The 72089-nt window shown below is 43.2% G+C and overlaps 2 protein-coding genes across 2 annotated transcripts in view; both read right to left on the reverse strand.

Annotated features, from left to right (window-relative positions):
• Positions 1-10978: 10978 nt before the first annotated feature.
• Positions 10979-21136, reverse strand: FGF23 (fibroblast growth factor 23). The gene is made up of 3 exons (XM_015061533.3): positions 20610-21136; positions 14634-14737; positions 10979-13428 (listed from the first exon to the last, which is right to left on the reverse strand). Exons 1-3 carry the CDS (start codon positions 20803-20805, stop codon positions 12991-12993), a joined length of 738 nt encoding a protein of 245 aa, XP_014917019.2. The 5' UTR covers positions 20806-21136; the 3' UTR covers positions 10979-12990.
• A 45698-nt stretch (positions 21137-66834) lies between these two features.
• The window catches only part of FGF6 (fibroblast growth factor 6), a 16825-nt gene continuing 11570 nt past the window's right edge, over positions 66835-72089 (reverse strand). Inside the window, exon 3 of the mRNA XM_015061560.3 lies at positions 66835-72089. This exon is cut by the window's right edge and continues 283 nt beyond it. The gene's annotated coding sequence lies outside the window, so the exon portion shown is untranslated.

Here is a 72089-nt window from a genome sequence, read left to right on the forward strand (position 1 = left end):
GTGAGCTATGTATTCCCATATCAGTATCATAGTTACTGTAGCTTTGCAACTGGATCTCTTGTAGGGTGAATAACTCCTCTGGTTTCTTTTTCCTTTTTTTTTTTTTTTTTTTAATTAAAGTGTAATACAGTGTTTTATTAGTTTCAGATGTACCATATAGTGACTCAACAATGCTATACATTACTCAGTGCTCATCATGATAAGTGTACCCGTAATCCCCTTCACCTGTTTCACCTATCCCCTCCCCCCACTCCGGTAACCACCAGTTCTCTGTATTTAAGTATTGGCTTTTTTGTTTGTCTCTTCTTCCCTTCGTTCGTTTGTTTCTTATTTTTTACATGAGTGAAATCATATGGTATTTGTCTTTCTCTGACTTATTTCACTTAGCATAATACACTCTAGTTCCGTCCATGTTGTTGCAAATGACCAGATCTCTTTTTTTATGGCTGAGTAATATTCCATTGCATATGTACACCACATCTTCATCCAGTCATCTGTTGATGGACACTTGGGTTGCTTCCATGTCTTGGCTATTGTAAATAATGCTGCAATGAACATGGGGGTGCAGATATCTTTTTGAATTAGTGTTTTCATATTCTTTGAGTAAATACCCAGTAGTGGAATTACTGGATCACATGGTAATTACATTTTTAATTTTTTGAGGAACCTCCATAATGTCTTCCACAGTGGCTGTGCCAGTTTGCATTCCCACCAGCAGTGCATTCCTTTTCCTCTACATCCTTGCCAACACTTGTTGTTTCTTGTGCTTTTTATTTTAGCCATTCTGATAGGTGTGAGGTGGTATCTCATTGTAATTTTTTTTTTTTTTACATCTTGAGAATTTAATATGAACAAAAAAAGCAGTTCTCTTTATAAAAGAGCTTACTATATAATTCATGTATTCAACATTTCTTAAATATTTAGAAGGACCTACTGTTTTGTTTTTTTGTTTTTTTATCCCAGCCATGTGTTTTTTTTTTAATTTTAATTTTTTTAAATTTACATCCAAATTAGCATATAGTGCAACAATGATTTCAGGAGTAGATTCCTTAGTGCCCCTTACCCATTTAGCCCACCCCCCCTCCCACAACCCCTCCTGTAACCCTCAGTTTGTTCTCCACATTTATGGGTCTCTTCTGTTTTGTCCCCCTCCCTGTTTTTACATTATTTTTGTTTCCCTTCCCTTATTGTCATGTTTTGTCTCTTAAAGTCCTCATATGAGTGAAATCATATGATATTTGTCTTGCAGTGACTGAGTAATTTCACTTAGCATAATACCCTCCAGTTCCATCTGTGTAGTTGCAAATGGCAAGATTTCATTCTTTTTGATTGCCGAGTAATACTCCAGTGTGTGTGTGTGTGTGTGTGTGTGTGTGTGTGTGTGTGTGTGTACATATCACATCTTCTTTATCCATTCATCCATCAATGGACATTTGGGCTCTTTCCATACTTTGGCTATTGTTGATAGTGCTGCTATAAACATGGGGGTGTCCCTTCGAAACAGCACACCTGTATCCCTTGGATAAATGCCTAGTAGTGCAATTGCTGGATCATAGGGTAGTTCTATTTTTAGTTTTTTGAGGAACCTCCATACTTTTTTCCAGAGTGGCTGCACCAGCTTGCATTTCCCATCATTGTAGTTTTGATTTGTATTTACCTGATGATGAGTGATGTTGGACATCTTTTCATGTATCCGTTGGCCATTTGTATGTCTTCTTGGAAAAATGTCTCTTCAGGTTTTCTGCCCAATTTTTAATTGGATTATTCATTATTTTAGTGTTGGGTCGTATATATTCTTTATATATTTTGGATATTAACCTCCGATCAGATTATCTTTTGCAGATATCCTCTCCCACTCGGGAGAGGATGCCTTGTCATTTTGTTGGTGGTTTCTTTGCTGTGCAAAAACCTTTTATTTTGCTGTAGTCCAGCAAGATACTGTATTTTGCTTTTGTTTCTCTCGCTTGAGGAAACACATAGAAAAATGTTTCTATGGCTTATGTCAAAGAAACTACTGCCTATATTTTCTTGTAGGAATTCTATGGCTTCAGGTCTCACTTTGAGTTCTTCAATCCATTTGGGGTTTATTTTTGTGTATGGTGTAAGAAACTGGTCCAGTTTCATTCTTTTGCACGTAGCTGTGCAGTTTTCCCGTCACTGTTTGCCGAAGAGACCATCTTTTCCCCATTCGTGTTCTTGACTCCTTTGTCATAGGTTAATTGACCATATATGTATGGGTTGATTTCTGGACTCTTTCCTGTTGTGTTGCTATATGTGGCTATTTTTGTGCCATTTTTCTTGTTTCATTTTTATAGTTGTCCTAGCTATTTGTGCACCTATATTCTTCCATATACATTTAAGAATCAATTTCCAGAAAAATTCAGTTGCACATTTATTTGGAATCCCATGCATTTGTTCATTTATCTGGTCCCTCAATACATATTTTTCAAGCATGGCACACACATGCCAGGTGTTATGAGAACTATTAGAACTGTTACAAGAGCTGCAAATATCTAGAAATGGACAAAAAGTAGACTCCATCCTTGAGGAGTGTATAGTCTTTCAGGGAAGACAAATATGTAACATGTCAGAGTGTGGTCAATGGGAGAGAGAAATGGAGCAAGGTAAGGGGATCAAGATGGGAGGGAGGATGCTGCTTTATTAAGGGTAAGTACGAGGGGGCTTTCTAAGGTGTTTTCAAGAGTTGTGAAGGGTGTGAGTGAGCTCTGCTGGTCTCCAGGAGAAGAGCACCCTAGGCAGGGAGTTGAGAGTGCAGAGACCCTGAGGAGGGATCTTGCTTTGCGTGTTTGACCTGCAGGGGGAGTTGGGAGAGTGGTGGCAGAGGAGGACTAAGGGGATGGGGAGGTGGTGTGACCCTGTGGCCTATGCTCAGGATTATGGAGAGCATTTGTTGATTGATTAATATCTGATGGGAGCGGTCAGTGACACAGGAAAGGTATGTGGTCAGAAGACCTGTGTGCAAGTTCTGGTCCTGGCTCATAGTAGTTTTGTGGATGAACAAGTCTCTTAATAGCCTGAGCTGCTGTTTCCTTATACTAAATGGAGAATAATTGTAGTAATGTATGTACATGTGTATCTGCTTTGGTAGCCTTTTGGTTTTGATATGTCAAACCTACAGAAAAGTAGCAAGAATAATATAAGGAGTTCCTGTATACCCTTTACCAAGATTCCCCACTTGCTTACATTTTGCCACATTTGCTTAGTCATTCACTGTGTGTGTGTGTGTGTGTGTGTGTGTGTGTGTGTGTGTGTGTGTTTCCCCCCTGACACCTGAAGTAAGGTGGAGACCTCAGGCTCTTGTGTTTCCCTGGATCAAGGATGTTCTCATATAAAGCCACAGAGATTTGATGTGGATACAGTCTTATCTAGTCCACAGACCATATCTAAAGTTTTCTAATTATTCCATTGATGTTCCTTATGGCTAATTTTTCCCCAGTTCAGCATCCAGTCCAGGACCATGTACTGCATTTAGCTGTCAGGTCTCTTCATTCCTCTCTGGTCTGGAGCCATTTCTTTGTCTTTCTTTGTCTATCTTGACTTTGTTATTAAAAAAAAAAAAAATGTGTGTGTGTGTGTGTGTGTGTGTGTGTGTACACAAAAAAATGTTTTTTCCTGATACTTCTCATTATTAGATTCAGGTTGTGCTTTTTGTTGGAATTACCCTAGAGAGGATGTGTCCTTGATGAGTCTCATCAGGACATATGTGATGTATCACCAAGTCTGTCACCATAAAGTTGCTATTTATGTGATTCCTCGTGAGTTTCTACCCTTTCTGTTAGTCTCCACTGATTATTTTTTTAAATCTTTATTTATTTATTTTGAGAGACAGAGAGAAAATGTGTACACACATATACCAGCAGGGGAGGGGCAGAGAGAGGGAGAGGGAGAGAGAATCCCAAGGAGGCTCTGTGCTGTCAGCACAGAGCCGGATATGGGGCTCAGTTTACAAACTGTGAGATCATGATCTGAGCTGAAATCAAGAGTCAGATGCTTAACTGACTGAGTCACCCAGGCGCCCCTCCACCTGATTATTTTCTAACTCCATTTTTGATTCTGTATTTATTAGTTGGTATTTTAAGTAAAGAAAGAACTTTCCCATCTTCCCTACCTATTTATTTATATCACTATAAACTCAGGGATATTCAGTGACTCAGAATCCAGCCCTGTTGTTATTTTGTGCTCAAGATTGTCCCAGAAGTGTCCTGTGGGAATCCTTTCAGGATGCTTCTTGTGTTCTGTTAATCTGTTCCCATCATTCTTTAAGCACGTCTTTACTTTCCGGCATAACAAGGTGCTCTCTACTCAGATTATTCTTTCCCAGCCCCACTCCTGGGAATCCACTTCTCCAAAGAGCCTCGTTCCTTTTAGCGGAAATGGCATTTAGAAACCAAAATCTGGATGCCAGGTGTGCTCATTGCTAATCTTGTCTTCCTTGTTACATTAAATCCCAGCATATATACACAGTCTATTCTGTTGTTGAGCACTTGGATTACTTCTACTTTGTGGGCCATTATGAGAAAGCTGCTAAGAATACTTTTTTTTTTTTTTTTACCATGTCTTTTGTAAACATATGACTTCATTCCTTTTGGGTAACCATTTAGGAGGGTAGTTGTGGGTGTATGCTTAATATACAAAAAATTTGACCTTTCTCCAGGGTGGTTGTATCATTTAATGCTCACCAGTGAAGTATGAGAGTTCTGGGTGCTTTACATTATCACCAACATTGATATCCTCAGTCTTCAATTTTAGCCATGATGGTGGATATGTAGTAATACCTTTGCAGAGGTGGTAATTTTTCATTTTCTTGTTCACTAATGATATGGAGCATTTTGTCACATACTCATTACCTATCTGTATAGTAGCTTCCTTTGCAAAATGTCTGTTTTTTTTAAATTGTGTTTTTGATATTGAGCTCTTTATATATTGTAGAGATACAAGTTCTTTGTCAGCTATATGTGTGCATGTGTGAGCATATACTTTTGTGTATCCATAATACTCTTTTTCATATTTGTCACATAATATTTTTTTTCTAAGTAGTATTTTTAATGAGAAGTTATTAATTTTCGTAAGACTGATTTACCATTGTGTTTGTTTTATGGTTATGGCTTCCTGTTTTCTAAGAAATCTCTGCCTAACCCTGGCTTGTGGAGATTGTTTTATGTTTAGGTCTTTGATCTATCTGGAATTAGTTTTTGTATAAGGGGTTAAGATTGATGGTTTTTGACACGAATATTCAGTTATTCCATCAGCATTGGAGAAGACTTTCCTTTCTCCCTGAATCGCTTTGGCTCTCATTTGTCAAAAAATCAATTGACGTGTAAATGTGGGTCTATTTTTGGATTCTTTATTTTCCTTTTCTTTTGCTGTTTCATGTCCTTTGTATTTGAATACACATTTTTAAACAGACTTTGGGGTTTTTTTTTGTTTTTTTGAAGTATTCATTTAATTTATTATTATTTTTTAATTTACATCCAAGTTAGCATATAGTGCAACAGTGATTTCAGGAGTAGATTTCTTAATGCCCCTTACCCATTTAGCCCATCCCCCCTCCCACAACCCCTCCACTAACCCTCTGTTTGTTCTTCATATTTAAGGGTCTCTTATGTTTTGAACAGACTTTAAAAAAAATTTTTTTTTTAGTGTTTATTCATTTTTGACAGAAGGGAGCAGGGGAGGGGCAGAGAGAATGGGCGACACAGAATCTGAAGCAGGCTCCAGGCTCCAAGCTGTCAGCACAGAGCCCGATGCAGGGCTGGAACTCACTGACTGCAAGGTCATGACCTGAGCTGAAGTTGGACGCTCAACCTACTGAGCCACCCAGGTGCCCGTGAATAGACTTTGTTTTTAAAATAACTTTTAGATTTACAGAAAAGTTTATTTTTTATTTTTATTTTTTTAATGTTTATTTTTGGGAGAGAGAGACAGAGCACAAGCAGGGGAGGGACAGAGAGAGACACAGAATCCGAAGTAGGCTCCAGGCTCTGAGCTGTCAACATAAAGCCCGACACAGTCTTGAACACACGAACTGTGGGATCATGACCTGAGCCAAAGTCAGATGCTTAAACGACTGAGCCACCCAGGTGCCCCTAGATTTACAGAAGAATTTAAAGGTAATATCAAGAGTTTCCATGTATGTTATGCTCAGTTTCCTCTATTATTTTTTAAAAAAAAATTTTTTTTAACGTTTATTTATTTTTGAGACAGAGACAGAGCATGAACAGGGGAGGGGCAGAGAGAGAGGGAGACAGAATCTGAAACAGGCTCCAGGCTCTGAGCTGTCAGCACAGAGCCCGATGCGGGGCTCGAACTCACGGACCGTGAGATCAGGACCTGAGCCGAAGTCGGACGCTTAACCGACCAAGCCACCCAGGCGCCGCAGTTTCCTCTATTATTGATATCATACATTAATATAGTACACTTGTTGCGATTAATGAATCACTATTGATGCATTATCGATTTCCTTAGTTTTTACCTGGTATCTTTTTCTGTTCCAGAATTCCCAATCCCATTTCATACCATGTTACATTTAGTTGTCATGTCTCCTTAGGGGCCCCTCTTAGCTGTGACAGTTTATTAAACTTTTTTTGTTTGTTTTAAATAGTGATTTTTTTTTAAGTTTATTCATTTTGAGAGAGAGACAGCATGAGTGAGGGAAGGGCAGAGAGAGAGGGAGAGAGAATCCCAAGCTGCCAGCGCAAAGCCAAATCTGGAGCTTGAACCCATGAAGCCACGAGATTGTGACCTGAGCCAAAATCAAGAGTTGGGTGCTTTACCCACTGAGCCACTCAGGTGCCCAGACTTTCTTTGTTTTTTGATCACCTTGGAAGTTTTGAGGAGCACTAGTTGGATGTTTTGTCAGAACTCTATAGGAATTTGATTTTTTTCTCATGATTAGAGTTGGGTTATAGTTTTTTGAGAGAAGAACACAGAGGCAAGGTATTATTTTTATCACATATCAAAAGTACATACTTAAGAACATTACTTACTTCATTTGATTATTGATGTTGATTTTGATGTTGACCTTTATCACCTGGCTGAGATAGTGCTTGTGAGGTTTCTCCATGGTGAAGTTGTGCTTTTCCCCTTTTCCATACTGTATCCTTTGGGAGAAAGTCAGTGTGCACAGTGGGGGTTTATGCCCCCCTCCTTGAGGACAGAGTATTTACATAAATTTTTTGGAATTTTGCCTGAGAGACTGGACTTTTCTTCATTTTTTTATTTATTCAATCATTTTACTTTTTCTGTAAGATTTTGAATTTTTGAGTTGAGACTTGTTTATTGACTCAGCATATATATCTTGATGGACATTTCATGCATATATCTTGATGGACATTTCATATGTACTTGGAAAGAGTATGTATTCTGTAGTTGTTGGGTTTAATGCCTTTGAATGTAAATTATATGAGATTCATCAATAGTGTTGCTCAGATATTTCTATCCTTGCTGATTTCTTTGCCTCCTTGCTTACTCACTGAGAGAATTGTGCCCCTTTCCCTCCTCCCCAAGTTCATAAGTTGAAGTCCTAGTCCCGCATAATTCAGAATGTGACTGTATTTAGACATAGGGCCTGTAAAAGAGGTGATTAAGTTAAAATGAGGCCAACTGGCTTAGAGTGGGCCCTAAGCCAGTCTGACTTGTGTCCTTAAATGAAGAGGACAATGAGAGACACTAAGCATTGGCTGTGCACGGAGAGAGGACCGTGTGAGGACAACAAGCAAGAAGACCGCCATTTCTAAGCCAAAGTGAGAGGCCCTGCCAGACTTGATTTCAGACTTCTGGCCTCCAGAACTCTGAGAACATAAATTTCTGTTGTTTAAAGCCACCCAGTCTGTGGTATTTTGTTATGTTGGCCCTAGCAAACTAATACAGTACCTTTCCATCCATCTTTATAGACAACACATAGTTGGGTATTTTTATTTATCTATATGCTGTAATTATTGATATGAGTGGATTCATTTATACTGTCATTTTTCTTTTGGTTCCATATGATTTTTGTTCTACTTCCTTTTCTGCCTTTTGAAATTATTGAATATTTTTTTAGTAATCACTTTTAATATATCCGTTGGCTTTTTGCCAATACTTGCTTTGTGTTATTATTATTGTGGTTACTTTAGGAATTACAGTATGCAATATTCATAACTTACCCCATACAGGTCATACTGTGTGATGATTTCACATAGAGTGCTATCATCCTGCAACCATTTTGTTTACCCTTCCCATTTTGTGATAATTTTGCCATACGTACCCACCTTCCTATATCATAAGCCCCATAGCACCACATTGTAATTTTTGCTTTAAGTGGTAAAGAAACCAAGGGAAAGAAGTATACCATATATACATGTACATATACATACTTCTAGCTGTTTACCTATATGTAAAATCTGCAACAGCTTTCAAGATTTTATCTTTGTTTTTCAGCAGTCTGACTGATATACGGAAGTGTGGTTTTGTGTTTATTTTGCTTGAGGTTTTCTGTATTAGTACATTCATTTTTCACCGGTTTGGGGAAATTTCGGCTATTATATCTTCAAATATTTCTTAAACTTTTTCTGCTACTGTCCTTCTGGGACTCCACTTACACATGTTTTGGACAGTTTGATACTATCCCACAGATTGCTGAGACTCTGGACATTTGTTAAAACTTTTTTTCTCTTGTTCAGATTAGATAATTTATATTAATTGTTTATATTAAATGGATATTTATTCTTAGATCTCCAATCTATTAAGCCCATTTAATACATTTTTCTCTTCTGTTATTATTTTTCAATTCTAGATATTAAAATATTTTTAATGTTTATTTATTTTGAGAGAGAGAAAGAATTCTAAGCAGACTTTATGCTGTCAGCACAGAGCCCAATGCAGGGCTTAAACTCATGAACCATGAGATCATGACCTGATCCCAAATCAAGAGTCGGATGCCTTGAGTGACTGAGCCACCCAGACACCCTCAATTCTAGATTTTTAAAAAATTTCCTGAGATTCCTGATCTGTGTATTCCTTGATATACTTTCCTTGAAAACCCTTAAACATATTTATAATAGCTATTTAAAGCTCTTGCCTGCTAATTCCAAGATCTGGGGTGCTTTCTAGTGATTGCATTTTCTCTTGACTGTGGGCCATTTTCCCTTATTTCTCACAGAGTGTGGATGAGACCATGCATGGAGTCTGGTTTATGTCATCTTCCTTTAAATGGCATCTCATTTGTACAGGAAGACACTTAAATTAGCAGCAGACCATTGTGGCCTTGTCAGGCATGGTGTAATCTCTGTTACAGCAGGCCTATTTCATTCCATTTTAAATTTAGTTTTAGGGTGCGTCCTTTTCTCTGGGGCTCACTCCTTCTAAGATGTGGCCTTTCTACATCTCAGTTAAATGGTGATGTGCTCAGTGAGCCCCTGTGCTCTGGCCTAGCTGGATTTCTGATACTTCTCAGCATTTTATGGCCTTTGGTATCATTCACTGCTTATCTCCCAGTTCTGTGGCAGGTGGTCTTTGTAGGGTCTTGCTGAATTTGGCCCTGCCGCAGGTGCAGCCCCGTCCTTGGCCAGAGACCTGCAGTGAGCGCTCATGCAGACCTCTCTCTTGTCAACTACCCTGCCCCCCAGCGTCCAGCTGCTTTTTCAGATCAGTGCGGGTGCCACCCTGCCTGGGTTCCATCTCCCTGTCATGTGTTCCGAGGACAGAAAAGGGGGATGATCATGGGACTTGTTTCTTTTCTCCCAAAGAGCAGAGTCTTGTGCCACTCCATATGTGGAAACAATTGCCCCATATATTTTGTTTTATAGTTGTTTTGGCAGGACAGCACATCCATTACCAGTTATCCTGTGATGGCTGGAAGTGGCAGCTATGTGGTTACATGTTAAATTAGTTAAGATGTGGTTACATCTTAATTAGTTAAGATGTATACAAGTTCTGTATAAACAGTATCTGTACAAATACGTATGAGGGTTATGATGTTATCTTTATCCTGCAAGGATTTATAATTCTGTGGACAAGATAAAGATTGGGCTTTAAATACTGGGCATCCTGCCTATGTTTAGATCTCTGAAGCTTCTAGCAGCCAGATTATATAATGTATCACGAAAGTGATATGTACAGATTTCTTCACTTGCCTTCTCCCATCCTTACTCCACTAATTATGTTGTGTTAAAAGCTTTAAATTTCCTTTTCCTTAGGGAGAGCTTTCATGGACACAGAAAAGAACTCTTCCAAGCTTGTGCAGGGGATATGTCCACATGTTAACTTTTCTCTACAGTGTTCAATTCTCCTATAATGGAATGAAGGCCTATTTATTCCAAAATGGTTATATTGGTACTGTTCCATTTTATTGGGTTATCAGATTTTAAAGCCCTTCAGGCCAGAAATGAAACAGAATCTCTTACCCCTTCTGCCTTTTATTTCAGAAACACTAAGTTCTATGTTAATTGTTACAAGGGAGAGGCTAACATCAGGCAGTGGAAAAACTAGTTTTGAGCTAAGGTAAATTAGAATGCAAATGTGTATTTGTATATAATTGTGATATAAATGTGTAATTGTCATCTTTGCTTCCTGTTTTGGTAGTTGGTCAGATAGAGACTAAAGAAGAAATTCTGGGGGCACCAGTGTCAGAAAGAGAAGACATAGAGTCCATGGCTTGGACTCTCAGGGCAGGAACACTGTGTCTGTGTCAAGTACATAGTAGCTGGTTCACTGGGATATTGATGTGGTTACGTCTGTTGGTATTTTCCAAATGAAAAATTCTCTCCTTAAAGAAAACACTTTAGAGCTAGAGTGATCAGAAATTCAATATTGATAGGAAAGTTTCCTTGTTTTCAGTAATTCTGTCTGAATTAACCAAAACTGCCGAGTCCATTTATGAGTAGCAAGGACTGAATATTTTAAAACTCTGATACTCCTTTCCAATTCAATATTGCTGTATCTGGATTTTCACAATGCTGCCCTCCCGTAATCCCTTTCATTATCATATTCCGACATGCTTTCATGTAGTAATACAGAAAGGAAAAACTAAGAGAAGCTGAGATAAATTTTATTTTTCTTTTAAACAGAAGAAAGAAAAGAGGTGGGGTTACACTTTTATAAATATCTATAAATATCGAGCGATAGGCAAATTTTCCAAATAAATAAATAAATATTGCCACATGCTAAGGAACATAGAAATTTATGGGGACTGCCTTGGCTCCTGCCAAAGGAAAAACCCCTAATAAATGGTATTGGGTTTATAAGATCACAACCAATTTTCTACCAAAGTCCTTTTGGGATTTTACATCTAGTCAGTATTGGGGAGCTTCCAATAGCTTTTATATAGTATAATATGAATGAAAGGAAATGAAAACTATCGAGAAAATATTTGCCATGCACTGCTATATAGTAGTATATATAGTTTTAGTGTTTCAGAATGGGCACTAGTCCTTCAAGTTCAGGTGAAAACAGTGGTCCAATGTTTCATAAGTAAAAGAACGGATCAATTTCTAAGGCTGGGTGCATGATGGCAGTGGAAAGAAAACAAAGTGGGAAGAAACTTGTTTAAATCTCCTCTGCTTGTTAGCATCCTGCTCTGTAGGTTGAGAGGAACAGAGGTAGGAACATGGGGCCCCCTTGTAGAAAGACTCGGAAGCAGGTGGTAAGGCCGTGTAGGGGGAGGCTGAGCCGTCAGGGCCACCTGTCTGGCGCCTCGGCTGTTTGGTAAGTGAGGTTTGGTTTTCCCGGGACTGAGAACCGTCTTCAGGTAATGCCCCCAGGATTTGCAAGTGGACAAAGACTCAGAGTGGACTCCTGCTAGCCCGGGAGTTTTAGCTAACTCTAGCCACTGCTGCAGAGCCGTGAAGAGAGTATAGTGAAGAGCTGGCAGCCTGGTCTTTGTGGAATGCCTACACATGGGTCCCCTGATTACTGGACTTCTTTCCCCCTGAGCCCTTGATACCCCTTCCCTTAGACATAAGGACACAGCCTGCCAGTCCACAGAAAGCCCAACCCAGAGCAGTCCCGTTGTCCCAAGGCCCCCTCGTGTTACAGTTTTGTAAGTCATCCCAAATGCGGTACTACTCGACCTGGAAGTAGGCTTCATCGCATGCCTCTTAGGGGAGTTTCAGTTTATTTCCATTTAAAATATTTATTTTCATTTCCTAGCAGGGGAGATTTTCAGGAGCCCATGCCAAAGCGCTTCCTCAGGCCACATTCACTAATGCCAAAGATGGGGTCCATAGGGCTGTATCACAGACCCCTTGGGAACAGGCAGGGCCCCCAGGCTCTGGCTGCATAGGAGAAAGAATGTGGCAAGGGGTCCCTGCCCCGTAGGGAGGTTGAATTTCCTAGCCTGATTTCTTGTCTCAGTTCCCCGAGCATTCTAGTTCCATTTTCACCAGCCTACTACCAACCTTTTTGACAGCTCTTTTCCAGAGATGCTCTCAGGAAGGGCGAAGGCCTGAGATTAGGATTGTTAGCCGTTTGCCCAGTTCCTCCGTTAATGCCCTAGGTCAGCGTTGCAAACTCAAATGCCAACAGGGCCCAGGCAGGTAACCTAAAGGTAAGGAGCAGTGGAGAAGCTACTGGTACTCCCTCTTCCCGTCACCTTGGCGGCAGTGAGCTCACGAAGCCATTGCTTGGTTTTTAATGCTAGACTGACGAGGAAGAGAGGCACAGGGGAGAGAAACTGCCCAGCCTGGTTGGGGCAGGGTGGTGGGAATGAATGAATCCCTCCCTCCTTAATGAGGGTGAAGCTTCTAGTTTATCTTTCTGGGCTTCTAAGTTCACAAAGGTGGTGTGGGTGGGGTGGGGAAGGCAGTGAAACCGCCACCACTCGGCCCTGAAAGGCGCATTCCCGGGGCCCTCCTGGTGGACGGAGAGAGAAACAGGCTCCCGCACACCTCACCCCCACCCTCCCGCTCCGGGACCACAGAGGGCCCAGGTCCCACCGGAGGCCGTGCGGCTTTCGCAAGGACAGCTCGGCCACGGCTTCCGCTCCTGGTCTCCCTAGTTGAACTTGGGGAAGGGGCGGCACCTCTCCACGCCCATACCCCCGGCGTGCGCGTTCACCCTGTTGCCCCTGAGCACCCCTAACGGGTCGCTGGCCACCACGCCGCTGTCCTCGGCGCTTGGGAGCTCCTGGGAGCAGGAGGCCGGCGCGGGGGTCATGCGGGGCCTGGGCTTCAGCACGTTCAGCGGGTCGCGCTCGGCGTCCTCGGCGCTGCGGGTGTGGCGCCGCGGCCGCGGGGTGTTGAAGCGGACGAGGGGGATCTCGTTCCTACGCGACAGGAACTGGGAGTAAGGCGGCGGGTTGGTGCCCGGCAGGAAGGCCCTCTTGGCCGGGCCCAGGCTGACGAGGAAGCGGTGCTGGGGGGAGTGGTACACGTCGTAGCCGTTTTCCAGCGTCCGCTGTCGGAACCTGCAGCTCTCCGGGCTGAAGAGGTGCTGGAGGGGCAAAGCGAGAGCGGTGAGGCCCGCCCGGCCCCCGGGGGCTCGGTCGGGGAGGCGTCTTGAACCCCTCGTTCCCTCGGGCGGGGGAAGCGGTGGCCCTGGTCTGCGGGGCCTGCACGGGGTCCCTGGGGCTGGGCTGGCCACAGCGGGCAGCACTTTGGGCCTGTTTCTGGAGGCAGGGCCAACTTGGGGGCCACCTGGGCCTCTGCCCCTCAACCCTCTTTCGGCTGAAAGTTGGCTTGGGTCTGCCTCCTTACCTGGAGAAAGGAGGGGGCTGGAGTTTGTAGGGCCAAACATAAGGGAGGGCACTCCTTTCCGAGATTGGGTGAACTCTGGCCACCGATGACCTAGGTTTGAGCCCCGGCTCTGCCACTAACTTAGTACAGGCCTTCACCGAATGCCTGCTACGGCGTTCACACACGATTTCATTGAATCCTCTAACTGCATGGAGTGTTTTACCAGATGAGGACTATCAGTAGGTCTAAATGTGGTCAGCAGATATTTTAAGTCGGTGCCTCTATTTGTCCCACAGAGAGTTGTCTACTCCGGGTCAGATAGTGTTGTAGGTGCTGGGACATAGCAGCGAGCACAACAGAAAGTCATTGCCATCATGGTATTTCTGGCGGGTCTGTCTGGTGGTAAGAGGCTCCGGAGATGAGCGGTCCTACCATTGTATGATATCAAAACCCTTTGGAATATGCCTGCAACCAGTAGTTTGGGAAATCCATTGCTTGCCAGTCTGACCCACCATCAACCACAGTTGGGGCAGACAGAGATCCTTAATGAGAGATCTTTAACTGCAGGGAGATCCCACTTCACTTTTTCCAGGTGAGGAAACTGACATTCAGAGAAGAGAGGGGACCAGCCTAAGGTCAGGAAGGTCTAGTGAAAGAATCGGGAAGACGCCAATGGCTTCTCACTAGAGTAAGCTTCTCACTACGCACAAGGTGCTGTGAAGGTACAAAAATGGGTGCCAACAGGCAGTCACTCTAGAGGCCAAGAGCCCGGGCTCCAGAACCAGACTATCTGGGTTCAAACTCCCGTGTATAAACCCTGAGCATCTCCTACTTAGATTGACTACATCACTCGGTGGCACTATCACCAAGCACTGCAAATGGAATCTTTAAGCTGTAAGATTTTATGTTCTGGTGAAGAAATGAATTATCTCTAAATGGTGACCAGCACAAAAAGAAACTCACCGATCCAAAGATATTGCCTCTGAAGTCCATACAGAGGTACCTCTGACTCATCACACCTGTTATCACCACAAAGCCGGCATCCTCCGATCTGATCATCAGGGCACCTGTGGAGAAAACCATCCAGGTTGAAACCTGGCTGCACATCCAATTCCTATCTCCAGGCACTTCTTGAAAACCCACCTCCATGAAACCTCCCTTGATTGACTTTAATTTTTTAAAAATTTATTTTGAGAGAGAGAGAGAGCAGACATGCACATGTGTGTGAGAGGAAGCGAGCGAGAGAGAATCCCAAGCAGGCTGTACACTGTCGGCATAGAGCTCAATGCAGCTCAAACCCATGAACCATGAGGTCATGATCTGAGTCAAAACCAACAGCCAGATGCTCAACCAACTGAACCACCCAGGGGCCCCTCCCTTGATTGATTTTAAGGGTGGTGATGATTTCCTTTCACTTCACTCCTCTTGCACTTAAACTTGTTCAGCTTCATTTCTTTGGATTCTCCCCTCCAAACTACCCGCCCCCACTCTTTGCCTCCTACTTTCTCCTCTTGTCTGTACAGAGCACTCCAAACTCCTGTGCTGGACACATGTTTCTTTATTTTCCCCATTGCCTGGCTAATACCTCTTAATGTTTGTGGTGGTCATCACATTCTCCCATGCCTTCTGGGCTTTTGTAATTTTTAAGTCTATGCTGCGATGTCTTTCAAGGATCTAGCTTGCATGTAGAGCCTGAGCTCCACCCAGGAAAGTATACAATAGTCAGTGACACATCACCCAGCACCCATTATGTGTCAACAACTGTATTAGAACCGATCTGTCCCTCCCTTCTCTGCTTATTGAAGTCATTCATCCTTCAAGGCCAGGCTCAGATGTCACTTTCTATGAAGACTTTCCTAATCTCCCTAATCAGAACTAATGCCCACACCTTTATTACAGCATGCATTTCATTCACCTTGCCTTAGCCACGTTTACTAAGTGCCTCCCTATGAGTGAGCTGTTTAGGAGCCGAGGGTTTATCTTTCTATGTCGAATAGATACCACGGATGAATGTGATTTCTTCTTGGATCTTCACTGCTGTTCTGTGTCCTTTTCTTGTTTGGTGGTGTCCCCTCCAGTGCTGTCCCTCATGGTCTTTCCATGTCCCCACTCAACAACCAGGCTCCAACAAGAGCCTGACATCCACATGTACTACCTATGTTTTAAATAACTGATGACGCCCTGCCCTCATTGGGACTTGCAATTTTAACCATTTGCGATGCATTGTAGCAAGGACTGGTTAAGTATGATCTAAAGCTTTCTGTTTTGTGGCAAGAGTACAATTCAACAAGACTTCCACCCCAAATGCTTTTTAATTACCTGACATCTTCTGCTTAGAAATCATTTCTTTAAGTCTTTGGGGTCACTTGCATTTGCCTACTGCAGAATCCCATGTGGTTCTCCTTTGGCCTCACAGCCCCCAGGCAGGTATTCAAGTTTCTTTTTCAGAAATGTCATGTGGAGAGATTGTAAATGTCCAGCACCTGTGCCCAGTAAGTGGTGGAGCCTCATGGGACGACTTACACCTATGTCTCCCCCTCTTACCCTGTGTCGGCTCAATACAGAGACCTCTGAGGAGAGTAGCAGACAATACTTAGACACTCGCTGAGTATAGAGCCTCATGTGGACGGAAATTAGAATGATGTGGGACAGAAGGAAAGAGGGCAGGAGCAAGCCCAGAAAGAAGAGAAAGTAAGATGGGTGAGGAGAAATGTTAATTTGTTTTCAACCTTTACTAAGGGTTAGCCTTGAGGGAAGTTTCTGGAAGCGGGGTGGGGTATGGGAAGTGCCGGGGGTATTTAAATTGCTCCATAACAAGGACTGCCTATGTGTCTCAAATATATGGCTAACTCTATGGCAAGCCCTGAGGGAAACAAAAGGAATGTGTAAAATATAAGCTTTTGCCCCACCCACTTTGGGAGAAAAATAGACTTAGTATTGCACTTTTTAGGTACTCTACATATTTTAAATTCTCAGAACAACTATGATGTTAATGTTAGCATTAACATGGGTTGTAGCAGCATCCCAATTTATGTGAAAAGGGAACTAAGGGCAGGATTCAAACGCAGGATGGTGACTCTAACATCCTCTTTCCATGACCCTGCAGCTTGCCTCCAATAGGAATCATCACAAGCCTGAGAAGACGAAACCAAGTGCCAGACACATGCTGTGACCCATGGGAACCCCAAGTCACGCTGCCCCTGAGTGGGTCCAGGCAGGGTCGCTGACCCAGGAACGGGGGTACCTGGATTCTGGTCCCACCTATGCTACTTACTGACTTTGTAGTCTTGGACAAGGCATTGCTCTAGCCTTGGGTTGCTCAGTTGGGTAAAGAGAATAATAGTAGTGGTCCTGCCTGCTTTGTGGGGTTCCGATCAGAATCAAATGCTACCATGGTTGGAAAAGGGACTTTCTTCAAAAAGCGTTGGGAAATGGCAGGCATTACGTGGCATGTGCTGGCCTGCCATTTATGACACTCGGGAGCTCTGGCAGCCACGAGGTTCTCATGCTGGGGGCAGTGGGGGCAGTATGCATGCCACCTGTGCTCCTGAGCTCCAGGGCTGGTCCTAGTAAGAAACCGCCTGCAGGGGAACAGCAAGCAGCCACCACAAAGGATGCACAGACTTGAATCAAACCAACATGAGCTAGCGAGAAAGTGCAGAAAATGTCAGAGACAGATTGCCTTCCCTTTGCCCATTCAGAAAGCAGGTTTTCACAGGCTGCACAGATTCTAGAGCAGAATTTGGCAGAAGGAAGGCACAAATCACTGGCTACTGGAACCACAACCTGTTGCAGCCAGGTGGGCTCAATGGACTGGCATGTGGAAGAAGCATGGGGTTGGGGTCAAGGTGTCCTCAAGGTGACCTTAAGCCAGTGTAGTTCTTTAACCTTTGTTTTTCATATGTAGGGAATTCATTTACTTCATTTGGTCATCTTGAGGATGTCATGAGATAATATTCTTATCCACAATAAAAACATTTCTAAATGCTAGTAATTTTACTACATCCACTTGCCTCCACTCTGCTCTATAAGTAGAAAATTATTGGATCTGTTCTGTTCTCATAGCCAGTAAATGATAAATGAGATGATAGATGTAAAGTGCTTCAGGCTCCCCAAAAGAAAGAGAATAGTTTGCAAGTTTAAACAGCCGGAGGATAATTCAGCTTTGGGTAAAGAAAAGTGCCAATGGGGAAGATGGAAGAAGGAAATATACCAGGAGTTCTGGAGTGATATTAACCAGGGGTACTAAGCATCTCTTCTGCTGTTTCTACGAAGCAAGGCTGGTGAGGAGTGAGAAGGTGGCCCTCTTAGTGGGACAGGAGACATAGAGGTCAGAGAGTCTCCCTGACATCAGTGCTGTGAGTCCCAAGGGAAGTTATAGAATCTTATAGGGCAGGTAATTTCACGATGACCAGCAACTCAAAGATGGGTTGGACACTCAACTATTAATCAGGAATTTACTAAAGCACAATAATCAAATGAATCAGATTTCACCAGAAATATGTAATAATTAGGAGGGGGGAAACACCACACAGCTTCCAGCAGGGTGAAAGCAAATCCTTCACCAGTCTGTGAATTACCTGTGCTACCTATCTGCATGTCTCAGTGTTTCCCCTTAACTTTTTAAGTTACTTTTGATCTTAGTGTTTACATTTATTTTTACAATACACACAGTAACTGATTTGAATAGTACAGAGGGTTATATAAACTGGGAAAAGTAAGTCTCCCTCCCACCCCCCTGACCCCCCGCCCCCACGCAGCTTTGTGTCAATTTCTAGAGACACATGCTTAGACACCATCTACATCTAGCAAAACAAAAACCCATTTCTATTTTTTAAAAAAATCTGAAATCAGTTCCATTCATTTTGCTTCTTCCCAGGCATTTTAATTCACTCCCAACTAGTATCATTGCCTTCTCTGGGGCTGAGTTCTACAACTCAGGCTGTCTGCTTCATGACATAGGCTGAGCAACACACACTGTACCTCACATGGCTTACCACAGCCGGTGAACACTGTCTACTCCATGTCATGCTCCAAAGGACATGTTTTTGGGGTTCCCTTCAGTGAAAGATTCTGTTAAATATCCATTGAAAAAAAACGAGCAAAAAAAATGAGCAAAAATGATGCATCAAGTGTATCCAGATTTATTCAGATTTCTGCCATTATTGGACTCAAACTTGGCTTCCCAAATGTTGACTCCTGAATCCTACTACATATCCTTGAGTTCTGGAACCTGCCTGCTATTTGGAGAGAACTTTGGTCCCTCCTTTCATCTCCACTGAGCACCTGAAGAGGTGTGCCCAGCTGGCTTTGCATGTGTATGTATCTTGCTACAGCTTTCAAGACCTTTGATTCCACAAAGCAAGGCCAGAGCAAAATTATTGATGAATTCATTACAACAATAGGGCAAATAATTATTCCTATAAGAAGTTTCCTTTCACTTGGGGCGCCTGGGTGGCTCAGTTGGTTGGTTGAGCGTCCAACTTCGGCTCAGGTCATGATCTCGCGGTTTGTGAGTTCGAGCCCCGTGTTGGGCTCTGTGCTGACAGCTCAGAGCCTGGAGCCTGCTTCGGATTCTGTGTCTCCTCCTCTCTCTGCCTCTCCCATGCTCATGCTCTGTCTCTCTCTGTCTCTCAATAATAAATAAATGTTAAAAAAAATTTTTTTTAAAGTTTCCTTTCATTGAACAGAGACTGTGATTACTCTGCGCTGAATCTGCTTGCATTTTCCTGAATCCTGAGCGTCATTTCCCCATGTTCTCCTAAAATAGACCTTGTCTTTTTCAATATGCATCCCCCCTCCCAGCCCAGCATCCCCTATATAGGTGCACACAAAGGGACCCTCATTTGAATCATAACTAATTGATCAACTGTTTGTGGATTGTGATCCACCTTGTCACAAACCTAACCTTTAAGATCATCCCAGTAGCCTCATGTTGCCAAGAAGTTCCCAACTAGTTTGATTGCTACTGAGCAGACCTTTCAGCTCCACAGAGAGGAGTCACCAACTGATACCAAACTGGGTACCTCTGAAGCCCCTAGTAAATATGTTTGGTGCATGGGTGCATGGGTGCATGGATGGATGGATGGTTCATGCACTTGGTCAGACCCACCAAGACAACATACCTGGGCAGTCTGTCTTTAATACATTTTTCTGAGAAGTTTTATAAGGCCTGACTATTAGAAGCTCAGAATTGGAAAGAACCCCTGGGTTCCTCTATTCCAATCCTTGGTCTGATATAGGAATCTTCTTGACAACCTCTGTTGTTAGCCCTGTCCAAAGTTTATGAGCCAAACTCGATATCAATGGCCTGTCTGGCTTTTTCCCTCTCCACTTTGTTGCCTTTCTTTCTGTACATTTTTGGACTCTTTGGGTAGGACAAAGTGAGAGTAGCTGCCCTTGTGGGAAGAGGGATTATAGTTAAGACATTATTTATGGGTGCCTGGGTGCCTCAGTTGGTTATGCATCTGACTTTGGCTCAGGTCATGATCTCACGGTTTTGTGAGTTCGAGTCCCACTTTGGGTGAGCATGAGCCCCTCTTCTCTCTCTCTCTCTCTCTCTCTCTCTCTCTCTCTCTCTTTGCGCCTTATGGGATTTTCTCTCCCCCCACCCCCCTTGCCCCTTGCTCACTTGCACCCTCTCTCTTTCTCAAAAAAAAGGTAAATTATTGGGAGAAACAAGTAAACACTAATTGGGGAGGTGGCAGAATCTTCTCCCCAGGTTTAAACACACACACACACACACACACACACACACACACAAACACACACAAACACACACACACACACACACACACACACACACACGTAGATTCTAGGCAAGAAGCTAGGAGGCTGGATTAGTCCTCTGTTCTAGCCCAAGACCTCCCCAGGCCCCTTGGAGGTGGGTGGACAGAGGAGCTCCCCCTTCTTTCCAGCACAGATGAAGCCCCTACTCACTGTAGATGGTCTGATGGGGTGTGCCATCCACATGGCCGTCCTTGTGTATCTGCAGGTGGTAGCTGTTCCTGGCTGTGGCCGTGTACAGGTGGGTCAGGCCACCCCAGCTGGAGCCCAGCAGCGGGGAGGTGTTAGGATAGGCTCTGACTACCCAGCACAGGACAGAGACCAGGAGCCCAAGGCGGGTCCCTGACATCACGGAGCTCTGAATGGCTGACTAGAGTTTGAAACCTGACACTGCCTCCCTGACTCCCTGGTCTTTTTCTCCTCTTCTCCTTTGTGGGTATCTGGCGTGAGGATCCTAGGCTGGATTCCCTCCTTTTTTCCCTCGGATTTTTAAAGGGTAGATGTGTGACATCAAACAGGAAAAACTCCACTGTCCACATCCTCTGTGTTGTAACCAGCCCATTGGAAGAGAAGGCAGAGACCTCGGAGGCTCACGGAAGGCACGTCGTTCCAGACACACACACACACACACACACACACACACCCCTCAATTTCAAGCCAACGCTCCAAAAAGTGAATGATGTGTGGGCAAAAGTTATCTACGACTCTGGGTTGTCTGTTGACCTGCCCCACTTCCACCAGGAAATGTGAAGGCAGTCAGCGGTTCCGAAAAAAATCCAGCTTCAGTCATGCAGTCAACAGACTCCTATGCAATTAATCTCCCATTGAGTCTACTCATTTTGGTTTTCTCCGTCCTTTTAATTCCAATCAGCAGCTATGTATCCGGGGCTTTCTCCCTGCACAGCACCAGGTGGGTGTTTTGAAGTTGCAGAAATAATACAGGACACCAGCAGGCAGAGGGCACCCTCTGAGACCCCTCCTCATGAAGATATGGGAGCTGGGAACAGAGGTGCAAAAACCAAACTTGCCACCTTGGGAAGATTTCAAAATAGGAAGAAAGGAAACCTGGCCTTGAGGTCACCACTACTCTATGAAATTCTGAGGTTTGATTTCTCAGTTTTCCTGGTTTGGACTGCCTAAGGCAACTAAACTGGTATTATGTTCCCTCCGACAGTACACAGACTAAATCAGAGACCTCATGAAGCTGGGAAGACTGGGGACTGAGCACAGGGGATTGGAACCCAGAAAGGTATCAGGAGCAGAGTGGACAGGGTGTCCTTGCACTTAGTGTCTCCTGGGTGCCTGGCTCCTGGACACTGGACACTTCCCTGCAGACCCTGCTCACAGGTGTGCCCTCTGGGAAGCTACATTTGATGTGAGGCGATAGTGGCAGCACTTGCGGTCCAATGGGGAGCAAACTTCTGGAACACATATCAGAAAAATAAACCCACAAGGAGACTGCTCCTCTTCCAATTTTCCATTCACTGCTTGTTGGTGTCAGGCTGGACTTCATGGTTGATAGATGAGAGAGCAAGGTGTGGTCTCTGCCTCAGGGAGCTCACAAGCTAATGGAGGAGGCAGAAACAAGAAGGTATCACACAAAGCATAATAGGATGTACAATCATACAGATGCAGGCAAAAGAGATGCCATTTGTTATCCTACGTTTGTGTAAGTTATGATAGTTAATAAGATATTTTGATAGGTATTAGCTCATTTGAATCTCACTGCAACCCTGTGAGATAGTTCCACCAGGCATTATCGATATTTTGATTGTATAGATGGAGAAATGGCAATCATGGGTTCATATGTCCAAAGTCACAAAGCAGATAAGGGAGAGCCTGGGTGGCTCAGTTGGTTAAGTCTCTGACTTCAGCTCAGGTCATGATCTCATGGTCCATGAGTTTGAGCCTTGCAGTGGGCTCTGTGCTGACAGCTCAGAGCCTGGAGCCTGCTTCAGATTCTGTGTCTCCCTCTCTCTCTCTCTGCCCCTCCCCTGCTTGTGCTCTGTCTCTCTCCTTCTCTAGTTTTCTCATAAATAAACATTTAAAAAAATTAAAAATCAAAGTCACAAAGCAGATAAATGGGAGAGATAGGATAAGGCCATGTGTTTCCCTAGACTGCTTCTCCAGCAATGACCAACACCTCTTGAGAGCTTACTAAGGGCTTTACTTGTAACAACTCATTCCGTCTTCATAATAACCCTTTGAGGAGATGCTGTTACCTCCTTTACACACATGAGGAAACTCATGCATGTGGTTTGAGTAACGTGCCCAAAGATGTACAGCCAGTGTGTGGAAGGGGTCGGATTTGAATCTGGGAAGTCTGACCCCAGACCCAGACCTCCTAAGGACTTTGCTAGATGTACAGACCCACACAACATGTTAGAGCAAAAGTGACAGGAACCAGGACTGGGTAAGAAAGTGCAAATAGCAATTTCTCTAGTAAATACAGGCCTTTACCCAGGATGTATCTCCAGGATACGGCGTGCTATCTCCCCAGGTTAGGCAGATGATCTAGGCCATATAAGACAGCTTTCTTTAATAACGGCGACAGAATGATTCATAACTAGAGTACCACATCTTAGCGAATTGAAGAAATAGTAAAGTTTCAGAATTGAAATACAGATCATTCGGGAACACTTGCTGATTGATAACCCCATATTTCCTTTCCTGGTTGCAAGATGTAGAGAAGGGAAGTACCTGTGAAACAATCAGCAGATACTGGGAATCTTCTCTGTGCAAGAGAGAAGAAAGGAAGGAGTTCCAGGAATAAAAAACAGAACAAACATCCTCGAAGAGCTTACAATATAACTGAGTAGAGGAAAACCTTAATACAAAGCACTGTGGGAGAAGAGCTAAATTACCAGGATGTGAAGGAAATGCTAATGACTTTCAGAAAAGGGTGAGAGCACAGTGGGTGGATGCTGTGGCCAAGGAGGGCTTTGAGGGAAATGAGACTTGAGGGGGCCTGATAGGATGACAGGGAAGGGGCACTTGCCAACATCTGCCAGAGCACGGTGGGAAGACAATTGCAGGTGTCTCAGGAAGAGTATGTGGTTATTCACTCTGTTCCTGCAGTGATCAGAGGGGGCACCTCCCTGGCTGATTCAATTTGTCTTATTAGGAAAGAGAATTGATGGGCCAACTTAATCCATTTCCATACTTTCCTCCAAGAAGAAGCCTTGAATGCCTAGCAACTGGATCTGAAGGTAGAAGACAGCCCAGGATGATAAGTTTATTTCTGATGGGAATGGGGTGTGGGGTGCAGGAATAAGAAGCATTCTCCACTTGGCAAAAGCAAAGGGGGGTACAAGAATCTTAGAATAATCCTTTCCATTGAGATATGGAAACATTGAGAGTGGAGGAGAGGATTTATTCATTTGTGTGCACACATGGCAGCTTCTGGCTGAATTCCCTACCAGTGTGTTTCAAAACTGCCTGCCCATTAGAATCACCATAACTACCCCAACACTAACCTTAGACATACTGAATGTGAAGCCCAACTATTGAACTTTTCCCCAAAGCTACCTGGGAGATCCTGCCACCCTCCTTGATGTTAATGATACTGAAGGACTTTTCAAGAAATAAGAGGTTGTCAAGAAGATTCCTATATCAGACAGAGGATTGGAATAGATGAACTCAGAGACTCTTTCAAACTCTGAGCTTCTAATATTCTGGCCTTATAAAACTTCTCAGAAAAATGTATTAAAGACAGACTGCCCAGGTATGTTGTCTTGGTGGGTCTGACCAAGTGCATGAACCATCCATCCATCCATGCACCCATGCACCCATGCACCAAACATATTTACTAGGGGCTTCAGAGGTACCCAGTTTGGTATCAGTTGGTGACTCCTCTCTGTGGAGCTGAAAGGTCTGCTCAGTAGCAATCAAACTAGTTGGGAACTTCTTGGCAACATGAGGCTACTGGGATGATCTTAAAGGTTAGGTTTGTGACAAGGTGGATCACAATCCACAAACAGTTGATCAATTAGTTATGATTCAAATGAGGGTCCCTTTGTGTGCACCTATATAGGGGATGCTGGGCTGGGAGGGGGGATGCATATTGAAAAAGACAAGGTCTATTTTAGGAGAACATGGGGAAATGACGCTCAGGATTCAAGAGAATGCAAGCAGATTCAGTGCAGAGTAATCACAGTTTCTGTTCAATGAAAGGAAACTTCTTATAGGAATAATGATTTGCCCTATTGTTGTAATGAATTCATTGATAATTTTGCTGTGGCCTTGCTTTGTGGAATCAAAGGTCTTGAAAGCTGTAGCAAGTATACACATGCAAACCCAGTCATGCACAACTCTTCAGGTGTTCAGTGGATGGTGGCAGGAGTTGAAAGGAGGGACCAAAGTTCTCTCCAAATAGCAAGCAGGTTCCAGAACTCAAAGATATGTAGTAGGATTCAGGAATCAACATTTGGGAAGCCAAGTTTGAGTCCAATAATGGCAGAAATCTGTACTAAATCTGGATATACTTGATACATCCAAAGCATTGCTTTGAGTCCCAGCCATACACTGGAATTAGTGCACAGACACCAAGCTCCCCTTCAGTGGCTTGCTCAGTTTTTATTTCCTTTCAGGATTTCCAGCCTAACTGCGCAGTTTGAGATGTAAATGGGTCTCTCTAGGAAATTTTAGTAATGAACACCACATTAGCACACTGTGACCCTGAGCAGCCTTTTTCCTGAGCCTGGTATGTGTGACATCTCCTTAGAAGTTTCAGAGGGTGAACTGTGAGTCCAGAGTAAGTTGGTTCCTGTTCTTTCCACCTAAGGGGGACTCAGCTGTCACAGCTCAGGTCAGAGAATCTGGGAGCTACTGTGACCTTGGGAGCCAAATGTGAAACACTGATACCAGATGGGAGCAGGGAGATCAGGGAGGAGGCCAGCACTTTATGGTTTTGAGTATCACTGTCCTTGGTTCCCAGGTAGCTGCCTGGAAAGAAGCAGGTAGGGACACGCCTGCTCTTCTCTGGCTCGCTCTAGAAGCCCCTGCTCTGGCTTCAGTAGAACTTGCCCTGGGAACTTTGTGGGGGCCTTTTGTCCCAGTCCCTGCATTCACAATCATAGGATCTAGGCTCTAAGTACAGGGGTGCCTGGGTGGCTCAGTCGGTTAAGTGTCCAACTTTTGATTTTGGCTCTGGTTATGATTTTGTGGTTTATGGGATCATAAACCCTGCCCTGCATTGGGCTATGCACTGACAGGGTGAAGCCTGCTTGGGATTCTCTGTCTCCCTCTCTCTCTGCCCCTCCCCGACTCCCTTCTCAAAATAAATAAATAAACTTTAAAAGAAAAGGCTTAAATATGAATTGGGGACTCTACTCCCACAAGTTCATTCTATTCCGTATCTTCTGACTTCTTTTTCTCAGAGCCCTCTGAGAAGGCACTAAAGAGGAGTATCTTGCCAAGGTCATATCTCTCTCAATGGGAAGACTCGGCAAAAATTTTCAGAAAACATTATCCTGTTTACTAGGCTATGAAGAAAAAATGTTGGAGGATTCAAGGTGAAGGAAGAGCAGGAGCTGAGGAGTAATCTCAGGGTGACTCAGTGTTTTCCTTTTTTTTTTTTTTTTGATACTCTGTCTAAAGACTCCATCTATAGATGGTAGGACCATAGGCTGCTGCTCCCTCACCATTCCTGCCTCTTCACGACTTCGTCTCCATCATTGCTGGAATGGTTTCACCATCTTCTTCTTGTTCACTCCGTGGGTTCGGACAGATAGATATCCAAGTCATCCTGGACAAATGGTTGTTTCTTCTCAAAGTTGTGTGGGGAGGAGCCACATAAAAGTCTTCATAAAAGACTTGTTCTTCCTTAGAAGCTTGTTCTTAGAAGCATCTTGTTCTTCCTTAGAAGCTTCCTTAGGAGCCTGAGAGGGTGAGGAAAGAGCCTTGCATAAGTCTTTGCATCTAGAGGGTGCAGATTCTCTCTTGTTCTAATGTATCCATTCAGTCAACACATAAATGTTTGAAAGCCCATTTTATGGCTAGTGCTATGTAGAAAATCTTTAGGGGAGCCTAAGAATGGAAAAAGTACAGTCCTGATCTTCAAGGAGCTTACAATGCACTGAGCAGAATATAGTTCGTATTTTTCCAGCACTTGACAACCTACAACCTGCACATTCACATCTAATGTCTCATTTGATACTCACGACAGTCCTGTGAGGTGGACCAGCTGGTCACCGCAGGAGAATCCAGAACTGGTTTGCCACATGGGGCCAATCTCCTCCCCTTCCCTTCTTCCCTTCCAGATGACTTGTTTCAGTTTCTCCTCCCCAAGACAAAATTTCCATCTTTTGTCATGGTAGCATTTCTAGAACAAAGGCTCCTGGAAGGATGTGTCTTCAGGGCAGGCCCTTTTCCAAGGGCGCCTAGAGCTCAAGAGTGAAACATCAAGGCCTGGAAAGGAGTTCAAAACCATAGAAAGTGTTGACATGCTTTTCTAGAAGTTTCAGCTGGCAATGGCCTCCTCTCCTGCCACTCTTGCCAAAGAAACCCCCAAGCTTCCAGTGACCTTGTAAATTTATAAATATTGACATTGATGGCTCGGTAGTGACTGTTGATGAGAAGTATAGGCACCTGAGTGCTATTTACTTGACCTTTTTGAGAATAAGCCTCGATTTTCAAATGCATGACATTAAATTTCACCACCTGTTTTGAACTTATTACACCTAAAGTAGTTTTTAAATGTTTTTATTTATTTTTGAGAAAGAGAGCAAGAGTGGGGGATGGGCACAGAGAGGGAGACAGAGGACCTGAAGTGGGCTCTGCACTAACAGCAGAGAGTCTGATGTGGGGCTTGAACTCATGAACCGTGAGATGACGTCCCGAGCGAAAGTTGGACGCTCAACCGACTGACTCACACGGGTGCCCCAGTATGAAAATCTTTTATAAGAATAGCAAATGCTTGAGAGTATTGAATGAAAACATAAGCATATATCTAATTAAAAATATGCTCCCATTAAGCATATATGGGTACTTGTTTACTTAGAAGTTTGAAGCTTTTCAAGAGTATACCACAACCATATTGAGTATCAGAATTCTAAAGAGAGAAGAATTGGAAGACAGAGCTCAGTGACAGTTGACAGAAGATACACTGAGGATGAGAAGAAGCAAGAAAGCCTCAGGACCATTACAGCCAGGAGCATCCCTCAAGAGCCAAGGCTTTTCATGGTGAGTGGGGCTCCGTAGGCTGCAAGGGCCCAGAGCTGACCACATACAACGGGGCCTCTGTGCTGTTGTGTGGGTAGGAGTCACGTGGTGCCCTGTGTGAGCCACTACACGGTCAGGGGAGCTGGGCACTGGGAGGGCACACAAAACAAAGAACTGGAGCACAGAGGATCTTTAGGGTAGTGAAAATCCTCTGTATGATGCCATAATGGTGGACATAGGATATGACCATTTGCCAAGACCGATAGAATGTGCAACATAAAGAGCAGGAACCCTAATGTAAACTACAGACTTGGGTTTATAATCATGTGTCAGTATTGGTTCATCAACTGTAACAGATGTAGCACCCTAATGACAGATGCGGATGATAGGGAAAATTGTGTGCAAGATGGGGGAGAGGAGAAGAAAGTATAGGGGAACCCTGTACTTCTTGCTCAGTTTTTTTGTTAACCTATAACTGCTCTAAAAAATAAAGTATATTTTAAAAAATGACCAGGGTGCCTCTGTGGCTCAGTTTGTTAAACCTCTGACTCCTGATTTCAGTTCAGGTCATGATCTCACAGTTCATGCGATGGAGCCCGGCCTCAGGCTCTGTGTTGACAGCACAGAGCCTGCTTGGGATTCTCTTGCTCTGCTCTCCCTGTCCCTCAAAATAAATAAATAAACGTTAAAAACTTTCAAAATGGCCAGCAATGGTGTTTGTCTCCACAGGTGATAAAATTTAGTCACTACCTGGAATGAGTCATTCCAGGATCAGATCGGTGAAATGCACTAAAAATTCATTCCAGGATCAGATCCATGAAATTCGCTAAAACAACAAGGATTTCACTGTGCCCAGCTAGTTAGTTAACTTTAATTTATTTAAATAAGACACAAGCAAATCTCTCAGCCATCCCTGTCACATGGAGCAAGCTTCCCTATCAAAACTAGAACTCATTTCTTTTTAAATCTGTATAACCTTAGGGACATCACTTCCTCTCTCTGCACCTAAGTTTCTCTAGCTGTAAACTGGGGAGGTGGGATGTGGGATGTCTGGGGGTTTCTCCGGGGGGAAGGACAGGGTCTTGTCTTCCAGCCCCTAACCCTCCCCAAATTGTCTGCTTTGTCACCTGCTACAATTGACCATCTACCTACGGATGGGGATGGGAGGGGTTTAAATTCTCTGTCGGTGTACAGATTAGGTATAAACTCAGGGGAGGCAAATGCCTTTAATCTAATATTTAATATCATAATATGATGATACATATTTTATAATTTATAGCATGGGTCACTATTACAGCAGTCTCAGCGCAACAGATGTACTCAAATGTAAATCTCAAAATATAAATAGAATCATCATTATACGCTCCATCCAGAAAGAAATACAGATGCCTTCTGTAAGATGACCCAAATCCATGCTGTGCCACCTTGCCACTGGTGCCCGAACAAGAAGCTTAGGCGGCAGGTCAGAGGAGGTGAAAGTGCCTTCCCCGGGGAGCCCCAGTGACCGGGGAGGTCGGAGAACAGCTTGAGACCAGGGAACAGAGGGGCAGTAGCTGCAGCTTCCAGACCCTTTTCCTTCCCTCCCCACTCCTCACCCCTCCTCCTTTCCGCTACCGCCCTTCTTCTTACTGGAAACCCTCTCCTGGCCTCCACCTCCACTGTGGGAGATAAGACATCATGTGTCCTGGGTTGGGAGAGGCCCAGACTGTGTGAAATGATTTCAAAAAAGGTTCACTTTGAGTGATAAGCACAGGGTTATGTTTGTTCCACTCAGGGGAAAGCCAAAGACTTAGGTCAGACAGAGGAGCTGGGAAGCGTGGGAGACACAGCTTTTGAAATAAGGATTCTCGGCATAAAATCTGTCCATTTGTACCCCCCCTTGCCAAATCCTGCATATATTCACACTTCCAGGGGACTTCTCAACTCTCTTTCTCTTTATCACTCCTTACCTTCCAAGAAAATCTTTTTTCTTTTTCTTTTTCTTTTTTTTGCTTCATGTTTAAATAGAACTTTAAACCTTTTCAAAACTACTTTCATAATGGGTATCTGACTTGTCCCTTTTAGAAACATCTACTTTGTCTATTGCTACAAGTCAGTAGGAAAACAGGTCTCTCTTTGGCTGGCCAGATGTCATGGTGTGAAGTTCTTGCCCGAGTGACTGAGCTCTCCCCGTGAGCTCTCCCCACCCAGGCACCCCCACATGTTTCCTCTTCATGTCTTTCTGAATCAGAAGCTCACCTGGAGTTTTCTGAGCCTAAGAGTTTTGTGAATTCTCAATCTATTCTTTTTCCACATCATTTTCTTCCCCTCCCTCCCCTACTAGTTTCCCCCACTTTCCTCTTTATGTGGGTCATAGAAACATAGCACTTCATAATGGATGTTGGGAGCCTTGAAGATCCTTACTGTAGCCTTTTTCTACAATGAGGAAAACTGAGGCCTGGAGACGACTTGCCCAAGGTCACATGGCTGCATTAGTGTCTGAGCTCAGGGTTAAGATCAGGCTTCTGACCCTCTCAGCAAGACTCTCTTCCACCACAGCACATCTACATTTATTCATTGGAATAAATTCATTGGAAGGGGATTAGGCCATCTAGATTCCAAGGCTGCCTTATGAGTAGCTGGTGATTCTTTTCATCTCCTTTGCACAGGTATCTCATGCCCTGTCCATGCCACTTGCTACACAGGGAGCTGTGGAGAAAGGTGTGGTGGCTGTGTGTGCCCTCAGAGGGGGGAATGCTGTGGAAATAGAGGAAATTGCATTTGGTCGCTGGATGAGCCATTTGCAAACGGATCCACACTTCCTTCCATAGTGCTGGTGCTGGCCCAGTGGTGGGAGAGTGTGGTTTCCCATAGTTTCACTTTCCTCCAGCTCAGGGACATTAATTCTTCTTAGTGTTAACAGTGAAGGCTTTGGAATCATTCCTTGCACAACTATTTTGTCTCCAGCCCTGGTGTTCTCCTTATTGACTCATGTCATGTGGTGGGAAGAGCGGACCTTGGAGGCAGGCGTCGGGGAAGTGTGCCTCTGGCAAGCTCATCTTAACTTTTAGGGACCTCATTTCTGTTCCTCATTGAATAAAGGGATTCAACCAGAAGACAGTTGTTCTTATCTAGATGAGGGAAGAAGGGACAATGTCTAGAGCCCCTGGTTACTCTGCCTGCAGGGCTTTGCCAGGTAGCTGTCTTCTGTCATCCCACTTTGTACCTTTGATCAAAACCAGAGAGAAGACAGTGATGCTTCTAAAGTGAGGATTCTGTCCAGGGAAGGGACAATAGAAACTTTGGACTGCAGAGGAGCTGTGTGTGTGTGTGTGTGTGTCTGTGTGTGCATGTGTGCACATTTGTTGCATGCACCCACATGCACACACACACACACACACACACACACACATAGACACACAGAGTCTGCCTGATTTGATTGGTGCTCAAAGGCTGCCCGGCGGAACCCAGCCCACCCTCGCAGGATGCCTGGGGCTTGTCACGCAGCCCACGTCGGGGAGCAGACATCCTGGTTCCCACTCACCTCTTTTGAGCCTGTGACCCAGGCCAGCCCACCGTGTTTGGGACTTTGCACATCCGGACCTGTGTTATCTCAGGATCCTGGGACTCCTTGGCTCCCCTGCCCTGCCTCCTTCCCTCCCTGTGGACACGTAGCCACCACGCACTTCTCAGAGGGCTATTTCTAGCCGAGGGGCTGTAATTCAGCCCCAGCCTGTCAGGCCAGTCTGTGTGCTGCAGCTGGGACGAGTGGCCTGACACGTTGTGGGTTCAGCAGAACGCAGGATGTTGGGGCTTCCGGAGGCAGGCATCCCCTCAGCCTGCTGGAGGTCATGGTTGCTGAGATGTGGGGGTGGGGGGCAGACAGGATGCTCTGGCTGCCTGATTGGGAGGAGCTGGGTGTGTAGGGGAGAGTGAGCGAGAGCTCAGCCTCACACCTCCAGCCCTTGCTCTCTGTTCTCTGGCCACCACAGCCCGTCCCCTGTCGACAGCGGAGGTGTGGAGCTAATGCAAGCCCTGGGTTAGACGGCGGGGTCAGGAGCCCAGCTACGCCCCACACCGGGCCTGCCGTTTTTGTTGTTCCTGCACTTTGTGAGGCCTCCATGTCCTCATATGGAAAGAGGAGATAATCATTGTACCTGCCTCATGAGGTCACTGACAGGATTTAATCATATGACACATACAATAATCTCATGTCAAGTGGTCACGTAGCCCTGCTTGGCAATATGGTAAATGTTTACTGTCATTATTATTTCTTTTCCAAACCCCAACCTCCTGCCACAGCATCAGGTAGTTCCTAAGTGGCTCTCACTTGCTATCAGAATTCCCTACAGGGGACTTTCGGAGTTACTGTTATTTCTGAGCTATTTCTGATGCCTGGTATATTTTAGGTGTTTAAAAAGTTTTTACTGAATGAAGCAACCAATTCCTCCTCAGCTTGACAATGACCTTGGGATGCAAACAGAAATCAAACAAAAAAACCTGGGTTCAAATCCCAGCCGCAGCCCACTGCTAGCATTGTGACCTGACCAGCTAAGCTTGGACACTCATTCCCCACATCCTCCAGTCCCCTACCTGTCAGTGGGGATAATGGCTCCTGCCTAGTCTCCTTCCCAATGTTGTGGGGACACAACAAAGGGTGTGAAATGGCATCGGAAGCAGCGAGAGGCTGTGCGGTTCCACGCAGATTATTCTTTGTCTCCAGTTATTTCAGATTTCCCACTCCTGGAAGACAGATATGTTCTACTTAACTCCCTTTTACATTACCATGTTCCCGGAGCTGAGGTTTGCCTTAGCTGTGCCATAGTCTCTCCCTTCCTTTTCCCTTCTGTCTTTCAAAACATGGGACTCCCCTCCTTCAGAACTGGGGCAACTCACCTCATGAAGGAAGCCATCCCCATCAGCCTCATCCACACTCAAGGGCTTCCTTCCACACAGCACTGCAATACTCCCTGTAGAGAGGCATTGGTTAGGACATAGCCTTTTCCTTTGGGCTTGTTCTCATATTTTTGAGGAATTCCTTCATTATGACTTTATGGCAACCATCGAAGTAACACTCACTCCCTTGGTGTCTTTCAAACAAGGCCATATGACCTCACTTTAACTTCATCTCAGCTCTCTCAGCTTTGTGAGGGAGGAGAGACAGGTTATTACCTTCATTTTATAGATGAGAAACTTGAGACCTGAAAAAGACAATTGACTGACTCAAGGTCTCATTGTCAGCCAATGAGTTGTACCCAGTTCTTCAGTCTTCTTAGTATTACAGTGGCGAATCCTGAAGGCAAGGCGGTATTACTGGGGTTCTTCTGATGGGCCATGTGGCATGAGAGCTCTGACTTTATGTCTTATAGACAGGAGGTTTTCAATCTTTGCCTGCCCTATTAGAGGCTGCCATCTTGGACAAGTAACTTGGACTCTCTGTGCTTAGTTAACATGTCTGTAAAATTGGGATATACTATCTACCTCATATGTGAAGTACTTGACACACAGTTGGTTGTTCTCAACATTCCCTTTAATTCCTTGTATTTCCTCAAAGTATCCAACAGCCTCTGATAAGTGTGTGCATGTTATATTTCTGTTCCTACCCCATAAAGATATGTCAAGGTGAGATGAATTGTGTATTTATCCAATTATTCAATGAATATATAGTAAATGCCTTATATAGACATTGTGCTAGATTCAGAGATAAATGGGTGAAGAGATATTATCCTTGCCTTTAAGAAGCCCACAGTATAGTGAAGAAAGTCACCTGCTAGAGAGAAAGCTACTGAGTGTGATTTGTGTCATGAAAGAAGTGTGTTCTGGGAGCCAAGAGGAAGATCCTCAAAACTGGCCAGGGAAAGTCAAGTTGGGCTTCACAGAAGGGGCGACAGGAGTAAGAATTAGCCATGTGGGCAAGGTGTGATAGAAGGGAGATTATTTTATTTTATTTAAAAAATATTTTAATGTCTATTTATTTTTGAGAGAGAGAGAGGGGGGGCGGGGAGGCAGAGAGAGAGGGAGACACAGAATCTGAAGCAGGCTCCAGGCTCTGAACCGACGTGGTGCTCGAACCCACAAACTGTGAGATCATGACCTGAGCTGAAGTTGGACTCTCAGCCGACTGAACCACCCAGGTGCCCCCAAAGGAGATTATTTTTAAAGGGGAGATCACATTGAAAGGACAGTCATAAAAGAACACAACATCCTTGGGAGCTATGAGAATTGCAATGACCACAACATAAAAGAAGGTGTGAAGTATTGATAAGGCAAAAGGAGGGCACAGTTGGATTACAAATGGACTTTTGTGACGCATTAAAGCATTCTGAGCGTAACTTCAGCCTATGGCGACACTCTGGCACTTTTGGGCAGGGAATCAGCATAGTCAAACCTGTGTTTCATGATGATCACTCTGGTAGCAGTGTGATGAATAGATTTGAGGGAAACAACTCAACATGTAGGGAGTCAGAAAATTTTCAGAATATTCTAAATGAGAAATGATAACAGGCTGAACTAAGGCAGAGGCCATTTGGGGCTAGACAAAATAAGGTTATGAAAAATGTAGAAAGAAGAACTGAAAGAAATAAATGATTGTACTTGGGGGTCAGAAAAATGAAGGAGCCAAGGATCATCCCAGGTTTTCTGAGTTGAGTGCCTCCAGGGGCTGATGGCACCATCACCAGACTAAGAAAACACTACAAAGTCTTGGTAGGAGAGATGATGAATGTGGTCTTGTTGGGTTTGGATACATCAGATGTATGGCTCTAGGGAGAGAGATCAGATGTGGTAGTAGAGAAGTGGGAATTGTTCTGATACAGTGATAGGTGAAACAATATTAGGGATGGATCATCCCCAGAGAACACATGGGCTAACAAAGGTATCCCCTGGGTATCTGGGGAATATCAACTGAGAAGAGAGTGGAGGAAGAGGAGCCCACAAAGGAGATCAAGAAATGTTACTCATAAGGTTTTAGCTGAGAAGCCTGAGTACCCAATTCCTGGGTAAACTAGCTTTGGTTATAGTGGATTCTGAACAGAGGATGTACAGAAAATGCGACATGTGAATGCACTGTCTTCATTCTGAGGCAGAACTTTTGTGAGCTTCCCCAGGTAGTACATAAGTCCTGAGGGCATCACTAACTTTAACTTGAGATTTTGACCAAACACAGACAAGGCAGCTTCTTCTTGGCCTCTTTCCTCTAAGCCTCCATCCTGCTCTTGATCCTTGGGGTCTTACCTCTCCAATTCCCAAAGGAGGAGACAAATAAAAGTATTACAAAAAAGGGAAGAATTAATGGCTGCTCTCCAAAAGGCTGGAGCAGAGCTGATCTAGTCTCTTCTCCCTCCAGCCCTACCCTGAAGCTTGCTAGGTTTCTAAGGAGCCAAGAGAGAAAGGAAGGAAGAAAAGGGATCTTAGTGGCTGAGCAGTGGGTATGGTTTGATTTATCCCCTACTGCTTCTATGCATAGTTTATTTAATCCCCCTACTAATCCCCCTACTCAGTGTATACCCCTCAAAGGAAGGAGTCCATTTATTTTGGTATGTATATACGTATGTAGGTACTTGAAATATAATTAACATGTAATGTTATATTAGTTTCAGGTGTACAATATATTGATTCAATAATTCCATATATTACTCAGTGCTCACTATAACTGTAGTCACCATGTGACCTATTCATTTTATAACTGAAAGTTTGTACCTTTTAATCCCCTTTATCTATTTCACCCATTCCCCCATCCACCTCCTCTCTAGTAATGACCAGTTTGTTCTCTGTATCGAAAAGTTGTTTTTGTTTGCTTTGTCTTTTAGATTCCACATATAAGTGAAATCACCTGATATTTGTCTTTCTCTGTCTGATTTATTTAACTTAGCATAGTAACCTCTAGGTCCATCCATACTGTTCAAATGGCAAGATCTCATTCTTTTTTATGGCTGAGTAGTATTCTATTGTGTACACACACACTGTGTGTGTGTGTGTGTGTGTGTGTGTGTGTGTGTGTGTGTGTGATATCTTCTTTATTCATTCATCTATGGATGGACACTTGGGTTGCTTCCATATCTTGGCTATTACAAATAATGCTGTAATAAACATAGGGATGCACATATCTTTTCAAATTAGTGTTTTAAAAAAATGTTTATTTATTTATGAAGAGAGACAGAGCACAAGCAGGGGAGGGGCAGAGAGGGAGAGAGACACAGAATCTGAAGAATGCTCCAGGCTCTCAGCTGTCAGCATAGAGCCTGATGCAGGGCTTGGACCCATGAACCATGAGATTATAACCTGAGCTGAAGTTGGACACTCAGCTGACTGAGGCACTCAGGCACCCTACAAATTAGTGTTTTCACTTTGGTGCAGTAAATACTCAACAGTGGAATTACTGGATCATATGATTATTTTTATTTTTAATTGTTTGAGGAAACTCCTTACTGTTTTCCACAGTAGCTACACCAATTTATATCTCCACCAACAGTGTATGGGTATGTTTCTTTTTCTCCACATCTTCACCAATATTGTTATTTCTTGTCTTTTTGATTCTAACCATTCTGACAGGTGTAAGGCGATATCTCAAGGAAGTCCATTTTGTTATTGACTTATATCCACGATTCCATTCCCAAGGGTCGAGTGAAGAGGAAGTCTTAAGTTCCCTGTCAAGATCAGAGTGTGCTAATTATTAAGAATAGGGAAAGAAAAATTGGAGAGTGGGGTCTTAAGGAGGCCAAAGGAAGCAAGATTTCCAGAAAGAGGACATGTCCAATGCTGCAGAAAGGAGACATAAGCTAAGAGACGAGAATTTGCCACTTTTCATTCATGATTTTGCAAAGAGCTGTTTCAAAGGAGTAGGATTGGAGACTAGACTATGTGTCATAAGGATAGTACAAGGAATAGGAAATGAAAATAGAGAATGTGGATATTTTTAAAGTTCAGAAAGACAATAATAGGAATGGACGTAGGGTGCTGTTCTTGGCTAATTAGTTAAGAAACTCAAAAGGAAAACGATGTGTTTATCAGGTAACAAAGAGAAAAATTTTGAAGGAATATCATCATCAATCCTCATTTGCTCCAATCATAAGCCTTTCAGCTTTAGGAAGACTTATATAGTTAATGTGTAACTGTCTTGTCCAATCGGAAAAATGGGAAATCAGGGGCTACATTTTCAATTTGAAAATCATTGCCTGAAGCAACTTAAATGTCCATCAATAGACAAATGGACAAGGAAGATGTGGTATACACACACACACACACACATATATATATATATATATATATATATATATATATATATATTACACAGCCTTAAAAATGAGATTATGCCATTTGTGACAATGTGGATGGGTCTAAAGTGAAATAAGTCAGACTGACAAATCATATGATAATATGATTTCACTCATATATGGAGTCTAAAAAAATGAATAAAAAAACAAAAAGCAAAATAAGACCTATAAATACAGAGAATAAAGTGATGGTTTCTAGGAAGGAGGTGGGTAGAGGGATGGGCAAAATGGGTGAAGGGGAGCGGGAGATACAGACTTCCAGGCATGGAATAAATACGTCATGGAGTTAAAAGGCACAGCATAGGGAATATAGTCAGGGATATTATAATGGTGTATAGTGACAGATGGTGGCTATGCTTGTAGTGACCACAGCATAATGTATAGAGAAGTTGAATCATTATGTTGTACACTGAAACTAATGGAGCATTGTGTTTCTTTTATACTCAAAAATTTTTAAAAAATTATTTCCTCTGCAAAACTATACAATTCCTAGAAGACAACATAGGAGAAAATTTAGATGACCTTGGGTACGCAATGACTTTTTAGATACAGCACCAGAGGCACGATCTATAAAAGAAATAATTGATAAGCTGTACTTCATTAAAATGACAACTTCTGCTCTGAGAAAGACAAGGACAAGTAACAAACTGGGAGAAAATATTTGCCAAAGACACATCTGATAAAGAACTGTTATGCAAAATATACAAAGAGCTCTTAAAACTCTTTAATAAAAAAATAAACAATTTTTAAAATGGGCATAAAACCTGAACATACATATCACCAAAGATGATGGCAAATAGCATTCAAAAACGTGTTCCATAAAAGATCTCATCACAAGAAAAAATTTTTTTTTGTTTTAACTAGTCTCCATGCCCACATGGGGCTCAAACTCACAACCTGAGATCAAGACCTGAGTTGAGATCAAGAATTGGATGTTTAACTGACTTAGCCATTCAGGCACCCTAAGAAAAAAATTTTTGTAACAATGTAAAGTGATGGATGTTAACTAGAATTATTGTGGTGATAATTTTGTATTACATACAAATATCAAATCAGTATGCTGTATACCTGAAACTAACATAATTATAGATATATATATACATATATATACATACATACATATATATATACATATACATACATACATGTATACATGTAGATATGTATATATATGTATATATGTATACATGTATATATATGTATACATATATATATGTATATGTGCATATATATAGCAATTATACCTCAATTAAAAAAAAGATGCTCCAGATCTTCTGTTATCAGGGAAATACAAATTAAAACAACACTGAGATGCCACTACACACCTCTTAGAATGCCCAAAGTTCAGAATACTGATAACACCCAGTGCTGGTGAGAATGTGATGCAACAGGAATTCTCATTTTATGCTGGTGGAGATGCAACATGGCAGCCACTTTGGAAGACAGTTTGGCAGTTTCTTATGGAACTAAACATGCTCTTACCATATGATCCTGAAATCATGCTCCTTAGTATTTATCCCAAAGAGTTGAAAGCATATGTCCACACAAAAACCTGCACATGGATGTTTATAGCAGCTTTATTTATAATTGCCAAAACCTGGAAGCAACTGTAGTATAAACTGTAGTATATCTAGACAATGGGCTACTATCCAATGCTAAAAATAAATGTCCTATCAAGGCTTGAAAAGACATAGAGGAACTTTTAAATATATATTAGTAAGTGAAAGAAGCCAATCTGAAAGCTACATACTGTATGATATTCTAGAAAAGGCAAAATTGTGGAGACGGTAAAAAGATCAGTGATTGTCAAGGTTGGGGTGGAAGGTGGGAAGAGGAATGAGTAGGCAGAGCACAGAGAATTTTTAAGGCAGTGAAAATACTCTGTATGATACTGTAATGATGGATATAGGTCATTTGATACATTTGTCCAAATCCACGGCATCTATAACAACACCAAGAGTGAACCCTAATGTAAACTATGGACTTTGGGTGATTGTGATATGTCAGTGTAGAGTCATCAGTTCTAACAAATGTTCCAGTCTGGTGGGAGAGATTAATCATGGGAAAGTCTATGCAAACAACATATGGACTAGCTCTGTGCCTTCCTTTCAATTTTGGTGTGAACCTAACACTGCTCTAAAGAAGAGAAAGTTTTTAAAATAATGATTTCCTCATTAAAATGTCCACGTACCTTACAGCTTGATAAGTTTGGCAAAAGCAAAGGAGTCAATTTAGAATATAAAAAAGCAGTTGCTGTGTGAGGCTGTGGTATTTGCTCTGTGATACAACTTCAGCATGTGAATTTATGTAATATTTATTAGAGTGGCTATGTGTGACACATTAACAGTAAAAAAGTGAAGACGTGGCCTCTGCTCTCAAATGGTTAGTGTTAGCAGGGAAGAAAGATAATTTTATTAGTACAGTATCATCAAAGTGGGATAATGTTACAATAGGCATAGAGCACAGACCCATGAGAAGGAGTGGCAGTGGTCCCATCCAGGCACGGGGGTCAGTGAATAACCAGGAGGAAGTGACAATGACTATACTGTGATCTGGAAGATGAGCAACTTTGGAAACTATAGCAAAGTATAGAGTTAAAAAATATCCACAGTCTCTCTGAATGTAAATAATTACAGCTTGGTGTACTTTCTTCTGGTTTTTCTTTCTTAAATAATTTTTTTGTTTTGTTTTGTGAAAACAAGTTACTCATAAATATTTAAGAAAATAAAGTCAAAAGAACAAAGTAAAAGAAAACCCACCACCTGTAAATATCCATCCTTCAGTGAGCATTATTCCAGACATATCTGTAAGAATCTTTATGGACAGAAGAGTAGGTAGAAATGTTAGCACAAGAACTTTTATAAAAATGCGATCATTCCATATATTCTATTTTTTAAGTTTATTTATTTATTTTGAGAGAGCCCGTGTGAGCAGGGGAGATGGAGAGAGGAAGAGAGAGAGAAAGAGAGAGAAAGGGAATGAATCCCAAGCAGGCTCCTCACAGTCAGTGCAGAGCCCAATGTGGGACTTGATCTCATGAACCACGAGATTATAACTTGAGCCAAAATCAAGAGTTGGATGCTTAACCGACTGAGCTACCCAGGCATGCCCATATATTCTGTGTTTTATGCAAAAGTGTTTTAATTAGATATTCCTTGGATTTAACAGAAGAAGAGATGGAGGTGAAACTGGTGAAGATATTGGTAAACTTCAGTTAAATGTATCATTTGCACAAAAGATATTGTTTTGATAAAATCCTTCCACATTTAAGAAAATAGATTATGAAAATATTATGAAAAACATTAAGTGGTTATTATAATTATTGCCTAAATAGTTTGGGGGAACTGATTTAAATTAGGCAATTTTGATTGGGTAAATGCTATGAAAAATAAGAAAAATAAGAAATAAAAAAAATTAAATAATAAGAAAATAATTAGTATTTCTCATGTGTCCTCTCTCTCCTTACCACTCCCTAATTTTGTTAAGTATATTGTTAAATTGTCAAAATTTATCAAAAGTGTATCAAAGTTTACAATGTCAAAATTTTTGTGTAATCATAATTTCTACAATTGTTTATAGTCTGTTCAGTATCTAACAGTTTCAGTGCTTACCATCAATACTTTTCCAGCTGTTTCTCCTTTCCTGAATTTTTATTTTGATTAATATTTATATATAAACTTGTATTAAAATAGTCACCCCCGCCCCAAGTGGAGTTCTTGGGTGCTGTCTTCTTAAATTCTTTCAGGCTGCAGAAATTATGAGTTTTGGCCTTTATGTGAAGTGACTTCTTGGTGGTTATAATTTTGGGAACAATTTTCTTTTCCTCAAAACACTGTAAATATTGAGCCACTATTTTCTGGTGTTAAACACTGCTCTCGGAAGTCTGAAGTCAGCTCAACTTTTCCTCCTTAGAGGTGAACTGTTTTTTTATGCCTGGATTTTTTATTTAGAAGGACTTCCCAAGTGTCGGGTACTACTTAGCTATTTTTGATGCTTGTGTTATATTAATTTCACATTTCATATCATTTTCAGGTTGTGTGAGAATTCTTAAAGTTTAATAAGTGAATAGGAGGTATCTTGGTGTTGAAGACTGTGTGTCAGTTTTTCATGAAATCAATGTGGTCTTTCAATCTACAGATTTGACTCTTCCTTCATTTCCAGGAAAATCCTTGTATTATATCTTCATTATTTCTATTCCATTTATTTCCTTCTCTACATCAAGGACACCAAAAATCTTATGTTGAGTTGTCTTTCACCTTCCTTCATATCTCTTATTTTCTAATTGCTGTTGGTTCTTATCTTTGTCTTCTTTATTCACTGGCACCAGCTCAAATTTTCCAATAACAAATTTTCTCATAGGTAGTATATCTGTTCTGTTTCTTATCTATTTATTACTTTTATAATGATCTTGCTTTGTTTCTCTATTTGTTTCCTTGAATCTACAATTTCTCTTCTTTTTTTTTTTTTGTCTTAGTCTGTTTTTAAAAAAAAATCATCTCATCTTTAAGTTCTTCTTTTTATTGAGTTCACGTTTTCTTTAGGTTGTTTTTTAGTGTGAAACACTTGTGAAGGATTTTCTTCTTTTCCTGGGGTTGTATTTTATTCCAAACTGGGTTTTTTTTGGTCTGTCATTTGCATGCTATGATTATTTTTCTGCTTCTATTTTGCTTTTTTCCCTTTCCCTTTCCCCTTCCCGCCTTCTGTTCTTCCTTCTTTCCTTCCTTCCTTCCTTCCTTCCTTCCTTCCTTCCTTCCTTTCAACTTCTATAGTATATTTGTTTAATTTCCATGCCATTTCTTTGTACCTTCAACTAATGTTGAACTACATTACTTTCAGCTAATGTTCAAACTACTGAGTTTGAAGATGAGGTGGATAGCTCTGAAATATCTATATAGGTTTTTTTTACTTAACTCTTCTTTCCATTCTAAGACTTGGTTACATGTTTTATATTGGGGTTATTTCATCTTCTGGTCTTTTTTCAGTGCATATAAACACATTTTAAAAATTGGGTTAACACTATTGTCATGGATTAAACATGGTTAAATTCTTTGCCATTCCTCTTATTCAGAGGTAGAGCCTATATCTTCTTCCCTGGAATCTGGGCTGGGTCTATGACTTGTTCTGGTCAACAGATTATGGCTGATTGTGTAACTTCCATGGCCTACCCTTAAGAGATATGCAGCTTCTGTTTTTGCATTCTTGGAAGGCTTCTGCTTGGAAGCCAGCTATCATGTAAAGAGACCACCATGCTCTGAGGAAGCCTAAGTTAGACACATGGCGAGAGAGAGAGAGAGTTTGGACGAACACCATGGTGCCAGACATGTGAGTAAAATCTTCTTTGACCTTCTAGTTCAGCACTGCCACCAGCTAAATGCAACTAAGTAAATGACTCCATCTGATGACACCTGGAGCAGAAGAACCAGCCAGCTAATCCCTGTGCAAATTTCTGATATACAGAATGGTGAGAAATAATAAATGATTGTTGTTTAAGCCGCTAAATTCTACAGTTTGTTATTTAAAAATAGATGACCAAACAACTCTATAAGTAGATGTGTTGTGTGTGTGTGTTTTACTTTTTTAATCACTTAATGATAAGTCATTTCCCGAACTTGTTAATATTTTTGAAAATGTAGTTTTGGGGGGATGGTTACACAATATTTTATTTTTTGGATTATAAATAAGGATTTGATGAATATCTTTGTACATAATTCTTTGAAAATAAAGTTTTGATCTCTAACACTGTAATCATTCTTTTTTAAAAAATGTTTATTTATTTTTGAGAGATGGAGAGAGAGAAAACAAGCAGGGGAGGGGCAGAGAGAAAGAGGGGGACAGAGGATCTGAAGCAGGCTCTGTGCTGACAGCAGAGAGTTGGATATGGGGCTCAAACTCTGAAGTCCAGAGATCATGACCTGAGCTGAAATCAGACACTTAACTGACTAAGCCACCCAGGGGCCCTTAACACTGGGCATTCTTAAAGCTCTTGAAACACATTGTACAGAGTTTGAGTTTTAATTCATTCAGCACTGGAGATGGGCTTGCATTGAGATAGTAGCTTTAGTGGTGTATTTAAGGCTGCAGCCAGTTGCCTTTAAATAAGAGGAAAGAAAATGTGTTCACAAGGCTGTTAGTGCATGACTTTGACTTCATCAGCACAGGTCTCTCATTAACAAATCCAGTGAAAACAAAGTTTGTTTCCAATTGCTATTATATTGGAATGGTGCATATGCAGAAGAGCAATCTTGTTTAACTTCATGGCATTCTATGTCAAAGAATACCCTGAATTCTATGAACATATTCTTTCTACTCCTCATAGGTGAAAAGGAGTATGTCCTATTCCATAGAAAAGGAAAGGGGGGTTAAAGAACTCTTTTCAAGGACATTGTTCTCAGTCTTCAGTGAGCATAAAAATTAACTGGTAAGCTTAAAAGATGTAAATTCCCAAGCTCTACAATCAGAGAGTCTGATTCTGAGGATGTGTCCACAAATCTGCATTTTAAACAAGGATTACAGGGATTCTGATACAGAATCACAATTTGAAAATATTACCCTAAGAGAAGAGAGCTAACATCTTTTTGTGTGTGGTTGTGGGTGTGGGGAGTAAAGGGGGAGAGTTTTGTTCTCTGGACTAATAACCAGGCAAAAGTGTTATATACTTAATCTCATCACTTCATTTAATCATTTAAATTATTACCCATGTATTTACCCAGATGAGAAGCTGAGGCTCAGAGAGGAACATGAGTACCTCAAGGTCAAACACAGCTAGTAAATGCAGAGCAGCGATTTAAACACAGGTCTGTCTGGATTTCACACTGCTCTGGGACAGCCTGGGCAACGGGATGTAGGAGATCTGGCCATCAATGTATGAAGCAAATGCCTGAAGTAATTAAGTATATAGCTAACAACTTGAGTTTACTTGGCATCTTTCTTTTGAAAGTTTCCATTAAAGAATGCCCCTTTTGTAATCCTTTGTGCTTATGTTTTAGACACTACATCATGATGCCCCCTGATATGTACATCAGGAGAGGGCACTCAGCAAAACAGAATTATTTGCCTTTCTCTATAATGAATGAATGCTCTGGAGTCAGCAAAAGATAGAAAATAAGAATTAGTTGAGAACTCCACCAGTTTTAGTTCACCTTCTGGTATTAAAAAATGCATTCTTTTTAGAAGATGTGGTGTATATACACAATGGAATATTACTCAGCAATCAAAAAGAATGAAATCTTGCCATTTGCAACAACATGGACTAAAAGAAGTCAGTCAGAGAAAGACAAATATCATATGACTTCATTCATATGTGGAATTTAAGAAACAAAACAGATGAACGTAGGGGAAGGGAAGAAAAAATAAAATAAAAACAGAGAGGGAGGCAAACCATAAGAGACTCTTACATACAGAGAGCAAACTGAGGGTGGCTGGAGGTGTGTGGGTTAGGGGGATGGGTTAAAATGGAAATGGGTATTAAGGAGGGCACTTGTTGGGATGATCACTGGGTATTATTACAAGTTTTTCAAAATCATAATTATTTTTTATCTGTATTATTTTTATGGTCACCAAAGTAATATGTGCTTGCAAAACATTCATGTTTATGAATATTCCGATCTCAAGAGAAAACCACTACAGATAGCCAGCAGCTTTCTCAGAATTTACTTAACTAATCCCATTTTGTTGGACATTCAGGTTGTTTCCATTATTAAAGATAACCTTTTGATGACTATCCTTGCACGTAGATTCCATTCACATTTCTGATCATTTCCTTTGTGTAGATTCCTAGAAGTGGAATTACTGGATTAAAGGGCATAAACACTTTCAAAGCTCCTGATGCATATTGCCAAATTGCTCTCTGGAAAGGGTGTACCATTTATTCAGGGACGAGCATTTCATGAGCATGCCCACCTTGCTCTAACCAGGTTTTCTGAACCTTTCTGCCCTTTTGCAAGAAATCAACGTGGCTTAGCAGAAAGCATAGCTACGGATGTCTAATTCTGACTGGTAAAGTCCTGATATGTTCTGATTCCAGAAGAACTTGTGTGTGACCTTGGGTGAGCCGTTGCTCTTGTCAGTTTAGTTCAAAAATATTGTGTGCTGTAGTGGCTACTCTTGGTTATCTGCCCAGCAGTTATTTCCTCTTTATTCCTTTCTAACACAACTCTGAATTTTTCACATTTGCATCCCCCTCTGGAGCTTCAGGGGATACTGACCCCATTCCAGCCTTAATGGATGCTGTTTTTTAAGTTTTCTGGTCTCAGGACCCCTTTCCACCATGAAAAAGTATTGATTTCATCTATAATTTATATTTATTTATAAATTTATATTTATTATGTATATAATCTACAATTTCAAAAAAGCTATCATCTATTGATATTTATTGTTTTTGACACTAAAACTGAGGAATTTAACAACCATTTAAAATTTTTTTAAAATTTTATTTTAGAGAGAGAGAGAAAGTACGAGCAGGGGAGAGGGGCAGAGGAAAAGAGAGAGAGAATTTTAAGTAGGCTCCATGCTCAGCATGGAGCCTGACATGGGGTTCCATCCCACAACCCTGGGATCAATCCCACAACCCTTGATTTCTTGCTAAATCAAGAGTTGGACGCTCAACCTACTGAGTCACCCAGACACCCCAGAAAACATTTTGAATTAAAAATAACAATAATGAGCCCATTATATGTTAACCTCATTAGCATATTTTAATAAAAAGAACTGTATTTTCCAAAACCAAAAAAGTTTCGCAAATAGAGTGGCATTGTGTCACATTTTGCAATTCACTTTTTAATGTCTGGTTGGATTCTCATATCTGCTTATGCACTCGGTCCATCATGTGTATCCTATAGCATGGTGTCTCTGTAAAACTCCACTGTGAGAGACTGAGAAAAAGGCGATGCTGTTATGAAAACAGTTTTGGCTTCGTGGGTCCCCTGAAAGGATCCGAGGGACCCCAGGAGACCCCAACCACACTTTGAAAGCTGCCATGGTAGTCCCAATTGCCCTTACCAGGGACATAGCCCAGTATGACCAATGAGGCATTAGGAGAGATTGCTGGCAGGCTTCAGGAAAATTCTTGATCCTAAAGAAAAACAGAGGAAAGATGTAATCATGTCTGTATGTGGCATTAGGAAGTGCTACAACTGGGTGGCTCAGTTGGTTGAGGGTCTGACTGCAGCTCATGTCATGATCTCACAGCTCATGAGTTCAGGCCAGAGATGGGCTCTGTGCTGACAGCTCAGCCTGAAGTCTGCTTTAGATTCTGTGTCTCCTTGTCTCTTTCTCTGTACCTCCCTGCTTATGCTCTCTCTCTCAAAAATAAATAAATATTTAATTTTTTGTTTTTAATTTAAAAAAGGAAATGCTACACCTGTTTTCCTACCAGCCTAAGGATGAGGCTGACACATGTCAGATGGCACAGCATGCAGACAAGGCTGGTGTCTCATTGGCCAAGTGCAAGACTACCCTTACTGTGGGAGACAAGCATTGAGTAAGAGAAAGCATAGCAACAGAATGTGGTATGAGGAAAAGGAGGCACCCTGACATGAGGAATGGGTGAGTTAAGGAGGTGTGGTTGCAGATAGCCAGAATCAATATTATTGCCCTTCCAGGCCAGGAAGCTGGAGGCCCTATGTGGCTATGAATTAATTGATACTAACTCTTTTCAGTAGAACCTTGGGATAGTAAGTAAGCTCCCACTGAGGGTGTAGTATCAGGGCAAATTCAGAATATTTGTGTATTGGCTATTTTTTGTGGTCTGTAGTAAATCCTATAAGAAAGAGACAAGTTTACTGTTTATTGCCATCTGAAAGCAGAGAAGGAGGTAGGGATCTTATCTTCAGGAGACAGTGAGGCCCAGGACAACCTTCCTGGCCAGTGCTCTCCCAAACACCTTTCTTTGAGCTTCTCCACCTGACAATGTGAATGGGGTGTGGACAAGTTCAGCTTTGTGGTGAAGGCACCCTGCCTGAGGATATTATCTGGATTGCCTTTGGGCAAATGCCTTTAAACTATGTACAAGATGATGGGCAGAGCACAAGGGCCACTGATCAGGCGTCTCAAAAGACTGCATCCAGAGAAACTCTTTGAGCCCATGGCTAATAAGCCATGGAACTGGCCAGAAGAAAATTGATGGAAGTATACCAAATGTTAAGGGAACCATTTCCCCAGAGAAACCCTAATCTTGGCCAAGAAGAGTCATGATCTTTTATTTTTTTAAGTTTATTTATTTATAGTGAGAGACAGAGAGAGCAGGAGCATGGTAGGGGCAGAGAGAAAGAGAGAGAGAGGGAGAGAGAGAATCCCCAAGAGGCTCTGCACTGTCAGCACGGAGCCCTTTGTGGTGCTCGAACTCACAAATCGTGAGATCATGACCTGAGCTGAAACCAAGAGTCAGATGCTCAACCAACTGAGACACCTAGGCACCCTGAGCCATCATCTTTTTAACCTTTGGGGCAATTCCCACACCTCTGATCCTGCAGCTGGAAGCTGTGTATTTTCTCCAGGGGCCATTTTAGATGTGGCCATTGAAAATCCGTATTTTCATACCAAGGATCTATCTCTAGCAGACCTCTACAGAAATGTAAATACTCCCAACATATAGCAATAATAATATCTGCTCTCCATGTACCAGATGTTTTACCTATATTACCACATTTAATCCTTACCATAACCATACTAAATTGAGATCATGATTCCTGCTTTGCAGATGAGTAACCTGAAGTTTAGCTTAAGAAACCTACTGGATTATTTCTGACTTTAGAACCTGGTTGTCTTCACTGAATCACTAACCTTAGCAGCTTTGTCTACAGTTTCTCTTAGTTCCAGTGATCCAGACAGCCTACCATGAACTCTGGGGAAACGGAGACAACAATGAAGTCCTCTGATCCCACAGAACCTGGAAGTGAGCTCGCTAAGAGGTAAGTTAAACCCAACACATAGTGATACAAAACATTGCTTCAAATTTTCTTTTTTAATTGTTTTTTTTTAATTTATTTTTTTTTTTATTTTTGAGAGACAGGGAGAGGCAGAGCATGAGTGAGGGAGGGGCAGAGACAGAGGGAGACACAGAATCCGAAGGAGGCTCCAGGCTTCAAGCTGTCACCACAGAGCCCAACTCGGGGCTAGAACTCACAAACCGCGAGATCATGACCTGAGCCAGAGTTGGACACTTAACCGATTGAGCCACCCAGGTGCTCCACATTGCTTCAAATTTTCTTAAACAAAAATGAAACTATTATCTCATAACAAGAGTTACACAGATAGGACGGTTTTTAGGCATTGTTTTCAGGAGAAGTATTTTTTGAATGTTTATCTATTTTTGAGAGAGAGAGAGAGACAGCATGAGTTGGGGAGGGATGGAGAGAGAGGGGGACAGAGGATCCAAAGCGGGCTGACAGTAGCAAGCCCGATGCAGGGCTGGAACTCATGAACTGTGAGATCATGACCTGAGCTGAAGTCAGATGTTTAACCGACTGAGCCACTCAGGTGCCCCAGGAAAGGTATTTTTGATTGGAGGAGGGGAGCCCAGAGTAATTTCTGACCCACCCTGAATCACCTCACATTAGTTGCTACATATTCTATTCCTGGGAGATGCTGGTACTCACTGGCTCCAGTCAGTGTCCTGAATGACTGCTGGGGCACATGTTGCTGGACCCACTTTTCATCACCTAGCTCACCTTCCAAAGCTCAGAGAAGATTTATCCCAAAGATCCCCTCCCCGATTAATCCGGGTTCCTCCAACCATTCAGACTCCATAACCTCTCAGGGCTTATATATGTAGAAGCAATCATGAGTGAGCATACAGAAACCCAAATACAGATAACAGATGAATTTGTTACAAAAGAATTTATCATAGGTATCTTTTCGGAATGCCAGAATTACCCTGCTGTATCTGACCCATGGGCATTTAGCCCTGTATCCTGTTTTCTCCAGCAGTTCCAAAAGATGGTTTCTCAGAACAGTAGAGAAGGAAGGGAGTTGGCAAACATCCAGTCCAGCCCCTCATTTTTCAGGTGGGCCCAGAGGGGAAATGACTTGTCTACGTTTTCACAGCTGATCAGCGTCACAGCAAGAAGTAGAACCCAGGCCAGGATATATTATTCTTTTGGCTCTTAGCCTCAAATGTCAGGAACCTCAGCTATGTCTATATGGTAATTCATGCATTAATGTATCTAAATTTCTTTCCCAATTAAACCAGAATATCTATCTATATTAACATTTGGCAGCAATGTATTCTATAACACTATCATTTGCATAAAAATGATAGCATTTATTTATTTTACAATTTTCCAGAACTTTTATAACTTTTGAGAAGGGAGTTTACATTTTTAATGTTTTGAGATTTGCTGTATAAAGTCTATATTTGCCCCAATGACACTGAACTATTTTGCAGGCTTTGATCATATCATATCCCTGCCATTTTTAAAAAAGTCTTTTTAAACTTAGAGCAAGATTTGGGCTGATCTCAAAAAAACATGGAATTTTATTTTTTATTTTTTAAAAATATTTATTTATTTTTGGGAGAGTGCAAGCTGGGGAAGGGCAGACAGAGAGGGACAGAGGATCTGAAGCAGCCTCTGTGCTGACAGGTTTACAGCAGCGAGCCCAGTGTGGGGCTTGAATTCATGAACCACAAGATCGTGACTTGAGATGAAGTTGGATGCTCAACTGACTGAGCCACCCAGGCGCCCCAAGAATCATGGAATTTTAAAGCCAGAAGGGACTTTCAGAATTTGATACAACTGTTCTCTAGGATTGGTTAAATGTCCTTACTCATAAACTTTAAAAAAGAAAGTTTATTTAGTGTACTTACATTTTTTTGTACAAAAATTATTTTGGATGCACTTTTCATGAAGATAACTACTACATAGGGTGATGTTGGTTTGCATTAAGTTGTCTTCTGGAAATGGTCCTCTTGTATCCCGCCATTTGTGCTGTCTTCCTAGTGAGGCTGATCACCATTAGAAGATGGGACATATTTCTAATAGTTCTTGTTCTGCAGTAACTATATCCCCTCCACAGTTTGACACTGGTCTGAGCACATAGAAGGCATGTAATGAATGCTTACTAAATGAATGGATTAAATGAATGGATGTAGTCTAATGAGCGAGAGTGGTCTTTCTTTATGGTAAGGAGAGGACAAGACGTCAATAACATGCTAATTCCGGAAACAGCAACAAGGATACCATTCCAGTAAAGAGTAGAAAAGACTTGTTTCCGGCTAGCATCTGCCAAAGTTGGTCCAGGAAGAAGGACAGCAATGATGATCATTTCTCAGAAAATGTTTTTATCTAGTCACAGATACAATTGTCCTGGGAAACAGAACCATGCAAAGATGCAGAGGCCAGGTGTCCTGCTGACCACCCTTTCCCTTATCCCAAATTTCTCCTTCTCTTCCCACCCCTACTTGTCAGCACTGTACCCCAAAGTATGGTTCAGATTCCAAGAATCTTTGGAACTCTAGAAGGGCGTAAATAATTAGGACAGAGGAGTGAGAGGCAATACCCAGAGGCCTTGAATGTCACGCTGAGGACCTTGACCAGTTATAAATTCTCTATTTCCCTGCTAATGAGGAGAGGCTGATATGGGTCATATGGAAGAAACTTCAGAAATCATGTGTGCAAAAATTTGGGAGTACTTTAAGAAAATCCTAGCAGATACTCGATGGAGGCAGGCTATCTACAAGAGGTCAACAAAGAGAGTCAATCAGTTCATTTAATTTACTGAGATCTGAGTGAAAGAGAGTCATTTTATTAAAGTTTGGTCAACATGAGCTGTTTGATTTAGTTCTGAATGTTCAGTAAGTTGTCTTCTGTGTATAAGCCATCAATTTGACCATTTTCTCAGAGATTTGATCATCCTGATCATCTTAAGGAGAGCAATCAAGTATAAATGTCAGGTAACAATCTGGACTGACTCTACGAAAGCCTCAAATGTAGAACTATGCTATGGTAGACCACACTTCACAGCAACCTTTGGCACTTGGGATGGAATTAATTGTACCAATTAAGATGGGAAATTTTGGACGTTTGCAATTGATTTGTATTTATAAAATTATGACCGGTGCTAATTCTTTCCTCCCCTGCACTTGAAGAGGGCTTGAGCAACTTAGGGGTAATATTTACTTTGAGGCTGCACGTGGCCGGGGGGTGGGAGGGTGGTGAAAAGGAAGGAGGGAGCCAGTCCTCCTCTAAGTTCAAAGAGAAAATTTAAAGTCCTTATGAGAATTAGGGAATATTGGGGACAGCCCCAAGACGCTGCCTCCGATGCTCACACATGGGAGCCAGATGTATTTCTTACAAGGTCTAAAAAATCAGTGTTGTCTCCACATAGTTGGTTAGAAGTGACCTCAAGTTATATATCCCTTCTGGGCCCCAGTTTTGTCATCTGTGAAAGGAGGGGGCCAGCTGAGTATGCTTACCTTCTGCCCAGGTATACATTACATCACCTGGTAGCTGTAAAACAGAGCTGCCCAGCCTGTGCCCCAGACAAAGAATTCAGAAGTGATTCTGGATGCAGAATCAAGAAATGACTCGGGAACCTAAGCATCAGCATCTTGTAAAAGCCTCACTGGTGATTCTCAGGTGCGGCCCGCTGGTGACCACAGACCCAGATGATCTCTATGGTCTCCAGCAGCAACAACTTGCAGATTTTAGTGCTTTGACCAATGTGTAGCTGAATATAGATGGCAATTATTCTTTCTAATTTGTAAGGGAATTCTAAAGGGTTAGTATAGAAATGTTTTAGAACTCAGGATGAATGAGGATGCTCTTTTAAAAAATTTGGAGAACCTCAACTTAAACTTGGGCCATCTGGTGCATAGGTTCTTTACCACATGGGGGATGTTCACATAAATATGTTTCTTATGAGTCTGGGGAGTGGCATGGGCAGAAAAGCATACTCAGCTTTAAAAAGTTTTGGTAAGTGTGCCTGGGTGGCTTAGTCAGTTCAGCATTTGACTCGTGATATCAGCTCAGGTCATGATCTTATGGTTTGTGGGTTCAAGCCCCACGTTGGGCTCTATGCTAACAGCACGGAGCCTGGTTGGCATTCTATCTCTCTCCCTTTCTCTCTGCCTCTCCCTGTTCGCACTCTCTGTCTCTCTCTCTCAAAATAAGTAAACTTAAAAAAAAATGGTTTGCTAATTCAATGGTAAACCAAGCAAACAGGGAAGCTTCAGGAAGAATTCTTTAGTCTACCCAATCATCTCTCCAGCCAACAAGCCTTATTGGATGCCCGCTTTTTACAAACGTACTGTGAAACTACTCTGTGGGTGAGCTCTCCAGAGCTCCTGCCAGAGAGATTTTACTGAGCAGAGTAAGCCGAGCTTTAGTGCCAGGGTAGCTTTTCTCCTGCTCTGATATTGTCATTGTTGTCCCAATGAAGGGAGCATGAGCCCGCCTTCTGTACCCACATGGGCACTTCTGCCTCTAGAGGGGCATGAGCAGTAGCAGCTAACATTCATGAAGCACTGACCGTGCCAGGTACCTGCTTTATATGCATCTGCTCATTTTATCCTTCCAGAAACTTGGGAAGCCAGCAGGCTCTGTGGTTAGTTTTATAGGTAAAAACACTAAGGCTCAGAGAGGTTAGTTCACCTAAAGCCGCACAGTTAAGAACCGAGAGTTGGAATGTCAGCCAGGATGCCGCCGCAAACTCCGTACTTGTATTAGTGCCCACATCCAGAATGGCCTCTAGAGTCCTCTGTCTTGTCTCCATCCCAGCCCTGCTTCTCTTTCTGGAGCCAGTTCAAGCCTTGTGTATGCTGTGCGGCATCCCCTGATTGCTCAGAGCCACGCTATTTCCCACATGCCCCACGGTGCTGGGCCCTCTCCCTTAGTGTACCGTCGGCCAGCCTCATGCCACAGGCTGGTTTTCCTGGAGGGTTTCGACTCAGCTTTGTGCTCCCCACCTCCCTGCACTGTGCCCAGCTCAGAGCTAGATCTTTGTGAAGACTCAGCAAATGCGTTAGGATTGATGAAAAAGTGATGAAAAATTGATAAATATTCCAGGTTCCTGCTTCCAGAGAGAGAATCAACCATAACACCAAATACCCTTCCCGGGTGATTAATTTTGCACCTCCATTGAGCACTTATGCCCAGATGAGAGCTCTCTAAGCATTCTCTGTAAGCATTCCAGCCTTTCATGCTTTTTAAGTTTAAGAATTAATTTGAGCAAAAATCGATTCAAATAGATTTTTGGCCTCCCGCCACGGCAGTGCCAAAACCAGACTTGTGTGGACTTTGCTGGTTTGGGGGCTGACTTATCTTGTCTCCCCAGCTCTGGCCCACCTCATCCTGTGTTCCTATGCCCACCATGGAAAGAACAAGCAGACAGATTTCTCCTGATGGGATTTCCTCCTCTTGTCATTTCTGCCGTGCTCTTGCATGTATGCTAATGATGTGGGAGAATGGACATTATATGTGGAAGTTAGGAGACCAAGCTTTTTTCTCACTGAGGTGTGTGGTGTGGGCAAAGTTCCTTCAACATCATTTTCTTCTCTGCAAAATACTGGATCTGTTTTAGATTGATTCTAAGGTTCTTCTCAGCTTCATATCTTTAATTCTAGCAGCACATAATTGCCTCTATCAACTCACATGCTGTTTGTTATTTTATCAAATGAGATAAAGTGTAAAAGCATGCCATGATATAGAATATGCATGAAAGGACATCACGATGCTGCTTATATGTGTAACACCTTATAGTGCGTGTCTGAATTCCCGAAAGTGCTGTAACAATAGCTGATGTGTATGGACTCTTTACTCTGTGCCAAGCACTGTGCTAAGCACTTTGGGTATATTTACTAGTTTAATTCATAGAACAGCCCTACGAGGAAGGAACTAATGATCACATTCATTTTACAGATAGGGAAACTGAGTCTCAGAGAGGTTAAGTGAGTTGCCCAAGAACCTGTAGCTAGGAAGTGGTGAAGCCAGACTTTGGCCCCAGGTGGTCTGTGTCTAGAGGCTATGCCTCAGCCCCTGGGCTCGCTGCTTCTCCTATGGGACAGTGCGTTGCACTTCCTGGAGACCTCCCTTGGGGCCTGAGCATGGTGTTGAGCACAGGATAACAGAGTCAGAAAATGACCTGGTGGAGACTGAGATGAATGGAAAAAGGTACTGGTTGTAAACTGCCTCGCTTGAGAAACTTCCAGAACAGGTGACCCGAGGCAGCTATGAGTAATGTCTGAAGACATTTAAGAACTGAGCAAGTACTTCAGGCAAGGGGTCAGTCTCCAGGGGAGATATAGGCTTGTCGCCTCTGTAGGTTCCTTGCAGCCTGAGGAGTCAGTGTTCCACCCAATTCCTAGAACTGTTGGCCGAAAGAGAGATGCTTACGATAAATCACAGCACGGGACTAAAGGTGACAGGAATCACGCATTTGGCCTGATGTTTATCTTGTGGGCCAGCCAGCCACACGAGGCCAGTTACTACATGTGATCAGTGGTGTAGGGCTTTCCCCATAAGCTTCCTTTCCAATTACTCACAGCCCCTGTGAGAGGAGGGAGGAAATGAGGGCACATGGGGGAGGGGATCTCTCCCCAGAGTGCCATCACGGCAGGAAGCCAAGGGGTCTTACAGCTACTGGCTGTTTGCTGGCTGGACTAGAAAACCTGGAGGCCCACTTACCCATGGTCCAGACCCAGAGCCTGGTTAGTAGCACCCGCCAATCCTCCACCTCATTCACGACTGGTTTGCTCTCCCAATAAAGAAGAAAGAACTCACTCGGTGCACGCATCAATACCACTGATGTTCTACCAACTTTTCTAGCCCATCCCATATACTCAAAGCACATCTATCTGTTCATTTATTCTTTCAACCAACATTTTTAGTGAACACTTACTGTGCGCCAGCAGGGATGGGTAGGGGTTGGGATATAGAGATGACTAGAGAATCTTTCTCTGCCTTCAGGGAGCAACCAGCCAGTGAGGGGAGTTGGCAAGGTCCAATGTAATAATGGTACAACACGAGAAATGTGTGCAGGCAATAAAGGGAGTGAAGGAGGGCCACCAGGAGACATGGTGATGTTTGAGCTGGGTTGTGAAAATTGCATTAGATGGGAAAGGGCATTCTAGGAGGAGGGTTGCCTCCTGCAATAGGTGGAGACTCAGGAGGTTCAGGTGTGGGTGACAGTGAGTTCCTTAAGACACTGGGAGTGGTATATGGGAGTGGGTATGGAAAGTCTGCACCAGTTAGACAGTGACAGGCTTGCAAAGCGAGTCTAGATCTTATTCTACTAGAGATGTGAGCCAAGAAATTTCATCCTAGTGGCAACGTGAAGATGAATTGTGGAGAGACAATGGAGAAGGCTGAGGGACAAGCTGGATAATGATTGCCATGATCCCCAACACCCACAATGAGGCATGACAAGGCATAGCAGTGGCTCCGTGATTTTACCAGTTTGACAAAGCAGTAGGGCACACTAGGTGAGAGCCCGAGCTCTGAGTCAGACGTTCCTGGGTTTGCATCGCAGTTCTGCCCCTTTCCCTGTGCGAGTATGGGCCAGTTCCTCTACATCTCTGTCCCCCTGTGCCCCCATCAGTCAACATGGAATGGTCATAGCACCCACCTTAGAAAGATGCTTTGAGAATTAAGTATGCACAATGCTCAGCACACAGTGGGCGCTTTATCGTGGTGACTTCTTACAATGAAAGGAATGAGAGGAGTGACAGATGACTGTCTTCATCAGCCAGGGTTGGTGCCATCACTATCCAGAAGAGACCATATTCAAGAGGAGGAGCAGGTTTAGGAGAAGGATGTAGAGAAAGGGAGAGGTATGGGTTGGGTATAGGTCTTGAGGGGACTGGTTCTTTATATCTAAAAAGGCCAACATGAGGCACATCACCTTGTGCCATTCCCCCATAGTCACTTTCCTGCCACAGGACCTTTGTACTTGCTGTTTCCACTTATTCCAATAACTACTACTTGCAAAAAAAAAAAATCATCCCCAAACTTAATGGCTTAAATAGCATAGTCAATTTATTATTACATCTCACAGTTCTGGGTTGACTGGATCCAGCTCTTGTTTAAAGTCTCTTATGTGGAGGCAGTCAGACCACGATGGAGCTGGAGACATCTCAAAGTTGTCCTCGCATCCTTGAAGGTAACTCCACATTCAGAATACAGAAATAAATAATATGTGTAAAAGAAACTCACATATGTTATTTCATTTGATTCTTAAATCCACACTGTGCAGCTGGTGCTACTGATATTTATTTCAGACGAGGTAAATCAAGCTCAGAAAGACCAACTGATTTTCTACCAGCTGGTGCGGACTTGAGAGTCAGATGAGGTGCTCTGAGTGTAAATGTCCTATTCTTTTCACTTAGATTCCCACCGCTTGCATCTGTAGGTATAAATGACTGGTATGGGGAAGGAAGAGTAGGAAGGCAAGGGGTTTCCCGCGGATGTGGAGGGTGTTAGGACAAGGCTGCCAGCTAAACTTGAATCGCAGACAAAGGAATGTCATTTTTATGTAGAAGCATGGCCCAAACATTGTGTGGCAGCATACTGATACCAGAACATTATTCACTGTTTATCTGAAATTCAGTTTTAACTGATGTATGTGCTTCCGTTTGCTAAATATGGCAACCTTACGTTCGGACTACGAAAAGATGCACAGTGCTGGAGACCAAGTATCTGAAAATAAACTTTATACCATTTAAAGCATCGTGTCAAGCTAAGTCGGCATCCTTGCCCCCAGTGGACATGTGTGAGAGGATGCATCCTATCCTGGGTGCGGGATAAGTTCCGGGAAGAGGAAGCTTGGAAGGAGGGAGAGAGAGGCTGAAGAATGCAGCTTGATGCCGTAATACGGATGAGCCTTGATGGCATTATGCTGAGTGAAACACCCCAGACCCAACGAGCAAGTATGGTGTGACTCCACCTATATGAAGTACCTAGAAGAGTCAAGTTCATGGAGACAGAAGTAGACCAGTGGTTACCAGGGGTCGGGGGCAGGGAGGGAGAAGAAGTTACCGTTTAGTGGGTGCAGAATTTCCATTTGAGAGCGTGCAGAGGACGATGAAAATCTGGGGACGGGTGCTGATGGCAGGTGCACCACCATGTGAATGCACTTCATGCAACTAAAACATGGAGTGAAAAACGGTTAAAACGGTACATTTCACGTTATGTTTGTTTTACCACAATTGAAGAAAGAGTTCGGCCTGAGATCCTGCTGTGTCCAGTAAAGAGCTCTGGAGGGCAACTGATACTACAGCATTGCTCACTACTTATCTGAAGTCCAATTGTAACTGGTGTACGTGCTTCTGTTTGCTAAATATGCAGTTCGCTCTCGCCAGGGTTGCTTGGGACATGAAAGGCGGAGACAAAGCTCCAGCTTCTTGCTGCTCAGCATCCAGGCTGCAGGGGCCAGGCGTTTGCTGTCACCCGCCAGGAGGAGGTTTACTTGACCTGATTAAGGTCGCACTGGACAGGGGCTCGGGGAGCCTCTAAAGTGGGCCTCTTTCCTCTGCCTTAATGGGAGAGAAGAACACGACGTGCCGCTCTCTCCTCCCTCCATCCCTGCCGCAATGAGCTAATGTCCCAAAAGAGCCTGGAGCTCTTCTCAGAAGGATGCTCTATAAATACAGCATCGTTCTGCCACTGGGAACTCAGGGGCGAAGGACAAATCACCAGAGGGATCCGGATGGGAGAGGCTCCCTGGGGGACTTAAATTTAGCATGGGCAACTCAGCTCAGGTCACTGGCTGAGACAGCCCTGTGCTGTAGGACCACCAGGAGGGCACTGTTCATTCTTTGCAGTTTGGGGGCCTTCCCTGCCCTCAGTCACAGCCTAGGAGCATAATGGCTTTGTATGGAATTTTGGACAGAGAGTGTGAATTTTTATGAGCAACAGTTAGGACATCCCCCACCCTGGTCCTTGCTGTAGGGTGCAAGCCTGCTAAAATCAGACCAGAGTAGCTGCCCAGACAGACCTTACAGGAAGACACAAAGCCAGGGAGGCAAGGGGTGAATAGAGACTGTCCTCAATCTGCCCTAGAGATGGGTCACCAGGGGAATCCGGGAGCTTTATCTTCACCCTCTCTTGTTAAATGAACAACACAGTAGCTCTCTCTACCCTGTCACATAAAGCAGCACATTTCATAGCAAGTATTTTTTTAAACACTAAAAAAAATGTTTATTTTTGAGAGAGAGAGCGTGAGTGGGGAGGAGCAGAGAGAGAGAGAGGGAGACAGAGGCTCCGAGGCAGATTCTGTGCTGACAGCACAGAGCCCAATGTGGGGCTCAAACCCACAAACCATGAGAGCAGGACCTGAGCTGAAGTCTGACGCTCAAACAGCTGAGCCACCCAGGAGCCCCATAGCAAGTATTTTATAACACAGTGTTTCCTATCTTAAAGCAAATTCACGGTTAATATAAATTATGCACACCACTTTAAGAACATCACTGGGATGCCTTGCTGCAGGAGAAATGAAAGTAACTTAAAACACTTGGTATTTCAACCTTTAAATGGTTAAGCACAACAACGTGAAAAAGCCAAACAAAGAATTCAGTTCCATATGTACTTGTAATGGATAAATGTGGATTTCACTGTGACAGAAAATGTTCTATTAAAAATGAATGTTGGAGCACCTGGGTGGCTTAGTCTGTTAAGCGTCCGGTTTCAGCTCAGGTCACGATCTCACAGTTCCTGGGGTCAAGCCCCTCATCGGGCTCTGTGCTGACAGCACAGAGCCTGCTTCAGATCCTCTGACCCCTCTCTCTCTGCTCCTCTCTTGCTCATTCTCTCTTTCTCTCAAAATAAACTTAAAAAGAATTATATGCCTTTTTGACCTCTGAAGTAAGGGTTAAATAAGTATATCTGTGGGGGGAGAGAGAGAGAGAACACTGTGAATGTGGGAGCCACAAACACAGCTGTACCGATAACTCAGTACCACTGGCAGCACCATTATGAGATGGTTTTCCAAAATGGTGACCTGCTTGTGGAAAGTTCCAAACAAAATGAAGTGTGGTCCTCTGTGGCCTTACACCCTTGCCAGGGAGTTCAGTGGTTATGAAGCAGATGGGAAAACACTTCTTGCTTTATGTAAAATAGAGTTTGATTCTAGGCCCAGATTTATGAACAGCTGTTTCATTAAATGACATTTTTTTGAAGTGCATTTATTTATTTTGAGAGTGGGGGAGGGGCAGAGAGAGGGAGAGAGAGAGAGAATCCCAAGTAGGTCTCTGTTGTCAGTGCAGAGCCTGACACGGGGCTTGAACTCACGGAATGTGAGATCATGACCTGAGCTGAAACCAAACATCAGACACCCAACTAACTGAGCCACCTGGGCGCCCCACTTACATGACATTTTAAAGTTGAGCAGAGCACGATGAGGGGACCGTCCTGCATGTTGCAGATGTGTCTAGCCTGTGGCCTCTGCCCATGAAGGTTGGGAGCGTCCCCAATCATCGAGACAAGGAAACACCCTCCCAGGTTGTCTAGGGACTCTCACTGATAACCACTGACATTACAAGTCTGAAGGTGGCTGGCATTTAACAGAAATATTTCTTCCCTCCCTCCCTTCCTTTGTGTCTCCGCAGGATTCTAAGAAGTGGGGGCAGCGGTGCAGGAAAGGACACCCAGACCTGTCTTGTCTGTGGAATGGCTGAGGAGAAGTAGATGATGCAGCCGAAGAGGACCCTGGCTCATAGGTCTCACAGATGTCACCAAGAGCCTGTGACCAGCGAGGAAAGAGCTAGTTCAAGGACCTTATGTGGTCCTTAGTGAGATTCATAACATTCCTTCCAGCACCTCATCTCACGTGAATCTACCCACTGACTGCACGGTGGGCAGTGCAGGCTTATCAATGGAATTTAAGAGATGAGGAAGCTGAGACACGGAGTGCTTAAGTGACACAGGCCCCCGAGGTTATCCTCCATTTTAGCCATGTGCTTGTTTCCTTGCCAGCCCTCCCCACAACATGGAATATGGTTGTGGTGGTGACTTAACGGACGGTCTAGTCTCCACTGAGATGAGAGCTCCCAATAGGCAGGAGCCCACTGTCTCCAGCTTACTGATCTCCACAAATGCCGTCATGGAGAGGTGGGGAACACTTTTGCACTGATGGTGGGAATACAGACCGGTGCAGCCACTCTGGAGAACAGTATGGAAGTTCCTCAAAAAATTAAAAATAGAACTACCCTACGACCCAGCAATTGCACTACTTGGTATTTATCCAAGGGACACAGGTATGCTGTTTTGAAGGGGCACATGCACCCCAGTTTTTATAGCAGCACTATCAACAATAGCCAAAGTATGGGAAGAGCTAAATGTCCATCGACCGATGAATGGATAAAGATGTGTTATATACATACGATGGGATATTACTCAGCCATCAAAAAGAATGAAATCTTGCCATCTGCAACAACGCGATGGAGCTAGAGTGTATTATACGAAGTGAAATAAGTCAGTTAGAGAAAGACCAAGATCATGATTTCACTCGTATTTGGCATTTAAGAAACAAAACCGATGAACATAGGGGAAGGGAAGGAAAAATAAGATAAAAACAGAGAGGGAGGCAAACCATAAGAGACTCTTAGCTATAGAGAACAAACTGAGGGTTGTTGGAGGAGAGGTGGGTGGGGGATGGGCTAAATGTGTGTGATGGGTATTAAGGAGGTCACTTGTTGGGATGAGCACTGGGTGTTGTATGTAAGTGATGAATCACTAAATTCTATTGAAATCATTATTACACTACATGCATTTAGTGTTAACTAAGTTAACACTTGGATTTAAAGTGGTTAACTTGGAAGTTAACTAACTTGGATTTAAATAAAATTAAAAAAAAAATAAAGCTATGGGGCACCTGGGTGGCTCAGTCAGTTAAGCGTTCAACTTTGGCTTAGGTTGATCTTGTGGTCAGTGAGTTCAAGCCCCATGTCGGGCTCTGTGCTGACAGCTCAGAGCCTGGAGCCTGCTTCAGACTCTGTGTCTCCGTCTCTCTCTGTGCCCCTCCCCCACTAGTGCTCTGTCTCTCTGTCTGTCAAAAATAAACATTTAAAAAATTAAAAAAAATGAAGTTAGTAGGTTTTAAATAAATATTTGTTTAATAAATGAACTAGTAGTTTTCTTGCTTCCAATCTTTTATCCTTGTCCCAGAAGTGTCCTCTTAAAACAGGATCTCATCACACCACTTCATTGCAAAAGCCTGCAGTGGTGCACCACTGTCTACAAGATAATTTTGAGCTCCTTGGCTTGGCATCCAAGATCTGGTGGCAACTTACATTCCCCTCCACACCCACCCATGCCACCCACCCTCTAAAGCACCCTATCTACTTGCCTGTAACAGCTAACACTTATTGAACCCCCACAGAGGCTGAGCACTGTACAAAGCACTATAGGTATATCATTCTATTTAATCTTGACAAGGACATAGGAGATTGGCACTGGTATTATCCCCATTACCATGGAGGAGGAGACTGAGGCTTAAATAGCTCACCTAAGATCATGGAGCTCTCAAATGGCACAGGTGAGATTTGACCCCCCACCTGTCTGCCACCCAAGTCCATACTCAGCTGAACTTAGCTTGTGCTTTTATATCTTGACAGGGGCCTGTGCTCAGAGGCCTCTTAGTTTAGAGTATCCCTTCCTCTTCTCCATGTGCCTTTCATCATTGCAGCCCCAGCCTCAGTGGCCCTTTCTGTCACTCTGGTGAGTCACTTCCACCTGGTCACTTCTGCCTCTGCAACTTCACGTGTATTCTGACTTAAAGCAGCAGTAGCTGGGCAGGTGACTGTCCTCCACTCAGGACTGTGAGCTCTTTATAGGCAAAACTATGATCTATTCATTTCTAAAATTAGCATCAGAGTCCCAACTCACAACTGGCATTCAGTGTCTCACTCTTGAACATCTAGGGATGAAATCTAGTGACGAAGTAATCATTATAAAGGAAATAACCACAAGGGGGCAGTACCAAAGAGTCTGAATAAGGCATGCCCTTTCTTCTGGGAGATAGGTGTTCTGTGTAAGAGACCCTGAGGGACAAGGGAACCAAAGTATAAACTAATTGAAATGTGCTTAGCTGAAAGAGTAAACAACAATGTGAAGGGTCAGAGGAAAATCAGAAAAAGTCAGAAAAAGAACAAATTTTTGAAGCTTTAAGTTTTCAAGTTTTTTTGACAATTTGGAAAACATGAAGACATGGCTTTTTCTGCTGAGTATTTTTTTTTTGTTCTTCTTTATAAAATGAGTATTTTTGCTGTTCTTCTTTATAAATAGTTACAGCTTTAGTTTACCAAACAAAATTTTATTAACAAATCAAGAAACACATAATACATTCTATAATGGGAAACATACATTTAGATCTATAAAGAGGTCAAAAAGCATAATTAATGTTATTTTCTATTATTCTATTCCAAATTTTGCTACCTCTCTCCCTCCACCCTCCTAATTGTTGTCTATGGGTTTAAAATATGGGTTGCTTATTTTTTAAAATTTATTTGTAATTTTTGTTTTGCTGGTTGTTCTCAATTAAAAATGAATAGAAGACCACACAAATTTTGAGATATGTTATTTTCCCAACTGTGGGATGTCAGAGGGAACCCACAGCTCACCCTGGAGAAAGATGAGGCAGAGTTGGATAAAGAAGAATGGAGAAGGGCCAAGGAATATTGGGGAGCCGTAGCTCAAGTATTGGTGGAATTTACCCATATCAAGGGCCAGAAAATGAGGTTTTGAGAAGTGGGTTTTTAGGAGGAGACTTTTTAGGAGGGCCTTAGAAAGTTGATGAGATCCCATAGAAGGCTGGATATGTGTCCCCAAAGTTGAGGGACATAATGGATGCTGTGTGATTCTGCCTGGAAAATCTCCAAGGAAGGAGAAAGGAGGGTTCAATTGCTGCTTCTGTGGTAAGGGTGAAGGGCAGGTTGCTGCCACTCTGGAGTTTACAGGGGCCAGGGCTGTTTGTGTATTTCCCAGGGACTTGGTGTGGGTCATGTATGGCAGGGGGGATGACTTACAACTTATTTAATATAGCCACCTATAGAGGTAATGGGCTATGACAGAAAGAAGCTGCAGGTGGACTGCTGGCCTTTAAGGGGATGGAACAGGAGTAGGCAAATTCCCCACTCCTCCTCCAGAAGATGAATTCACTGGGTCTTAAATGTTATATGCAAGAGTTCTCCCGAGATGGACAGTCTCTGAAAAATTGAAAGCAGCCCCTCATGAGAGAAAGAGATAGGGGTAGGGAGAGAATGATATTGAGGAAGAGGGGGAAAGAGAGACAGAGAGAGAGAGAGTTTTAGGCATTTACCAGGCCCAGAGAACACAAAGCCTGGTGAGAACTTTGCTGCTCACCTTACCACTCTTTCTGGCCTCCCTTCTGCACCCCAAAAGGGTTAGGAAAAACTGCTAACCAGTCTGTGAGGACGTACCCAAGGAAGTGAGAAGAAACTGGGTGGAACATACCTTCCTGCATATATCCAACAGCCCTGGCTGGGTTGCGGGGAAGAAGTCTTACCTTTGAATGAAGACCGAAGTGCAGATTATTTTGGTGTTATACGTTCTGAATTGTGACTGTGTTTTGCAACTTGAATGGGAAAAAAAAAAACTTGAAAAAATTGCTTTTGAAATGCATATGGCTTGAAACACATATGGCTTTGTGTTAGTTATGAGTGGCCAGAAAACCTGTGAGTACCTGAGTTTTCCTCCAGGGACACTAGCTCCATGGAGCAAACTGAAAGGGCCAGGAAGAGACAGAAATAGAACTGTTCTGCAATAGCGTCCAGTCATGCTCATGCCCCACATACTACCTTGATTTTACACATGAAATACTGAAGAGGAATATAACAAAATCTTAAGAGCAGTAGTCTTTGGGCTGTGAGATGATGAGTCATGAGGTGGTTTTTTAATTTCCTGAGTTGTCTACATTTTCTACCATGAACATGTTTTAATTGTATAACCTTAAAGAAGTGAAAATAAACTGTGCTCTTTGGTGGGGGGAAAGAAGAAATTAATATTACATAGGTAACAAAAATTTATGACTAAAGTTCTGAAGAAAAACCCTGCTTGGCTGTCATGGGGCGTGGAGGTAGAGCCCCAGTCCAGGTGTGAGAGGGTGCAGGACGATAGTGAGAAAGAGTAAGGGCCTCTTGAGTTTCTTCCCCTTGATCCTAGTCACCTGCCCTTCATGCCACTCTGCTGACCCAGGAATGCCTACTTGACACCCCAGTGTAATGCTTCTCAGTGTCTGCCAACCCTACTCTCTGGACCAGTAGTGAAAAGCCACTGCCCTGATCACATTCTTACAAGGACCTCCTGGAGACTGGATCTGGGTGTAAGGGTTGATAATGGCATCGAAAGCTTCTCTTCCAGCCTTTCCTTCCTAACCCGGGTCTTTGATGAGGGTTAATTTAAGTATATCGGGACAAATGAGAGGTGTGCTCTACTTTAGAGCAGGTTTCTCAACCTCAGCACTATTGATATTTGGGACCGGATCATTCTTTGTGTTAGGAGGCTGTTCTGTACATTGCCCGATGTTAGATAGCATCCCTGGCCACTATCCATGAGAGATCAGTAGTGCTACACATTCCACACCCGCGAGTTGTGACGATCTGAAGACAATGTCTCCAGATATTGCCAAGCGTACCCTACATGTCCTCCCTACATGTCAAAATCATCCCCAGCTGAAAACCATTACCTTAGAGGTAACTTCCTATTTCACCTACTCAAAAGAATAGGGCCCCCAGATGACGCCTAGTTGTGATTATAGCAGACCACTTGGGGGTCTGGTAAATGGACTGACAATTTCCTTCCTGGAATGTTGTTAGCATGACATCATGTCTGAGGTCAGACTTCCCCAGATGGCAGTGGGGCACTGTTATGGACTGAATTCATATGTTGGAGCCCTAACCCCCAATGTGCCTGTAATTGGAGATAGAGTCTTTACGGAAGTGATTCAAATTAAATGAGGTCATAAGGGCAGACCCGAATCCTATAGGAGGGGTATCCTTATAAAGAGAAGGAGAGACACCAGAGAGATCTCTCTCTCCATGTCCATGCACAGAGGAAAGGCCACATGAGGACACAAAAAGAAGGTGGCTGTCTACCCCTGTGGTCCCTTGGAACTGCAAGTAACTTTGTCTCATGAAGACATATATTGGCCTGTTGGATGGAGAACGCCCCACCAAAACCAGATGGGAGGGCTCTAATGTTCCTTATAGAAATAAGTAATGATTAAGCATTGATATTTATAATAAACACTACAACTGGCCAGTCAACTGACCCTTCAGCCTTCCAAAGGGCCACAGTGAATACGCTCCCTTCTCTCTTTCAAGGCAGCTTCAGGAGGAATGCTCAAAGAATGGAATATTTTGGTTGGCTGATTTTTAAAACCGAACATTAAACTTTTGGGGGGATTGTCCAAAGTTTTCTGTTGAAAAATTTTAAAAACATGCGTTTATTTTTTGATAAATACATTTGTCAACTGAAGATTTTTCAGATCTTGAACTTTTCACTCTGAGCATCATTTCCTGTTGTATGATGCTGTAGGAGAATATGGTATAGAAATTTTGACTGGGTGTGGAAATACCAGAATGTCTCTGAGATATTGTTTTCACAACAAATGTTCGACATCTGGTATTAGCTTTTCTTGGCATTTTGGCACCTTCTCTTAAAGCCAGAGGAAAGGAGTGGAAGCAGCCACCCTGGCCAAGCATTATTTGTGAAAGGAGTTTGTAGCATCCTTTTGCCTATGTTCAGAACCATTGCACTGGGCCTCAAGGCCTTGATGATGGACAGAGATACCAGCAAAGGAGCTTCTTGGTTGGCCCATCTAGGGATGAGAGTGCTCATCCGACGAAGAATATGAAATCTCTTGAGATTCACCTCAGAAAATGGTGGGGCCTGCTTCCTATGTTTTAGAATAATCAAGTTCAGCTTATGAAGAGCTCCCTTTGGTCAGGACTGCTGTGTGAAATGACCAGGCTTTTTTCTACCCACTGTCACCACTCTATTCTGCCATCATCTCCTTAGCCCAGAGCACTCCAAAAGCCTCCAGTGATCCTCCCCATAGAGGGCTCACCTCCTCCATGCCACTCTATACCTGATAGTTCCAGCCATCTTTCTAAAATCCCTGTCTGGTCCTGTTACTTCTTAAACTCTCCAAGGATGGACCTTACATCGTTTTTAGATGAAAATTCAAGCTCCTTCAGTGACAGAAGCCAAACACAAGAAACCACATATTGTGTGATTTCTTTACAAGAAATACCCAGAAAAGGCAAAACTATGGAAACAGAAAGTAGATTAATGGTTGCCTGTGGTGGACATGGTGAAGTGGAGATTAAGGGTACATGTGCACAAAGAATCTAATTGGAGTAAAGAAAATGTTCTAAAACTCACGTATGGTGATGGTTGCACAACTTGGTAACTTTACTTAAGAATCATTGAGTTGTACATTTGAAAATGGTGAATTATATATGAAAACTTAAAAAATATTCAAGTGCCTTACTATACTTACCAGATAGATGCTCCATGATACATTTCCTAATGGCCTGGTTTGAGACCCCATCTCACCCCTGCCCTCCCTCTGCACACCTGCCTTACTGGCCCTAGTTTAGGTCCTCCAAGGTGCCACGTTCTTCCCCTGGAATCTCACCTGGACCTTTGAACACCTGCTGTAACTTTCCTACCCTGCCTGCTGACCCCCACCCACCTGCCCCAAATCTGGCTGATACCCTTCAGAGCCTACCTGTCTCTGGGATGGATTCCGTTTTCCACCCAGATGAGCTCAGCATCCTGTTCTGTGCCCCCATAGTTCACCAGGGCTTTGTTTTTCATGCCACTCATCACACTTTTCTGTGATTATTTGTTTAATGTCTGTCGTCTTTGCCAATATATAAGCCCACATATAATTGGTCACAATGATATTTCAAGGCACATAGTAGGATCTTAGAAATATCAATTGTGTGGATAAATACAGGAACAAGTTGCAGAGGCCACAGGACCAGGCAGCTCTTCCAAGAGTACAGAGATTTATTCAGAACCCAACATTACTCAACCAAAGGCACATTTTATTCTCTTCCAGAGACTACACAAGGAATAGAAGAGGAACCTGGGTAGGGCTGGCATGAGAGGTGCATGGTCAGGAGATCACAGGTGTGATGATGAAGAGGCGTGGGAAGGGGTAAGTGGGACGTGAGAGAATAAGCTTGTGAGTCATAGGTTCTCATCTGGCTATGTGATCCTGGGTGAGAAACTTAAACTCCCTCTTCTTCTTCTTTTAACCTATGAAAAGATTTTTCATAATTTATAGAGTATCTCTTAATTCAAATATTCTGTAATTCTAGTCATTCTACTAGACTAGGGCTTCTCAATGTCAGAATTGCCTGGGGTGTGTGTTACAAAGGTAGACTCCTGAGCTCCACCCAGGCCTCTGGATCAGTATCTCTGCAAGTGTGGCCAGGGAATCTACATTTTAACATACTCTTGGGTGTTTTTTTTTAAATGCAAGTTTGTGAGAGGATGGGAATTGGGTCTACCTCATTCACTCACATTTCCCAAAACTCAACCCAGTGCAGCACAGAGATAGGGTATTTTCTTGATGGGTGAATAAGTGAATGAGTAAATGGTACAGTAACAGAAATGTGGATATCTTGCTTTGACCAAGGCAGAAGAGGAAGAGGGCTGCTGCCTCACTATGGTCTATGATAGCTTCCTTCCCCTTCGGAGCTGAATTCCACATTTTTAAAATATGGTGGTGGGACTGAGTTACTCACGTGATTTCTCCCTGCCTTAATAATCCATAGCACCATGAACCAATAATATTGACAGCACCATGAATCTATGCTTTCTGTTTCCCTTCGCCTTCCTCCTTGAGAGAAAAAGAATCAAGGTGAAAATCAACCACAACCTGGAGATTTGTTGTGAGTTTTAATAGGAGGGGTGGAGTCAAACAGTTTAGAGGAACGTATAAAAAGACCTTTTACTTTTTGCTGGAACATGATATGGTTTGTGCATAGCACATACATATTAAAAAATAGAAGCATCACATTATACACGCACATGACTGAACAAATTCTGAGGGTTTTCTATTCACTTTACCCAAACTTAAGGACAGCTCTGCATTGGGACCCAGACTGAGGTACTTAATTGATTTATAGAAAGGAGAAACCATATGAGGACACAGCTGTCTGAATGCTGGAATCTCAGTAGTTCAATGAGGTATACAAGTGTGGTTCTGTGTTGGCTCTCAGCACAATAGACTAGATTCAGGATCTCCTTTGGGCAAAATCACTCCCTCCTCCCACTCTGGGAAGAGGAAACACCAACTCAGATATAAGCTCAGAGTGGATTATTTCTATCTACTCTTCTGGCCTTGTTCCAAACATTCTGGGAGGTAGCAGAATGAGTGGCCATTTCTGGCCAGGAGGGGGGGGGGTGCAGATTTGAGGGACCCACTTCATAGACATGAAAGTGGCAAGCAGCAGAAAATCCCTCCTCAGCGACATCTGAACTGGAGCCTTTGGGGACAGAAAGATGTAGGAGCTTTCCAGCTTCTGTGCACATGAAAAGCAGCAGGAGGGGATAGATGGGAGAGAGAATATCCCCGTGTCTTAGGGTCAGCAATCACCCTTGGTAGATATGTTTGCACCAGTGACCGTGGCACAAAACAGGCACGGGTAGTGCATATACAAAGTTAGGAGGAAGGATGGGGCACCTGGGTGGCTCAGTTGGTTAAGTGTCCGACTTCAGCTCAGGTCATGGTCTCATAGTTCGTGGATTCGAGCTCCACATCAGGCTCTGTGCTGATGGCTTGAAGCCTGGAGCCTCCTTCGGATTCTGTGTCTCCCTCTCTCTCTGCCCCTCCCCCATTTGCACTCTGTCTCTGTCTCTCTCTCAAAAATAAATAATAAAAACATTTAAAAAAAAACAAAGTTGGGAGGAAGGAAAACTACAACTTGTAGACTCTCATACGTCCTTCTCTCCTAGGATTGCACAGAGTGATAACTTGGAGGCACTGAGGTCTAGGACAAGAAAGGGGCCCAGCACCATCATGAGAAAAATTCTAAGCTACCCAGCAGAGGATTAGGTTAGGAGAGACTTTCAGGCCTGGGTTATTGGCCTGGGAAAATCCTATGTCTAGAAAGGAGAGAGGTTCATAGCCTAGATCAGATGATAAGAGAAAATATTCTCTTTCCTAAGCCACAGAATGGCCCTCACCAGGGGCTTGGAGTGTGTGTGCTGGACGTGTTGTGGGACATGGCAGCAGAGGTATTAGGCTGTGAAGGGTAATGGTAGGGTATTAATTACAAAATTATATGCTTCTTTCCAAAGGAGGTTCAAAAACGCATGGCAAGTGGGAAGGGAAGTGTTGTTAGAAGGCAGTGAGTGATGAAGTGAATATAATCAACAGCTTCAATGAGGCAGTTGGTTTCTGGTTTCCTCTGAGGTCCATCCATTGCCCTGAGGAAGGTGCAGATTCTACAAGGGGCCTGGAGCTCCCCTATTGGTTCTGACCTCACCTTCCCCCAGCTGAGAAGTTCATCATCAAGGGTGTGCACATATGTTGCTCTCATTTTTATCATTTGTTCTTGAAAAAGGAATAAGGCAGCATCTGGGCTCTTGGAGGCCCAAGTTTGCATGGAGCTGCCAGAGAAGGTTCAAGATAAGAGGGAAGCCAGTGACTACCAAACTCTGTAAACCAGGGTCACAGCTAAGGATCTGGGGGAGAAAAGACCCAAATTGTTTGTAATACATGGCAGCAGGAAGGTGAGGTTCATTCTGTCCCCCTGCTGCTGCCTTTTGGATCCAACAGGGCTGAGAGCTGAGTCCAAGAATCCTTAGATGTGATGATCAGACAGGAGACAACTCTGCATGCCTATGCACAGACACAGTAGCAGGCAAGAAGGGACTGAACTTGCTGGTCTTCCTTTGTTCCTGCCCCTTAACCCACTTCTGTGCATGGACAGTGACTTGTCCTAAGCCACTTACAGGTCAAAGAGAAAGCTCTTGGGAGAGACCTCCTCTAGCAGGAGGAGTTTTAACGAGTCAACGATGCATCCCCCATCCAGGAATATATTCAGAATGTTCAGCAACTGGTGCAACATAAGCCCTGGTACCGGTTTGAACAGATGCCCGGCTGCTAGTAACCAGTTCCTGTCCAGCAAATGGTGTGCTGGTGCCTCCACGTAGTGACTGACTAACAAGACAGCCTGGTCCTAGGCATGTCATAGCATCTCCTTCTCACTCTTAGCATGAAAAATGGGAGTGGACATTTGGGGGGACTCCTTGTCAGTATTTTGGCCCTTTTAGGAGCCTCTAGAGAGATGCAGGAAAGGTCTAGCAATCTGAGGCCTCTCTTTAGAAGTGTGTCCCCTCTCGTGCCAAATTGGCTCAGAGATTTAGGAAGAAAGGAGCTAACGTTTTGGGACCTAAAACTTTTCTCCTCACCAGATCATTGTCCGTCCATCCACCCAGCCTTCCTGCACTGCCAGTACATCCCATCAGAAACTGATACGTGCCTTAGGTCCTGAGTGCACCTCAGGTCTGATGTACCCTGTCAAAGAGGCCAGTCAATTACTCTGGACAAGATAATCAGCTTTGTACTCTGCCTCCAAGCAGAACTGCACTTCTAGTATTCTAAATGTTCAAGATGGACCAACTTTCTCCCATTTGACCCAAGACCCAGCTCCTTCCCGTTTCTTCCAAGGCTTGGCCATGTCCACTCTTGCTCTCAAGCTCTTACTGTCTGTTCAGTCTTTCTGGTTGCTCACCTTGGTGTGGCCTTTTCCTCCTCACCCAGCACATGCCCTCCCTGATGTGTGCCAGGCAGAAAGTAGTCAATATGATGTCTCCCTTGGTTTCCAACCTCCATGTCCATCTCACAGTCGCTCAGCTCAGATCTATCTATAGATGGCCGCATCTGCAAATAGAGAGGTATGTCGAAGATGAAGGTATTTGCAGCAGATGAGGGGTTGTCTTGCAGGGGCCCCTGAAAGCAGCAGGGTGTCAGGTCATTTTGTAACTTGATGGTTCATGTATGCCGAAAATATTTGCACTCTGATATGGCTCTCTCTGGTTTCAGATTTAGGAACATTCCAATGGTTCAGGAATCTGAAGGCTCCAGGCAGGCAACATTTATAGTCACTTGGGGAACCTCTGCTTTAAATACTCTCAAAGGACAGGAGGCAAGAAGGCATTGTACAGCAAGGAGCTGTTTCAGTTTGGCTGCTTGATTTCACAGGATTATCACTCTTCTCTTACTGTAGAGGGGCCGGAGGGGGCAAACTCTGGAGGTCATGGTGCCCATTCTACTGCATCCAGGCATCAGTGTGTATGCAAACTGATGATGACCAAGAAGGAAGTGAGAGTATCAGATGAGGACTTGGGTGAGTTTCCTGGACGTAGCTGGAGAGGAATTATCATCTGCAGTCCAAAGCCTCTCTACTTCCTTCATGCCCTATTTTGCATCCCCTCACCCCTCGCCAAACAGGTTGCCATTATTAGGATCCTTGTCATCTGAGGTTAAAATAAGACCCAGTTCAAAGTGAGGAAAAGTTATGGGCAGGCAGCCTGGCCCCAGCTTGTTCTTGGAGCCACACGCAGCACTGAATCCTCCAGGCAGAATGGCACTCCATAGAACATCCAGTCCCTTCCGCTGCTTCCAGCAGGCCTTCCCCAACTGCCCGAGACACTGCTCTACCCTTTTTCTCCAAGAAGAGGATCATCCCTTCTCCCCCAGCTCCCCAGACAGGGCAGCCCCAGAGCCCTCACAGACAGGAAGTTTGGAACCTGCCCACCTTCTTTCTGGTTTGCAGTTAAACCCTACTTCCTCCCACCCTGCCCTCCCTACCCTTAGAGGACAGCTGTGCCCCACCACCCATGCAACCCATGCATGCACTAAGTGGCCTCTGGATGGAAGAATGATTGGAAAGAGGCAGAATGGGCACACACATCAATCCAGCTGGTTTGACAAGTGGCATTCTTGCAGGCAGACTCCTGCAGCAATGATACTGGGAGAAAGAAACCCAATGCTCTGCAATGCCTTTTCTCAGACCATCTACATGAAGATGTATGGATATACATCAACACACACGAATACTCCCACCCTGGCCTTTTCCTGTGCACGTGGTCATATGCCACATGTACCTTCTTTCCTCAGTTGAGGTCACAGCATGCATCCATTGCCATTCTAGGATGTTGGTCGCAACCTCTCTCTTGGTTGGGTTACATACCATGGGGTCCAGTCACCCAGGGAACCAACTCAGGTCTCCCCAAGTACAGGAAAAGCC

This window comes from Acinonyx jubatus, chromosome B4 (assembly GCF_027475565.1).
Source record: "Acinonyx jubatus isolate Ajub_Pintada_27869175 chromosome B4, VMU_Ajub_asm_v1.0, whole genome shotgun sequence".
NCBI lineage: Eukaryota > Metazoa > Chordata > Mammalia > Carnivora > Felidae > Acinonyx > Acinonyx jubatus.

Coding starts and splice junctions, on each gene's coding strand:
- FGF23 (XM_015061533.3), bottom strand. CDS start 20,805: ATGTCAGGGACCCGCCTTGGGCTCCTGGTCTCTGTCCTGTGCTGGGTA. Junction 14,738..20,609: donor ACCCCATCAGACCATCTACA/GTGAGTAGGGGC, acceptor TTTTCTCCACAG/GTGCCCTGATGATCAGATCG. Junction 13,429..14,633: donor GAGGCAATATCTTTGGATCG/GTGAGTTTCTTT, acceptor TTGCCCCTCCAG/CACCTCTTCAGCCCGGAGAG.